The sequence below is a fragment of the Natrix helvetica genome (genome assembly GCF_964273705.1).
Source record: "Natrix helvetica genome assembly, chromosome: 10".
NCBI classification, from domain to species: Eukaryota; Metazoa; Chordata; class Lepidosauria; order Squamata; family Natricidae; genus Natrix; species Natrix helvetica.
In genome coordinates, this window is record NC_138561.1 from 13,850,440 (window position 1) to 13,911,387 (window position 60,948).

General features: G+C 43.8%; 3 protein-coding genes across 4 annotated transcripts; all 3 read left to right on the forward strand.

Annotated features, from left to right (window-relative positions):
- The first annotated feature begins 6,827 nt into the window (after window positions 1–6,827).
- LOC309397246 (uncharacterized protein) lies at window positions 6,828–28,567 on the forward strand. The gene is made up of 12 exons (XM_081963103.1): window positions 6,828–7,122; window positions 8,877–8,928; window positions 9,464–9,654; window positions 10,907–11,065; window positions 11,975–12,085; window positions 12,724–12,796; window positions 18,692–18,879; window positions 23,233–23,284; window positions 23,560–23,747; window positions 25,305–25,463; window positions 26,213–26,323; window positions 27,786–28,567. Exons 1-12 carry the CDS (start codon window positions 6,976–6,978, stop codon window positions 27,903–27,905), a joined length of 1,551 nt encoding a protein of 516 aa, XP_081819229.1. The 5' UTR covers window positions 6,828–6,975; the 3' UTR covers window positions 27,906–28,567.
- A 2,299-nt stretch (window positions 28,568–30,866) lies between these two features.
- Window positions 30,867–43,993, forward strand: LOC309397172 (C-signal-like). Of its 2 annotated transcripts, XM_081962954.1 has the most exons (6): window positions 30,895–31,328; window positions 33,782–33,833; window positions 35,451–35,638; window positions 37,588–37,746; window positions 41,168–41,278; window positions 43,249–43,993. In XM_081962954.1, the coding sequence occupies exons 1-6, from the start codon at window positions 31,182–31,184 to the stop codon at window positions 43,366–43,368; spliced, it is 777 nt and encodes a 258-aa protein (XP_081819080.1). In that variant the 5' UTR covers window positions 30,895–31,181; the 3' UTR covers window positions 43,369–43,993. The 2 variants fall into 2 exon arrangements, with proteins under 2 accessions (XP_081819081.1, XP_081819080.1); XM_081962955.1 differs by lacking the exon at window positions 41,168–41,278 and having other exon boundaries at window positions 30,867–31,328.
- A 7,111-nt stretch (window positions 43,994–51,104) lies between these two features.
- Window positions 51,105–60,109, forward strand: LOC309397170 (C-signal-like). The gene is made up of 6 exons (XM_081962952.1): window positions 51,105–51,327; window positions 53,531–53,582; window positions 55,214–55,401; window positions 57,344–57,502; window positions 58,662–58,772; window positions 59,331–60,109. The coding sequence occupies exons 1-6, from the start codon at window positions 51,181–51,183 to the stop codon at window positions 59,448–59,450; spliced, it is 777 nt and encodes a 258-aa protein (XP_081819078.1). The 5' UTR covers window positions 51,105–51,180; the 3' UTR covers window positions 59,451–60,109.
- Window positions 60,110–60,948: the final 839 nt, after the last annotated feature.

Here is a 60,948-nt window from a genome sequence, read left to right on the forward strand (position 1 = left end):
GAAGTCTTTAAGAAGATGTTGGATAGCTATTTGTCTGAAACGGTATAGGGTTTCCTGCCTAGGCAGGGGGTTGGACTAGAAGACCTCCAAGGTCCCTTCCAACTCTACTATTGTATTGTATTGTATTGTAAATGAACTGTTGTAAGTTGAGGACTACCTGTACTTCTCTGATGCAGCCAACAAATTCTCTCTTCTACTGTTCTCTCCAACAGTGGTCCTCGACTTACAATAGTTCATTTAATAATAATAATAATAATTTATTAAATTTCTAGACCGCCCCCTCTCCCCGGGGGACTGTTCAAGCTTACAACGGCACCCAAAAAAGTGACTTATGACCGTTTTTCACAGTTATGACCTTTGAAGCATTCCCATGATGTTCACATGATCCAAATTCAGATGCTTGGCAACCGGTTCCTACTTATGACGGTTGCAGCGTCCTGGGGCCATGTGATCCCTTTTTGCGACCTTTTAGACATGCCAAATCGATGGGGAAACAAAGATTCACTTAACAACTGGGTGTCTGACCTATCAACCATGGTGATTCACTTAACAGCTATGGCAAGGAAGGTCGTAAAATGGGACCAAACTCACTTAACAAATGTCTCGCGGCAACAGAAATTCTGGGCTGGATTGTTGCCGTAAATCAAGAACGATCTGTGTAAGGAAAGTAACCCAGTAGATACCTAAAGAGACCACAAGAGGGCGGATTTTCGTACCAGAAAAATGACTTCACCGCTCGATAAGCCAAGATGGAACTACGTCAAGAGGAGAAATAAATTGCCCCCCCTTTTTTCGCTCTACATTTGCTCCTTTGATAGAAGCACCAACAATTTATTTATTTAGTTAGTTTGTCACTCATGTACAAGATAACAGGAATAAGAACAAACATGGATAAGAACACAGGAAACGGGAACAAAGAAATGGGGACAGTAGCATAGGGACGGTAGGCACGCTGGTGCGCTTATGCACGGGCCCCTTTACGGACCTCCTAGGAATGGGGTGGGGTCTACGCTAGACTGTTTAAAGTTAAGTTATGGTGGTTTGAGGATGTAACAACGGATTCGGGTAGAGCATTCCAGGCGTTGACCACTCTGTTGCTGAAGTCGTATTTTCTGCAATCAAGTTTGGAGCAATTTACCTTGAGTTTGTATCTATTGTTTGCTTGTATATTATTGTTGTTGAAGCTGTAGAAGTCGTTGACAACCTGACCCACTTTGGAAGAAAGAGCCACTAATTTAAGTAGCTTTCGTGTTAAGTTTTCAAGGGACGTGGTGGCTCAGTGGCTAAGATGCTGAGCTTGTTAATCAGAAAGGTCGGGAGTTCGGCGGTTCGAATCCCTAGCGTCACATAACCGAGTGAGCTCCCATTACTTGTCCCAGATTCTGCCAGCCTAGCAGTTCAAAAGCACGTAAAAAATGCAAGTAGAAAAATAAGAACCACCTTTGGTGGGAAGGTAACAGCGTTGGGTGCCTCTTCGGTGTTGAGTCCTAGCAATAGTATTAGCACTTAGACTTATATACCGCTTCACAGTGCTTTTACAGCCCTCTCTCAGTGGTTTACAGAGTCAGCCTATCGCCCCCAACAATCTGGGTTCTCATTTTACCCACCTCGGAAGGATGGAAGGATGAGTCAAACTTGAGCCTGGTGAGATTTGAGCTGTTGAACAGCTGCTAGCAGTCAGCTGAAGTAGCCTGCAGTACTGCACTCTAACCATTGCACCACCTCATGTGCAGGCCACATGACCATGGAGATATCTTTGGACAGTGCTGGCTCTTTGGCTTTGAAACAGAGATGAGCAACACCCCCTAGAGTCGAGAACAACTAGCGCACATGTGCAAGAGGAACCTTTGCCTGTTTTTGCTAATTGAACAGACTGAATGTAGCAACTTTGTCAAAATGGCATTTGGAGTTGTCAATCTTATTTTACGTAGTTTTCTCTCTGGTTACACTATGCTGCTAACTAGGGCATACAAAAGCTTTGCCAGACCTATCTTTGAATACCGCTCGCCTGCCTGGAACCCACACTGCATTTCGGACATTAAAACATTAGAGAGGGTCCAGAGGTATTTTACAAGAAGAGTACTCAGCTCTTCTGCTTGTAATAAAATTCCGTATACCACCAAGGCTTGAAATTTTAGGTCTTGATAACCTTAAACTATGCCGTCTACGTTTCGACCTGAGCTAAGTGCACAAGATAATCTGCCATAATGTCCTACCTGTGAATGACTACTTTTACTTCAACTGCAATGACACAAGGGCTATCGATAGATACAAACTAAATGTAATCCGTTCTAATCTGTTGAATAGCCATTGGTCTGAAATGGTATAGGGTTTCCTGCCTAGGCAGGGGGTTGGACTAGAAGACCTCCACGGCCCCTTCGAACTCTGCTATTGTATTGTATTGTAATCTTGATTGCAGGAAAAACAATTTCAGCAATAGAGTAATAAATGTGTGGAGCACCCTACCTGATCCTGTTGTTAGTTCCTCTAACCCCAATACCTTTTACCTTAAGCTGTCTACCATGGACCTTACGTGTTTCTTAAGAAGTCCCTAAGGGGGCCTGCATAAGTGCACCAGCCTGCCTACCGTCCCTGTCCTACTGTCCCCATTTATATGTAATCTTTTTATGTGTTTATGGCTATGTTTTCCTTATTTATATCCATTTATTTGTGCCATTTTTTTCATGTGTTTTCATACTTGTTTCCTTGTACTTGTTGACAAGTAAAAAAAATAATAAAGAACCAACCCCATTGCTTGCCCAGATGCTGTAAAAACTTGATAAGCTCATGGAGAAAATCCAAAGCCCAGTTCTCATTAGGGCATGTTTATTAGCTTTAGATTAGCCATTCAAGGAACCTGGAGCAATAGATATAACTTTCAAAAATTAAATAGGAGCACTGGAGCAAAGTCCAATGAGGAATCAATACTAACCAAGAGGTAATTCTCTAGCTTTCCAAAATGTTTGTTTTAGGAACACGCTTTGAAAATATGTTCCTGGCAAGGAGCCCATGTGGTTCCTTGCTTCCTCCAGAGCCAAATTTAGATAGAGGCTGTAGCCTAAGGCCTCACACTTTGAAAGGACCTTGCAAAAATTCAGAGTTTAAAATTTTGTTACCATCTTGTCATAAAATCACATGTAAACCTTTCCATAAACGATGTCCTTTGTATGGCTTATGTGATCCTTATTAACTAAGAACAATTTTGTTTTAGCGTGAATGAACGCCAGGTAGAGAGATGGTCCTTCCCCCCCCCCATTCCATCATGTGTCGGTTATACATTTTGACATGTTCAGATGTTCCCCATTCTTCTTCTTCTCTGCTAACACTTTCATAACCTGCATCTTTAAGCCCCATCTCATAAAAGCACAGTGGTTAGAATGCAGGCTAATTCTGCCAACTGTCAGCAGTTCGATCCTGACCGACTGAAGGTTGACTCAGCCTTCTATCCTTCTGAGGTCGATAAAATGAGGATCTACATTGTTTGGGGCAATATACTGACTCTGTAAACCGCTTAGAAAGGTCTGTAAAGCACCCTGACACCTCCCCCCCCCACATGTCTACATCCAAGCCTGGATCTATCCAAGTCTTTCTACACACTTGCAATTTTAGAAACGTTGAGGTTTTACGTTACTACCTTATTCTACTGCACCAAAAGGAGGGTTATCTGCTGCTAACTCCGCTTGGTGTTAGGAAGGGTATCCGGCCAGCAAACGTTCAATTCCATCCAGTCACCCTGACTCTACCCCAAATTATTACAGAATTACAAGCTCATAAAAAGGGAGGTTTCTTTTTTTAAAAAAACTTGGATTATCCTCCCTGGCTTGCTCCCTTTGCAATGCCAACTCTAAGATGCCACAAGGAGGCATAGGGAGATGTGGGTTTTCCATTCACAACACACTCAGAAAGTTGTATAAATCTAAAACTACCAAACTCACTTTCTCTTGCCCTCTTCTAAATGTCAATTTTCTTCCCCTTCACAGCTTCCTTTCACAACAGAACAACGTATTCTTTGGTGCAAATTCAGGATAGACCTGTTTCTCTGTTTTGTATTTCCAAACAGAGAATGATTGCCAAGGGAGGAATGTAAGTTGACCCAAAGGCTGAATGCACAAGCTTAGAAATCAGATGGGGTTGGGCTGGTGTAAATTGGGAGTAAATTAACATGTAATGTTTCCACTGTACCCCATAACCTTTGCCTTAGTTGTTGGACTGGACCTTGATCATGCTACCACTTTGTCTTCCTTGTTGACTCCTGATTGATATTTCGTTTTGGGTGAGACCTAGGACAGGTCTTCACAGTGGGCACAATAGGCTGAATCTCCAGAGCAGCCTGCTCCCCAACCAAAAAGGAGAGCTAAAATAATACACTGTTTAAAATCCTACAGATTTTGTTCTGCAAAGATGGAGGTGCAAGCTCACAGACAAGTTTGCCATTATCTTGAAGTAGAATACTACAGTCTCGGGCGGTGGAGGGGGGGAGATTCTGGAGTCTGTAAAGATCTTGAAGTGTGAATACGTTAAGTACCTTGCTCAACAGTAGTAACTGTGAAAGGGATTTTGGAGTCCTAGTGGACAACCATTTAAATATGAGCCAGCAGTTTGCAGCAGCTTCCAAAAAAAGCCAACGTAGTTCTAGGCTACATAAACAGAGGGATAGAATCAAGATCACGTGAAGTGTTAATACCACTTTATAAGGCCACACTTGGAATACTGCATTCAGTTTTGGTCGCCACAATGTAGAAAAGATGTGGAGACTCTAGAAAGAGTGCAGAGAAGAGCAACAAAGAGGATTAGGGGACTGGAGGTTAAAACATATGAAGAAGGGTTGCAGGAACTGGGTATGTCTAGTTTAATGAAAAGAAGAACTAGGGGAGACATAATAGCAGTCTTCCAATATCTCAGGGGTTGCCACAAAGAAGAGGGAGTCAAACTATTCTCCAAGGCACCTGAGGGCAGAACAAGAAGCAATGGGTGGAAACTAATCAAGGAGAGAAGCAACTTAGAACTGAGGAGAAATTTCCTGACAGTTAGAACAATTAATCAGTGGAACAGCTTGCCTCCAGAAGTTGTGAATGCTCCAACACTGGAAGTCTTTAAGAAGATGTTGGATAGCTATTTGTCTGAAATGGTATAGGGTTTCCTGCCTAGGCAGGGGGTTGGACTAGAAGACCTCGAAGGTCCCTTCCAACTCTGCTATTGTATTGTATAAGTGACTCTGATTTCCCCACCAACATTGTTTATTCGAAAAGTCACAAAAAGTGATCACATGAACCCCAGGACAATGCAACCGTCACAAATACATGCCAGTTGTCAAGCATCCAAAATTTGATCAAATGACTGTGGCGATGTGGCAACGATCATAAGAGTGAAAAACGATCATAAGTCACTTTTTCAATGCTGCTGTAATTTCAACTGGTCACTAAACAAATGAGTGTAATTTGCGGAATACCTGTAAAAAGTATTTAAGCATTGCAAAAGAGTCACACATATACAAACAAATGGAATATGTTTATGTAATAGTTCCTTTTAAAGAATACATTGCATAATGAGTTAGCCGTGAGAATGCCATGTTTCTCTTAGGAACAATCAAAATATTTTGACAAATGCCACAACTTTGTGCTACGCAGAGGCAGCCCATTCCCTCAGTGAACTAAAAATAAGAATTTACAAAAGTTGTCAACTAATTCTTTTGTTAAAGGTGGAGATCATCTTTAGTTAGAATGGAATAGGAAATAGGAATAACAGGAATATGAATAACAGGAATAAGAATAACAGGAATAGAAAAAACAGGAATAGAAAAAATAGGAATAGGAATAACAGAAATAGGAATAATAGGAATAGGAATAATAGGAATAGAAATAATTGAATAGGAATAATAGAAATAAGAATAACAGGAATAGGAATAGAATAGCAGAGTTGGAAGGGACCTTGGAGGTCTTCTAGTCCAACCCCCTGCCTAGGCAGGAAACCCTATTCTGTTTCAGACAAATGGCTATCCAACATCTTCTTAAAGACTTCCAGTGTTGGGGCATTCACAACTTCTGGAGGCAACTTCTGTTCCACTGATTAATTGTTCTCACTGTCAGGAAGTTTCTCCTTAGTTCTAAGTTGCTTCTCTTCTTGATTAGTTTCCACCCATTGCTTCTTGTTCTAAGCTCCCAAGCTCCGTTTTTGCTAGCAGATGCACCTCAGGCTGGTCCGTTGCTTTTTCCAGGGTGGCCCCATGGGCCAGGTCTAAACACCCTGTGGGACAGATCCGCCCTCCCAGGCCTTGAGTTAGACACCCCTGTTGTAGACTGCCATTCAATGCCTGTGCCATTCTGTGACTGTTTCTCTAGCTTTAATCGGGGATGGTAACACCTGAATCTAAGAGCTTTGCACACCGGGCAAATATTGCGCCACTGAGTAACGTAAGTGCCTCTTTTGTTTCAGTCCTTTCCACCCTGCGTTTAGGGAGGCCCCTCCCTTGTTATATACATGCAGTGCCTTACACCATAATGCAGTTGGTTTACTTTTCATTTCTTTTTCTTTTTTTAATGATCCAAGGCTTGTCCTTCAGCTAATAAAGCTCACACCGAATAACTGTGGCTTGCATTTGTCTTTGCATCGCTTTCTCTTTGTCCCCAATTCCTTGTTTGCCTCTTGCGACAACTTCGAAAAGGGTGTATGGAAAATTAGGGAGGTCACAGATTCTATTGCTCAGTTAGGAAATCTGCAAGCCTGTAGGAGGAAGCCTGAAATGTCCAAAGGTTACCTAGATACCTATTAAATCCAGGCGTTGCACCAGCCTATCAGTTACCTCTTCCTCTTCGTTGCATCCGTGAGCATTATATAAGATTAGGTGTTTGCAAACATTTGGAGCTGCAAGAGAGAGAGAGAGAGAGGCGAGTCAAAGTGTAGATAGAGAAGGCAGCCACCAGAGTTATTTTTTCTGGAGTTGTTCTAGAATCTAGATTATCTGGCTGGCAAGGAAATATGGAAGGGCTGAACGCACGCAGTGTCCTGGTGACAGGATCTAATCGAGGCATTGGTCTGGAGATGATCAAACAACTGGCTGAGAAAAACAACCCACCACAATGGATCTTTGCAACCTGCCGGGATCCAGAGGGATCACGTAGTCAGGTATACCATAGAGTGAGGTCTGTTACTAGAGGGAAGTTGACTCACGATCTTTAAAGCTGGTTTAACATTGAAATCAGAGCCAACGACAGATAAGAAGCCAAATACTGGCATAACTCTTGGGAGTCATGTTTTCACACGTGTGTTTTATTGCCTTGAATCTGAAGTATTGATCTAGCCAATTAGTTTCAAGATTAAACTTTCCTTTGGATGCCCCGAGGGCGGCTAGACAATTGGAAACGAGCACCAGATATTAGATATTTTATCTTTTGAATGGACAGTGTAAGAAATGTGCAGGCTTGTTGAGTCATAGGATTTGATCCCCTTCTCATAAAGAACTTGGGGAGGGGTGTTAACTTTAATAATATTAATTAATTATTATTTTTTTATTTTTTACTTATTTTGGTTTGTCAAACATGTATGAGAAAACAATCATAAGTATGAATGCAACATATACACATGTAAGCATAAGCAGGTATACGTATATATGCACAAGGAATGAGTACAAATCAATGGGGACAGTAGGAAAGGGAGGGTAGGCATGCTGGAGCACTTATGCACGCCCCCTTTACGGACCTCTTAGGAATGGGGTGAGGTCCACGGTGGACAGTTTGAGGTTAACGTTTTAGAGGTTTGAGGATGTAGCAACAGAGTCAGGTAGAGCATTCCAGGCATTGACCCCCCCCCCCCCCGTTGCTGAAGTCGTATTTTCTGCAATCGAGTTTGGAGCAGTTTACTTTGAGTTTGTATCTATTGTTTGCCCATGTATTATTGCAGTTGAAGCTGAAGTAGTCGTTGACAGGTAGGACGTTGTAGCAGACAATTTTGTGTACTAAGCTTAGGTCAGACCGTAGGTAGCGTAGTTCTAGGTTGTTCAGGTCCAAAATTTCGAGCCTGGCGGCATAAGGGATTCTGTTGTGAGCAGAGGAGTGGAGGACTCTTCTTGTGAAGTACCTCTGGGCTCGCTCATTTGTATGAATGTCCGTTATACGCAAACATATTTCTTAACTGGTTTTTTAAGGGGATTGTTTTTTAAATTTAATTTTATGGGATATTTGTTGGGGTTTTAAATTATTTACTTAGCTGTACAGTTCTTTAAACCTTTTTATCCTCCTCTTATCTATTTATCTATTTAATAATTTTAATTGTTTAATTTTATAGCTATTTATGATGTATTTCTGATATGGACTGTACACCGCCCCGAGTCCCTTTCGGGAGAGGGGGCGGTCTATAAGCGCTCAATAAATAAAAAATAAAAAATACAGTTTGGAGTCCAGGTTTAATAGTTTAATAGATAATATAACTTGGGAGGGGGAATACAGTTGTTCAATATTGACCGTACCCCACTGGACTATGACCATGATAAAGGTTTGGTGATAGTTACTGAAGATATAAATGTGATGATAAACTACAGTAAAAAAATAAATAAGGGGGAGGGATTTGTCATTTGATGACAAATGGCTCCCTTGTAGACCCTGGATAAGTCCTTGCTCAGGGCTGTGTCATCTTCATCATCATTGTTAAGGTGCTGTTGCAGATTGTTAATACGGCAAAACCTTTGTTGTGGAAAAGAGAAAACACCCTTTCAGAACTAGGACAGCTCAAATTGAGACTGTCTCTGCAGCGATCCAAGGATGAGCGAAGCACAGCCTTTGAAAATAGTTAGTGAGATAGCTGAATGCCGAAATTAGTGGGGTGTGAGAATCGGCCCATCGGCTGTGAGTCTTTCCTAAATCTTTGGTTTCCGTATTTTTCAGGATTTGAGGAATTTGGCTGCTCAGCACCAGGAAATTGTGATCATCCCACTGAGTAAGTGACTGGTCCTGATGATATCCTGGGAAAGACGCTAGTACCCTATCACTATCCATGCAAACTTCATTTCTAGTGTTGTGGCCTCTCAGTGGCCAGTGGAGCTGGCAGCAAATTTGGACAGTGAGGAAGTTGGGGAGGAACATGGGCCAGTCCCGGAGTCTGGGGAAGGCTCTGATGAGGGCTCTGTGTTGGAGGCAGAGAGTTACAACAGCACTGGAAAAAAGGGACTTGTGACCATTTTCACACTTATAACCATTGTCATGCCCCCATGTTCGCACGATCAAACATTCAGACACTTTGCAAGGGAGTCATATTTATGATCAGCCCTCTGTGTCCTTCTGAAAACCAGAGTCTATGGGGAAGTCAGATTCACTTAACAACCGTGTTACTAACGTAACACCTGCGGCGATTCGATTAACAACTATCGCAAGACAGGTCCCAAAACGGGGCAAAACCCACTTAAGAAATGTCAGCGGCAGAAAGTTTCGGCTGTAAATCGAGGCCTACCTGGACCTTCTCCCTGTTCCCATAGACATTACTGATCCATCCAGTATCGAGACAGCTGTAAAGATAGTCACGGAGAAGCTGAATGGGACCGGGTTGAACCTGCTGATCAACAACGCAGCAATTGCATGCCTTGATTCCAAACTTGAGTCTCAAAAACCTGAAGACATGGCTGAGGTCTACCAAACCAACGTCATTGGGCCCATGATGATGAGCCAGGTAATGGAAGAACCTCTTTATCCTCATCCTCAGTGGTGGGATTCAAATTGTTTTGCTACTGATTCTGTGGGTGTGGCTTGGTGGGCATGGCGTGGCCTAGTGGATGTGGCTTAGTGGGTGTGGCAGGGAAAGGATACTGCAAAATCTCCATTCCCTCCCCACTCCAGGGGAAGGATACTGCAAAATCTCCATTCCCTCCCCACTCCAGGGGAAGGATACTGCAAAATCTCCATCCCCTCCCCACTCCAGGGGAAAGATACTGCAAAATCTCCATTCCCTCCCTACTCCAGGGGAAGGATACTGTAAAATCTCCATTCTCACCCTACTCCAGGGGAAGGATACTGCAAAATCTCCATTCCCTCCCCACTCCAGGGGAAGGATACTGTAAAATCTCCATTCTCACCCTACTCCAGGGGAATGATACTGCAAAATCTCCATTCCTTCCCCACTCCAGGGGAAGGATACTGCAAAATCTCCATTCCCTCCCCACTCCAGGGGAAGGATACTGTAAAATCTCCATTCTCACCCTACTCCAGGGGAAGGATACTGCAAAATCTCCATTCCCTCCCTACTCCAGACGAAGGATACTGCAAAATCTCCATTCCCTCCCCACTCCAGGGGAAGGATACTGTAAAATCTCCATTCTCACCCTACCCCAGGGGAAGGATACTGCAAAATCTCCATTCCTTCCCCACTCCAGGGGAAGGATACTGCAAAATCTCCATTCCCTCCCCACTCCATGTGTTACCCACATGCATGGGTGCGGTGCACGCATGCGTTCTAGCATCAAATGACGCTTCCGCAAGCCTCCGCGATGCTCCAGCTGCTCTGCGGAGTGTCGCACAGGCGCCGTACATGCCATGCGCGTGCACCGAAGCGCCCAAAGCATAAAGCACAGGTAAGGAGCATGGGGAGGGGTGTGGGGCCTCCTCCGGAGCATCGTACCAGAACGGTACCTGGTGCACTGGGCAGGATCCGGTATGCCCGTACAGGGGCGTACCGCCTGTAACCTACCACTGGCCCTATCAATTGTGGAGCCGACCAGTGACAAGGAGCTGCAGCAGAGGGATGAAAGAACCACATGCGGCTCCAGAGCCACAGATTGCTGACCCCTGGATTAGCACATATGTGCGAGGGGAACCTTTACCTTTACCTTAATGCTGATAGATGCCGGGAATGGATATTTAGCAACAATTCGGCTCTCAAGCCTATGAATAAGGTGGCTGCCCTAAGTTCCGCCTGTCTTTTCTAGGCATTCCTGCCTTTGCTGAGGAAGGCATCTCAGGACAGTCCCAAGAGAGGGATGAGCTGCAGCAAAGCCTCCATTGTCAACATGTCCAGTCATGCAGGTTCCATCACGGACGTTTACCTGTGGAAGTACGGAGAAGTTGTTCCTTACCGTTGTAGCAAGGTAGTAAACATACATTGGGGCAAAGCGTGGAGGGTAATTAAAATAACTCTGCACAGGTAGTCCTCATTTACTGCCCGTAATTGAGACCAGCAACTGGGTTGTTAAGTGAAGCGGTTGCTGAGTAAAACCATGACCATGTCTGCGATTTTACTTGGGTTCTCTTTAGTTTTACAGACCGCAAAGGTCCTCAATGCAAGGGCTGGTTGTGAAGTGACTTTTCATTCACTGGCATAACTGAATGGTCCCTGCACGAGGATGACCTGTACTTTAGGATACCAATCCTGTTTTTAGAAAATGCTTACGGAGTAAATGATGCATTAGCATACATTGGCAAACATAAAAAGAATTCAGAGGTATGTTACTGAATCCTGAAGAAGCCAACATTCCTTTCCAAAGAAGCATCAAAAAGAGAATCCAGGGATTATTAGGCCAACGTAATACCTGTCCCTTTCCTATCTCATGTTCCCTTTATTTGTGAAATCTTTCCTCTCCTCTTCCTGCTTCTTTTCTCCTTTCCTTTCCTTTTCTCTTTCTGCTTCTTTTTTCTTTTCCTTTCCTTTCCTTTTCTTTCTTCCTCCTGTTCTTCTCTTTTCTCTCCCCTCCGCTCCCTGCTTCTTTTTTCCCCTTTCCTTTCCTCTCCTCTTCCTGTTTCTTTTTTCCCTTTCCTTTCCTCTCCTCTTCCTGTTTCTTTTTTCCTTTCCCTTCCTTTCCTTTTCCTTTCCTTTCCTTTCCCTTTCCTGCCCTGCCCTGCCCTTCCCTGCCCTGCCATGCCCTCTATCCAAAATCAAACCCCAATCTGGCATGGAATAAAATGCAAAGATTTTTCTGGCACTCAGATGATTTTAAAAATGGCATTTTGTCTTGCTCACGGAGCCTGTTTGACATGCTCCTGGCATGTCTCTCTTCTAGGCTGCTCTGAATATGCTGACGCGATGCCAATCGTTGGCATTTAGCGCCGATGAGATCCTGTGCATCACATTGCATCCAGGATGGGTGCTCACCGACATGGGAGGCAATATGGTAGGGTTTTTTTGTTCTGGAAACACATTCATACCTTTGGAGCGGGATAGTTGGGGCTTATGACCAACCAAGGCTCAGAGCATATAACATAAATGGGCCCAAATCCAAAACAGAATGACCTTAAACCTGTTTAATTCACTGATAAGTTTTCACTTGGGTGGAAAGGTAGCTTGATCTCCTGAAAATTTTGAAAGAAGTGAAGAAACGTTATAATTTGCCTCTATCGATGAACAATTGGGTGATTACTATGCTTTGGGCATGGATCCTGTGTAAAAGAGATGCGGTGGCTCAGCGGTTAAGACGCTGAGCTTGTCGATCAGAAAGATCAGCAGTTCAGCGGCTCGAATCCCTAGCGCTATGTAACAGAGTGAGCTCCCATTACTTGTCCCAACTTCTGCCAACTTAGCAGTTCAAAAGCACGTAAAATAGGAACCACCTTTGGTGGGAAGGTAAGAGAGTTCCATGTGCCTACGGCATTTGGTCATGCCGGCCACATGACCACAGAGACGTCTTCGGACAGCTCTGGCGCTTCGGCTTTGAAACGGAGATGAGCACCGCCCCCTAGAGTTGGGAACGACTAGCACATATGTGCGAGGGGAGCCTTTACCTTTACCTAAATATTATTCTCGTTTCTCTAGGCTCAGATGACAGTGGATTCAAGTGTAGCGGCCACCCTAAACCTTCTGGCCCATCTTTCTGAGAAGGACACTGGCACTTTTCTGAATTGGGAAGGGAAAGTCCTTCCATGGTGAACAATTTGTTTGAGGAACTGGATGAACCTCTTACTTGGGCCAATGTGAATATTTGTCTTGTGTTACTTGTTGATTAAATTGACTTTTGTCCCCAAATTGTTCTGGCTGGTCACTCTTCTTTTTTGCTGCCCTGGAGGCTAAAGTCACGAGACCGAAAGCATCTCATTGGTTTTCATAATTTCATCCATGATTTTATGTATTAAAAGCAATTGCGTCCTTTTTGCCGATGATGTCAAATTATATCGCAGCCATTTCTGTTGTTTTGCAAAATGATTCCCCACTACGTGTCTGAATGGTCATCTATTTGGCAACTTCAAATTTAGATCAATAAATGGTCTGTCTTACATATTGGCAAACTGTTGGAAGGAATGTCTTTCTGGGCTCAGTTCCAAGTGGGGAAAAAGATACTGGAAGCATGGAGGCTGCTTGGAAAGATGGTTTTAATGGTGGACAGGACCACATGGCTTGAGCTACTGAACATAAAAGGGGGATCACATAATTCCAGATGTTGGGTGAAGAAGAAAAGAGAAGCAAAATAGGGGCTTGCTGGGTTTTTTATACTCTGTTCGGCTCCCACCTCTCGATTTCCTGTTCCTGTGTAAGAAATGTATTCTGATTGGTTGTCAGACTCCCACAGGGCCATGCAGGGGCAACTCTCCAGGCTGTTGCTTGAGTCCATGTTTGTTTGAGTTTTCAGATGCCATGTGGTGAGTTTCTGTAGAAGGATAATCCTACCTTTATTATGTAAAGTAGATTAGGTTAGCCTTTAATGGCTCATTGGCAAAAAGGGTGGGAAGGAAGCTGCAGGGAGCTACTCTGTCTTTAAAAACACGTTTCTCTCTTTTCACATCCAGGGAAATATAATATTCTGCCTTCATAATATTTCCCACGATATTTCAGTTTTCTAGCAGACGGGTGGGTTTTAACTTCCTACAATACGTAATCAGAATGTCAAGTATAAACTAGGTGTCATTGAACTAGCTCATGACCCTCACTTTGTCAAGGACCTAGGCGTACTTATCTCTGACAATCTATGCTCCAAAGTTCACAGTTGCTAAAAAAGCATTAAGAACTGTAAATTTAATTCTGCAGGGTTTTTTTTCCTGGAAACATTGTATTGCTAATTAGGGCTTATAAAACTTATGCTAGACCAATCTTAGAGTATTGTTCAACTGTTTGGAATCCCCACCATATATCTGACATCAGTACAATCGAGCGGGTTCAGAAATATTACACAAGAAAAGTCTTGCACTCTTCCGTATACAGTAGAATTCCCTACGCTACTAGGCTCGAAATTCTCGGTTTGCATAACTTAGAATTGCATCGCTTGTGGTCAGACCTGTGGGTATTGCATGCAAAATTATATGTAGTAATGTTTTACCTGTAAACGACTTTTTCTGTTTTAATTGCAATAATATGTGCGCTAAACAAGCGCTCTAAACTCAATGCTCGTTCTAAACGTGACTGTAAAAAATATGATTTCTATTACAGAGTTGTCTGGAATGCCCTACCTGATTCAATTGTCTCAGCTACACATTTTCACAGTTTCAGTCACAAATTGACTTCCGTGAACCTAACATCAGTGGTGGGTTTAAAAATCTTTTAGAACCTCTTCTGTAGGTGTGGCCTGCTTTGTGGGAGTGGCTTGCTGGCCATGTGACCGGGTGGGAGTGGTTTGCCAGCTACGTGACCGAGTGGGAGTGGCTTGGCAGTCATGTTAAAGTAGGAGGTGAACATATAGGTAAGGTTAAGCCGGGCAAGAATGCCCCAATGCTTTATTCATGCAACAGGGGATTGAATACCTTATTTACCTGACTAGGTCGAGCCGGGAAATTGGTAAGATTATATCCTTATAAGGCAATCAAGATATCCTGTCACTAGGGGTTAATGTGTACGAGGCATACGTGACATGAGAAGAATGTGTATTTAGGAGAATGATCAATATCTTGGCTGATAAAGTATAAACACCTGTAACCAACTGCCCTTCGGGGTTCAGATTCTGCTTGAGTTATCGCTGCTGAACCTTGCCCAATAAACTTTTCCCTTCGACAAAGAGCTGGTTTGGTCTCATTTCTGCAACAATGTGACTGGGTGGGCATGGCCAACTTGTAAAATGTGATGGAACTCACTTAATAACGCTCTTGCTTAGCAACCAAAATGTTGGCTCAGGAACTCTGGCATTTGAAGCACGCAAGTCTTAAAGCTGTCGAGTTACAAGACCCTTGCACCCCTAACCCTTTAGAAAAAAACAAACCCCAGGGGTGATCAAAGTTGACAGCTTTAAGACTTGTGGACTTCAACTCCCAGAATTCCTCCTCCAGTCATGTCGGCTCAGGAACTCTGGCACTGAAGTGTGCAAGTCTTAAAGCTGTCGAGTTACAAGACCCTTGCACCCCTAACCCTTTAGAAAAAAACAAACCCCAGGGGTGTTCAAACTTGACAGCTTTAAGACTTGTGGACTTCAACTCCCAGAATTCCTCCTCCAGTCATGTTGGCTCAGGAACTCTGGCATTGAAGTGTGCAAGTCTTAAAGCTGTCAAGTTACAAGACCCTTGCACCCCTAACCCTTTAGGAAAAAAACCCCAGAGGTGTGAAACTTGACAGCTTTAAGACTTTAAGGTTTTGATAGGACTCGTAGAGGCGGGCGGGGCGATTGGTGAGCCAGCCAATCAGTGAGCAGTGGGTGGGGCAAGCATGGTGTGGACAGGGGTAGAGGGGGCTGAAACCGGTTGTAAACGGCAACGTAGATTCGTGGAACCTCTTCTATAGAAGACGTTAGAACTGGCAGGAAACCTCCCCTGCCTTACATCATACTTAAGTGGTCAGTAGAATGGGCGTGCATAAGTGCACTAATGTGCCTATTGTCCCTGACACTGTATTTTTATTCTTTTATTCTCGTTTTGGTTTGACAAATACTAATAAATAAAGAAAATACATTTCAACTGGAATGGCACTAGGCCTTGTGGCACAAGGAGGGGTGAAATGCTCTGAAGTTTGCTACCGGTTTGCTTTGCGCATGCATGCGCACCGCAGGCACTAAGAAGCCTTTTCTGAGCCTGCAAAGGTAAGTAGAACAGCGAGGGGGGGGCGAAACAGCTGTGCCACGCGATTTAGATTCAATAGAATCTAATTCACTAGCACCGCCCCCTAGAGTCGGGAACGACTAGCACATCTGTGCGAGGGGAATCTTTACCACTAAAGACTTTAGAAGCCTCAGGTGCAGTGGGCTGAGTGTTCTTTGAAGGGGGGGGGGAAGGTTTTAAATACAGTTGTGTAACGTGTTCTTTCACCCAGATATTCCCTTTACAAATTCCAGCTTGGGCAAGAAAAGTTTTATGTTTCAGAAAGCTCTTTCAGTCAGAGAAGAAAATAAACCATCACTTATACGTCCTGAACATGCAAAATTGGCAGCTGTCCTAACAAAGGGAAGATAACATAATGTCAATGTGACGGAAGGATATTAATCGAAAGTGCGTGGAGATTGGTTTAATCAAAAGGACACCAGCTTGGCATAAGAAAAAAATAAAATGTTTAGAAAAACAGCATCTGGAAAATATACCAGAGAGATGATTGTCTGTCTTTTGTTTAAACCAGATGTCAGAGAGCTGGGATAATTCAGTTTGGGCAATAGCCTTAGGATATGTTTCCTGTCTTTAGTGTTTGTTATGAGTCAATTATGGGTTTTTTTGTTCATTGTTTGCCAGAAGTTGAGCTTACATAATAACAAAAGTAAAATGTAAATGATCACATTTTTGGTATTACTGCCAAAAAAAAACCTCTTGAGATGGGCATACTGTACTCATTGTGTTTAGGCCACTGGGCACATTTGGAAATTTATGAGCCTGTTATAAATTAGGCAGATTGTATCTGGGCTGCAAAATTCTAGGCAACCACCAGTTGGCAGCAAAGAGATTCTGAACAATTCCCTCTGCTACCATCTAGTGATCATATAGCTCATTACAGACCAGATATGATCAACTTACAAAAGTGCTTTTGCAAAGTAAACGATATAGAATAAATGGTTTTCCTCCTCACAAAATGTTTCGCCTTTTAGGCAAGACTAGTTCGAAACTGCTACTCAAGTGTAGCTAGGAGCTTGGAGGAGGAGTCCGTAAGCACCTTCATGTCCAAAGCTGCCAAAGTCTAAACTTACACACCAAGTTCTTGACATCTAAGCACACTTACAGAAACTTCTCTAATCAGATTTATTAACGGAGGAACAAAAGATAAGGTTACATAAACCTTTTAATTCTGTGCACTTAGAGTTGACAATGTATAAATATTGTAAAGAAAGAAAGAACTGAATAGATTTAATAATGAGAAGTCAAAGTCAATTGTGGGCAATCCCAAGTCCCCCCCCCCCCACCCATGTTCTGTCCTTAAGAAGTTGGAGATTCAAGAGTTTGTGTTTGTTTAGCAACTGGTTGGAAGCGGCAATTCCCAGAATGAGTCTTTGCCAAATAAATTGTATAACATATTGTGAAAGCATCTCATAATACATCTTCTCTATTTCCCCCGGCCCCCCCTCTCGTTTTACTTTTTTGTAGTACTTTTGTGCCTTGATTATCTTTGCCCGAGAGAAAGACAAAGTAAAAAAAAAATCAAACAACGAATAATACATTTAACATTTTACACTTTGTGAAACATTGTAAAAACGGCCCAATCTACTTGGTTGCTTGATACCAAAGCTCAGTGATGCCATGTCACCAATTTCAGAATGAAATCACGCTGCCAAATGTTAAGTGTAGATGGTCCCTGGATGTCCTAATCAATCCACACCTGACTTTAGCTATTCCACAAGGAGAGATAGAAAAGACCAGCAATTAGGAGCAAGAATAATTAATCAGTGAAAAGTCTTCCCCTAGAACCTGTGGGTGCTCCTCCACTGGAGGTTTTAAGAAGAGATTGCACAGCCATTTTTTTCTGAAATGTTAGTTATCTTAGTTAAATGTTAGTGTCTTTTGCTTGCGTAAGGGGTTGGAGTAGAAGACTTCCAATGTCCATTCTGTTATTCCTTTCTTCCTTCCTTCCTTCCTTCCTTCCTTCCTTCCTTCCTTCCTTCCTTCCTTCCTTCCTTCCTTCCTTCTCCTTCCCTCTCTCCCTCCCTCCCTTGCCTCCAGAAGTTGTGGGTGCTTCGTCACTGGAGGTTTTAAGAAGAGATTGGACAGCCATTTATCTGGAATGGTATAGGATCTTTTGCTTGAGCAGGGGGTTGGACTAGAAGACCTCTAAATTCCCTTCCAACTCTGTTATTCTATTATCCTGTTATCCTGATACTCCACAGAGTTAGCCGAGCGGTGAACAACCCATGGTTTGAACCCCTAAATCCTTTTCTACACAAACAGCAGTCGCATTGATTTTTCAGGTAGGGAGGGAGGCCGACAGGCCAATAGAGGTGCAGCATTAAGAAACCGTACACCCTATTTATCGTCAATCAAGGCGCATCTTATTTCACTAAGCCTGAACCCAAGAATGCAGCCTCTTATGGAGAAAGCAAGGTAAACATTACTTCAGTCAGTGGTTTCATTGCTTGAGGTTTTCAAACAAGATTTGATTTCTTTTTTTAAAAAAAATAGATTTACCAATTTGTTCATAAGCGGTTTTTTTCAAGACGGGAAGCAAAGCAAACATCCTTTAGACGTGTAAACATTCACATTGGAAAATGCCAGAAATGTATCCCCTCACACAATTAGGGCAATAAAGCATGACCTGAGCCCTTGGATGACCGCCAATCATCTCCCCCCCCCGCCCACTGTTCTCCAAAGAACTGGACACTGGAGCCAAGTCAGTTACATAACCCAGGGTGGAGGGATTGGGGGCCAGTGAGGACTGGATGAGATTTAATTGGGTTGAGCACATTACGGTTTGCTAGTTGGATCTAAGCCGGCAAGAGAGATGGATCAACTGAAACCATCCAGCGTTCTGATAACTGGGGCCAATCGAGGACTTGGCTTGGAGCTGGTCAAGCAGCTGGTGGAGAAGAACAACCCCCCAAAATGGATCTTTGCCACTTGCCGGGACCCAGTGGGACCCCGTGCTCAGGTGAGACCTGGGGTGCTTTCCGTTATAGCGGGAAGAATGAGGTTTTATATTGTTAAGAGCAATTCACTTGTCTTTTAGATGGTCACGTTGGGAACATGATGGGGCTAGGCATGGTGGAGATGAAGAAATTATATCAATCATAATAGAGCTGGAAAGAACTTGGAGATCTTCTAGTCCAACCCTCTGCTCAAGCAGGAAATCCTTTACCATTTCAGATAGGTGTTTATTCAGTCTTTTCTTAAAAACGTCCAGTGATGAAGGGAAGCTGTTCCACTGGTTAATTATCCTCACTGTTAGGAAGTTTCTTCTTAATTCCAGGTTGCTTTTCTTCTTGATTAGTTTCCATCCATTGTTTCTTGTCTCGTCTTTCTGCTGCTTTGAAAAATAAGTTGACCATCTCTTCTTTGTGGCAGCCCCATAGATACTGGAGCACTGTTTTTATATCCTTCCATGTCTTTCTTTTCCCTAGACTAGCCAAGCCAATTTCTGCAACTGTTCTTTATATATTTTAGTCTCCAAGCCCTTAATAATCTTAGTTGCTCTTCTTTGCACTTCGCCCTCCCCCCAAGTCTCTGCATCTATGTGGAAAGGTGGGGACCAAAACTGGAAGCAATATTCCGGATGTGGTCTTACTAAGGCTTTAAAAAGTGGTACAAATACTTCACATGATTTTGATTCTATGCCTCTGTTTATACAACCAAGGATTGTATTGGCTTTTTTGGCTACTGCCATGCATCATATAAGATTATTAAATAAAAATCTGTTACAGTCCAACTGTTTTTGTGATGGCTATGGATATTCTCAATCATCCTGGTCATAATTGTCCCACAGGTGATATTCAAAAAAGCAATTGGTCTTGAATAGAATAGAATAGAATAGAATAGAATAGAATAGAATAGCAGAGTTGGAAGGGACCTTGGAGGCTTTTTAGTCCAACCCCCTGCCTAGGCAGGAAACCCTATACCGTTTCAGACAAATGGCTATCCAACATCTTCTTAAAGACTTCCAGTGTTGGGGCATTCACAACTTCTGGAGGCAAGTTGTTCCACTGATTAATTGTTCTGTCAGGAAGTTCTAAGTTGCTTCTCTCCTTGATTAGTTTCCACCCATTGCTTCTTGTTCTACCCTCAGGTGCTTTGGCGAATCGCTTGACTCCCTCTTCTTTGTGGCAACCCCTGAGAGATTGGAACACTGCTATCATGTCTCCCCTAGTCCTTCTTTTCATTCAACTAGACATACCCAGTTCCTGCAGCCATTCTTCATATGTTTTAGTCTCCAGTCCCCTAATCATCTTTGTTGCTCTTCTCTGCACTCTTTCTAGAGTCTCCACATCTTTTCTACATCGTGTTGACCAAAACTGAATGCCGTATTCCAAGTGTGGCCTTACCAAGGCAATATAAAGTGGTATTAACACTTCACGTGATCTTGATTCTATCCCTCTGTTGATGCAGCCTAGAACTGTGTTGGCTTTTTTTGGCAGCTGCAGCACCCGGCTGGCTCACTAGCACAATGGATATATTAAGTTGCTTATACATTTGGTGTAATTGCAGTAGTGTGGATGTTTCATAAATCTGCTGGTAACGAATTGTGCTTTGAAAGTGGCCCGTGGGATTTTTACTTCAGTTTCTGCACTCTTTCTAGAGTTTTGTTGTTGATGTTTTCCCCTTGAAAACGTTTTGCATCTCATTCAAGAAGTTTTTTTTTGCAGAATTAGAAACAGATGAAGTGCAGCAAGGCTAATTTCCCCAATTAACTGATTAGGAAAGCAGAAAACTGGTTGGAGCTAGCCAAATCTGGCCCTTAGATTCTGCCTCTGCTTACCTTTCCAGAGATGGTATTCAGCAGGTCCTGAGCAGTTCTGGAGAACCGGTAGCGGAAATTTTGACTGGTTCACAGAACTGGCAAATACCACCCTCTGACTGGCCCCGCCCTCATCTATTCTTTGTCTCCCGAGTCCCAGCTGATCGGGAGGAAATGGGGATTTTGTAGTAACCTTCCCCTGGAGTGGGGAGTGAATGGAGATTTTACCGTATCCTTCCCCTGCCACGCCTACCAAGCCACGCCCACAGAACCGGCAGTAAAACAATTTGAATCCCACCACTGTACCTTTCCAATAAACAATGGAATTGGAAGATCATTTAAAAGCAATTTATTAGAGTACCCGATAATGTGGAATCTCCCTATGAAAAAGGAGAGCCTCAAAGCCCATTCCTTTTTACAGTTAGCACAATAAATAAAATGCAAGAGGAAAGTTGATTGGACGGCATGAGAGTAACCTCTCCTTTACACAGTAAATCAACTATAAAGATTGATCAAAGTTCACGAAGAGATGTATACCAGACGCCAGTTTGCACTAACAAACTTTTTCTTATCAGGGGACAGTCTCCAACTAGGAATGTTAAAAGCTATTAACCCTTACAGCAATAGGAACCCTCTCCCCCCATACACACACATTTCTGTCTATAGTGGTTTGCTAACTCCTCATAAAAGAGAGGAATACGTTATATTAAAATACAAAGGAGCTATGTTAGTTAACAAGTTACAAAATCCATGACACGTGCCCTTTGGTAACAACCTCAAGATGGGTTCAAATTTGACCCATCCAAAAGCCATCTTTGCTGTTATGCTGGTCTGCTCTTTGAACAAAGAAGTGAAGGTAAAGTGTGTTTAATCCTATTGGTCGAAGGGCCTGACAGCTCCCTATAAGAGGGAGCTTTAGGCAACAAAAATGAAATGCACAGGTACAGTATAGGTGGTACCTTGCTCAACAGTAGTAATTGTGAAAGGGATCTTGGAGTCCTAGTGGACAACCATTTAAATATGAGCCAGCAGTGTGCAGCAGCTGCCAAAAAAGCCAACACAGTTCTAGGCTGCATCAACAGAGAGTTAGAATCAAGATCACGTGAAGTGTTAATACGGTTTTAAAATGCCTTGGTAAGGCCACACTTGGAATACGGCATTCAGTTTTGGTCACCACGATGTAGAAAAGATGTGGAGACTCTAGAAAGAGTGCAGAGAAGAGCAACAAAGACGATTAGGGGACTGGAGACTAAAACAGATGAAGAACGGTTGCAGGAACTGGGTATGTCTAGTTTAATAGAAAGAAGGACTAGGGGAGAAATGATAGCAGTATTCCAATATCTCAGGGGCTGCCACAAAGAAGAAGGAGTCAAGTTATTTTCCAAGGCACCTGAGGGTAGAACAAGAAGCAATGGGTGGAAACTAATCAAGGAGAGAAGCAACTTAGAACTTCCTGACAGTTAGAACAATTAATCAGTGGAACAGAAGTTGCCTCCAGAAGTTGTGAATGCCCCAACACTGGAAGTCTTTAATAAAATGTTGGATAGCCATTTGTCTGAAACGGTATAGGGTTTCCTGCCTAGGCAGGGGGTTGGACTAGAAGACCTCCAAGGTCCCTTCCAACTCTGCTATTGTATTATTGTATTATAAGGGTTGCTGTCAAACTCAACCTTCGCTGGATTGTTCTCACTTGTTGTACTTAATAAAGAGCTGTTGTTACCATTAAGCCTGTGTGTGCCTATCCATTACCCAATCTAACAGGAGCCAAAGAGGGAAAAAAATGCTAATAAGAATTGGGGGGGGGAAAAGAAAAAAAGGAATGTGCTGTGTTGCAAGATTGGACAAAACCAGGGGCGGAGGCAGTGTTTGCGAAAACCCTCTCTCTTGATTATCATCAGAAAAATTGTTTGCAAGTGATGTAACTTGGGTGGAATGGCTAGGAATGAACGGAGAGTTCAGGCAATATTTAAGGGAGCGCATAAAAGTCATTTCTTGGTTAGTCTGGGCGGTCGAGAGAAATGGATCAACTGAATCCTAACAGCGTTCTAGTGACCGGTTCCAATCGTGGACTTGGCTTGGAGCTGGTCAGGCAGCTGGCAGAGAAGACCAACCCTCCGAAATGGATCTTTGCCACTTGCCGGGACCCGGCTGGATCCAGATGTCAGGTGAGGCCCGAGGCGCCTTCAGCTGTTGGTGGGATGAACAAAGATTTTGTCTTTAACAGAAATTTGCTTGTCTCCTAGGTGGTGACAGTGCAGGCGAAGTTGGAGATAAAGATGACCAGAGTTTTTTTAAATGAAGACCGGTTTTCTTTAAAATGTTTTTAAAGGATGCTTATCTTTGGGAGAGGGGGACAATGGTGAGACTAATTTCTCCAATCAGTTGATTGGAAGATACTTACAATGGCCGCGTCTTTGCAAAATTTAAGAACCCGTATCAGATGTCATCAGATGTTTTGTTTTAAATTCTTATCCCATTTCAAATACGCCATTTGCAAAATGCATTGCTGCTGTTCCAGGCTAAGTGTGTGGATTATTTTTTCCCCCCATTCAGGATCTGAAGAATTTGGCTGCTGAACACCCACAAATTGTCATCATCGTATTGGGTAGGTGTCTCTGAAAATCCCCTTGCATGCAGTGGTGAAATTCAATTTTTTTTACTACCGGTTCTGTGGGCGTGGCAGGGGAAGGATGCTGCAAAATCTCCATTCCCTCCCCACTATGGGGTCACCCAAAGGTGGTATTTGCTGGTTCTGCGAACTACTCAAAATTTCCCCTGCTGGTTCTGCAGAACCTGTCAGAACCTGCTGAATTTCACCCCCGTTTGTATGATGTACAAAGCCAGGTATAGGATAATGACCATTAATTTTCCCCCCTGTAGACACAAATGATCCATGCAGCGTTAAGGATGCTGCAGCTAAAGTCACAGAACATCTCAAGGGGGCTGGACTGAACCTGCTGGTTAACAATGCAGGGATTTTAAAACTGAGCACCGTAGAGACGGAAACGCCAGAAAACATGTCGGAGGTATACAAAACCAACGTCATCGGGCCCATGATTGTCAGTCAGGTAAGGTTAATATATTGCCTATTTATGGGGCGGAATTGGCTGTTTGGATGGAAAGATTACACAGAACAGATATTAGGATGTTTGGATTTTGTCCTCAACTAAAAAAAAAACTCTGTGTTGATGATAGATTTTTGTCCACTGATTTTGGGCCACTCCTTCCCTCTCAAACTCCAAAACTTACCGCACAAAATTGTGAGATTAAAAAGCTAAACTTGTTGCGATTAGTTGTGTCCGACCCATTGCAACCCCGTGGACAATGTTCCTCCAGGCCTTCCTGTCCTCTACCATCCTCTGGAGTCCATTTAAACTCATGCCCACTGCTTCAGTGACTCCATCTAGCCATCTCATTCTCTGCCATCCCCTTCTTCTTTTGCCCTCCATCTTTCCCAGCATGAGGCTCTTCTCCAGGGAGTCCTTCCTTCTCATTAGGTGGCCAAAGTATTTGAGTTCCCTCTTCAGGATCTGGCCTTCAAAAGAGCAGTCAGGGTTGATCTCCTCTAGGATTGACCGGTTTGATCGTCTTTCAGTCCAAAGGACTTGCAGGAGTCTTCTCCAGCACCAGAATTCAAAGGCCTCCATTCTTTGGCGCTCAGCCTTCCTTATGGCTAAACTAGGAGCTAAACTAGGAGCCCCTAAAAAGAGCGTAAACAGATAAAATTGAAAACAAAATTGCCTCATAGTTGCACAATTAAAAGATATTTGATAGGCTATGGATATCATAATCTTTTAATGACCCCATAATCGCCTGCGGGGTGGAGTCCGGGCAACTGAGTGTTTACTGGCCAGATGCCCTTCCTGTTGCCAATGCAGAGTTTTGTTCCGCAGATATATTCTCAATGTGCCCAGAGAGAGAAATATCTATAGGATCAAACTCACAACCTCCTGATTGTGAGGTGAGAGCTCCACCTCTAGGCCGCCACACCCGTCTTGGTAGGCTATGGATATAGTGAGGATGAAATGATCGGGTTGGTTGGAACAGAGATGAAGGTGGGGCAGATCTATTTAATCTCTTCTGACGTTTCTTGGGGAGCAGCTGAAGGATTCTTTTGCAGCTTTGCATCATGGAATTTCACTGGTTAGGACCGTGATGGTGGACCTATGGCACATGTGCCAGAAGTGGCACGCAGAGCTATCTCTCCAGGCAAGTGAGCCATCACCCGTTGCTGTTCCGGGCTCCAGTGTGCTGGCCAGCTGGTCTTCACGCATGTGGGAGCTCTGGAAACTGGAAGAGCATCCTCCCGGTGCACATGCTCATGCTGGGAAGATGATCTTCCGGTTTTTGGTACATGCATGCACACTGGCTACCTGGTCTTTGCCTGCGCATGCATGCTGGAAACCGAAAGACCAGGTGGCCAGTGTGCATGTGCTCACTGGAAACTGAAAGATCGCCTTCCTGGGGTGCGCATGCACAGTGAGTGGCTGCTCGTCCAGTTTCCAGCAGGCACCCGCAACCGCGCTCCCATTTCGGCCCTCGGTGTTGAAAAGGTTTGCTAGCAGTGGGTGAGGAGAAACGTTGGTGCCCTTCATTTGTCTGTTTCTTCCCTTTCCCTCCTCCAGGCATTCCTTCCCTTGCTAAGGAAAGCATCCCAAAAAAGTCCGCACAAAGGCATGAGCTGCAGCAAAGCAGCCATCCTCAACGTAACTAGCGAGTGTGGCTCCATCACAAACCTCTTTGCCTGGACTATAAATGAGCTGATCTCTTATCGTTGCAGCAAGGTAAGGGAAGGAAGGCCTTTTGTTACAATGAGGGTGAAGGGTAGGATGTTGTAGAAGTCATTGACGGGTAGGTCGTCGTAGCAGACAATTTTGGGTACTGCGCTTAGGTGTGACTGCAGGTGGCGCAGTTCCAGATTGTCCAAGCCCAAAATTTCAACTCCGGTGGCATAGGGCATTCTATGGTGAGTAGAGGAGTGGAGGACTCTTCTTGTAAAGTATCTCTGGACTCACTCGATCGTATTAATGTCCAATGTACGGTGTGGACCCCACGCTGTAGCAGCAATTACTCGGCAAGTCATCAGGAACAGATCTTCACCCTAATGAACTAATTGTCTCCTGCAAACTCCCCTCCCCTTTCGCTCCCCTTTATTCCCTATGGGAGGGGCCGTTCACCGTCCACCTGTGCCTTTACACCTGAGTCGGCCCTTGTTCCTTAGCTGTTCCCTTCTCCTGGCAGCTCTGCACATGTGCACATTAGGAACAGGCTCCAGCTGTTCTTCTGCCCCACTGATCTCTGACTCCCAAGGCAGCTGATAACTGTCAGATGGCCCTGGCCCCATCTCTGCCTCCGATGCAGAACCTTCATCAGAGCCTTCCCCAGACCCCAGGACTGGCCCATGTTCATCTCCAAGCTCCACGCTGTCTGAGTCTGCTGCCAGCTCTGCTGGCTGCTGGCAGGCCACAACCGGTGATCCTGAGTGCTCAGATGAACCACTCATTTATTTTCTCTCTCTTTACCTCCTTCCCAGTCTGCTCTGAACATGCTCACTCGATGCCAGTCCATGCACTTTGCCAAAGAGGAGATTCTGTGCATTACATTGCACCCTGGGTGGGTGCAGACTGACATGGGAAACGAATTGGTAAGTGAACTGGGGAAAAACAAACAAACTTCATACCTCAATCAGAAAACAAGTGCGGGCAAGATTAATTGGACTAGGAGTGAAAACTTCTGAAGGATTTCTGAAACGTTTTGTTCCTGCTGAATCATGTCACGCCTGCCGTTTCTCCTGGGAATTGTTTGATAGATTTTGGGAAACAATCTCTGAACTTGGAAGCATTCCCAAGGTTTCCAGAGGTACTTCAGACTACAGAGAAGGCTGTTTTATTTATTTTATTTATTTGGTTTGTCAAACTTGTACGAGAGAACAAGTATAAGCATGAACATGGACATGAACAAAGGAAATGAATACAAATAAATGGGGACAGTAGGACAGGGACGGTAGGCACGTTGGTGCGCTTATGCACGCCCCCTTTATGGACCTCTTAGGAATGGGGTCCACAGTGGACAGTTTGAGGTTGAAGTTATGGGGGTTTGAAGATGTAACAACAGAGTCAGGTAGAGCATTCCAGGCGTTGACCACTCTGTTGCTGAAGTCGTATTTTCTGCAATCGAGTTTGGAGCGGTTTACCTTGAGTTTGGATCTATTGTTTGCCCGTGTATTATTGAGGTTGAAGCTGAAGTAGTTGTTGACAGGTAGGACATTGTAGCAGACAATTTTGTGTACTAGGCTTAGGTTAGACCTTAATCGGCATAGTTCCAGGTTGTCCAAGCCCAAAATTTCGAGCCTGGTGACATAAGGGATTCTGTTGTGAGCAGAGGAGTGGAGGACTCTTCTCATGAAGTATCTCTGGACTCACTCAATTGTATTAATGTCCTATATACAGTGTAGATTCCAGGCAGACGAGCTGTATTCGAGAATTGGTCTGGCAAAGGTTTTGTATGCCCTAGTTTGCAGTACAATGTTGCCGGAGAAGAAGCTTCACAAAATTAGGTTAACAACTCTTAATGTTAACAGTGTCCGTGAAACACCTTGAACTATTTGAAGTTTGGAAAATGTATTTACGGAAACCACCAAACCATCCCAGTAATGTCAGGGCCGCAAAGGAAATATTTCAGAATTCTTCAGGATACTCCATTCCCAGATCAACAATTCCGCCCAGCCCTAAAAATCCTACCATTTCAGCCAACACTGGAGTAATGCAAAGAGGTTTGCCCCACCCTGAAAATGAAATCTGTTTCTAGACAAAGATTTTATTGCACAGTTGCCATAAAGAATGGCAACAAACGCAGATGGCTTTGTTTTCCAGTTGCCATTTTCCTTAGGCTTTTTTTCCCTACTGGTTTTAAAAATTGGTTAAATTTTTTAAAACAGCTGGAGAATGGAATCCAGGTAGAATCTCATTCGGCACGGAGTTTCTGTTTTGACTTCATTGGCTGTTAAGGAATTCACTGTCATTTGGTGTTGCCTAGGCTGTTAGATGTTCTCCCCCCACCCCCACTATGAACTTCTTTTTACCCTTTGTCTGTTTTTCTTTTTCCAGGGATCACCCCCACTGACAATGGAGCAGAGTTTGAGAGCTATTGTGAACACCCTTGGCCGTCTCTCTGAGAAAGATCATGGCACGTTTGTTAACTGGGAAGGGAAACTTATTCCCTGGTGAGAGGATCTGCTCCACTGCACTGCAGAATAATGTTCTCATCAAGGGCAATGCAGCTTTACGTCTTCAGCGCATAGTGTATCCTGTTCTGCTGTATGTGCTCCAGTTCTCCCTTTCTTTAGTTACTCTGTGTGGTGCCCTTGCTCGCTCAGGGTCCTTTAGGCCCTGTTTGATCTGATCTGATCTTCCAAGTATCACTGCAGAAGACTGCTAAAGTGTCCACTTCTGTCTTGCAAGCTGAAGATAATTCTTTTTTCTCCAGACCTCTGGAATCTTAAACCACACAGATGGGAAATCCCTGACGTCATTGCAATTGGGAGTAATATCCTGGAAAGAGAACATGTGTCAGAGTGAAGTCTTAGGGCAGAGAATTGGTTGGAGTGAGCTACAGCCTGAAGCGCATAGTTCAAATAGAATAGAACAGAATAGAATTCTTTATTGGCCGTGTGATTGGACACACAAGGGATTTGTCTTTGGTGCAGAATGCTCTCAGTGTACACAAAAAGACAAAGAGACAAAAAGACAAAAATTTGATCCATCCAAAAGCCATCTTTGCTGCTATGCCAGGCCTGTCCGCTCTATTGGACGAAGAAGCAAAAGCTATGTTCAAAAAAGCATATAAAATGTTTTAATCAATTTTCAATGCAATACAATAAACTTTTAAAGTAACCTAAGTGATTAGTTTCTTATTATTTTTTTTTGTAGAGAGATGACATCTAATACTCTTATTGACAAATGCATTTTCTTTCTGCCAAAAGCCACTTTAGCTTAGAGCAAAAGTGATCCAACATATATTTGGGGTATATATTAAATTAATGCCTACTTTATATGCACTGAAGGACAACATCTAGATAACAAATGCACTTTTAATTAACATGATGCTAACTGCACACACAGAGGTATTCATTATTTATTTACATTAATTCAGATTCTATGAAATTGCACAGAGCAACCTTTTGCTCATTCCTAAAGAAGAGTATCGGCTAGAGATCGCTGGCCGCTGAGCTTTCAACTTCATAAACTCTTGATGTAAGCTTGCATGATACTCACAATTCCAGGCATGCCATTCAAAGATAAACACGCAATCCGTTTGAGTTCTTTGTTTCTATACCTGCTCTTAACGCATAGAAATGGCTGGATTGATCTTTCTACCTTTTGAGCTTCTAGAAGAGCAAGAATCACTCCGGGTGGGCCTGCGGGAATTTGTCCAGGCAATTTGGATGCAGAGAATCTTTTTCAAATATTGTTTTACTTTTCACCTAGCCTTAATCAACCTTGGTTTACATTCCTTTGGGGGCTTCTCTAAGGCACTATGAAAAGGCAGAAGAAGAATGCTCCATTAGGGTGACTGCCTGGCTACCAACTGATAGGAACTTTGAGAACATCAAGCATGGGGGTGGGCTTCAAAAATTTCAGCAATGCTCGGTTGCTGGGTGGGTGTGGCTATAGCGGGTATGGCCTAATCGGCACCACAGCCGGGGGAGGGGCTTTCAAACTTTATAAAACTTGGCAAAAGAGCTTACGCTCGTACTTGGTTCTTTCCTGAGATTTGTATGATGCTTAAATCACAAGCAAGCCAGAAATTCTTGGTTGTCTACTGCCAAACATCAATACCAATTCTTCTCCTAAGAGTCAAAGCAAATGTTAGTGTTAATGGTTGATCTCATCCTTCATTAATTGTCTTCTGGTTGCAACTTTTCCATCAGAATCCTGCAGAAAAAGGAGATGGGAAATTGGGACACTCGATGGAATTAGCATGGAATTATTTGTTTGCTCTCGACTCCTGAACTACTTTCTATTCCAACTGATAAAAACAAGGCAGGGTAATATTAAGAAACAACTCTTTTGCCTTTTTTCTCACTTGATCTGTTCTGACCCAGCCGTAGCAGAAACAAGAAACAGACTCCTTGTCCCGGAAAACCCCTCTTTATTTCTCACCTGTGAATTAATGGCATTCACACACCAAGAGGTCCAGGCAATAGTCCTTCGAAGAATTAACGGCAGTAATAGACCTTATCAGTTCCTTGCAATAATTGCCAGGTCGTGAACTCCCAGCCAAAAGGTTGCACATTAAGTTCTGGCAAGCAGTCTTCTATTTATTCCACAGCCAGGGAGGGGCCATTCAGCGTCCACATGTGCTTTGCTTCCCGGGTCCACTCCTTGTCCTCCGTTGTTCACCTCTCCTAACTGCTGTGTGCATACCCAGCTGTTCTTCCTCCTCACTCATCTCAGCCTCCAAAAGGCAGTTGCCTCTCTGGTGGCTGGAAATGCCAGATGTCCCTGGCTCTATCTCTGCGTCCAATGCAGAGCATCCATCAGAGCTTTCCCCAGACTCCAGAACTGGCCCAAGTTCCTCCCCAACTTCTTCATCATCTGAGCCAGCTCTCCTGACAGCTGGCGGGCTACAACATGACCAGCCAGCCACTTTTTTTGAATAGGAGTGCAAGATATATCTTTCTTCACTGAATAGAAGTCGTATTTCATATGTTTTCATAGATTTTCACGGGTGTAGGTATGCTGATATTGTTGTATTCGGGTCTTTTCTCTTGTAAGATTGTCTTGCCAATGTTTTGGCGAGGTCTCACTCACCATCTTCAGACTGGGTTTTGGGCTTAAAGCGTGGTCGGAGCTGCCGTCTTTCTATAAATCTTGGTGTGTGTGTGTGGAGTGCTGGCTTTGTTTCAGTAAGTGGAATGATTGGTTGTGTGGTTGTATCATGATTGGTAGATTGGTGCTGATTGGTGCTGGCTATGTGCCTGTTGTTGTTTCATGTTGTAACGGACTAGGTGGTGGGTGGGGCTCGTTTTTTGACTAGGGCTGGCGTGCATTTATTCTCCTGTTCGTTTGTCCTATATACATATGTATATATCTTCCAAATTACCTATGTGTATTTGAGAATAGATGCTATTTTAATCCACAAAGCATTCAGATTTTCAGCCTAAAGCCATCTTGCGTTTGATGGGTTTAATTGCTTTAAGCCCTTTTTTTCAGGGCAGAAAACACAGAAGATATTCTTTAAATAAAAACATGCCCACCTGAACATAGTGAAAGAGAAACAGCTGCGTGGAATGGAGGGGGGAAAAGGAAAGAAAACCTACTGCTGCATAATTGAGAAAAACCCTGGAGGTGTTTGCCAAATCCCTCCTTCCAGATTTCCTTCAGATATATTGCTTACAAGTTAAATAACGTGGGTGAAAGTACTGGCAATGAACTCAGTTGTGGCAATATTTAAGGAGGTGCACAAGGCAATTTCTTAGTTCGCCTGGGCTGGCAAGAGAGATGGATCAATTGAATCCGCATAGCGTTCTGGTAACCGGCTCCAACCGCGGACTTGGCTTGGAGATGGTCAAGCAGCTGGCAAAGAAAAGCAACCCTCCAAAATGGATCTTTGCCACTTGCCGGGACCCGTCTGGACCTCGTGCTCAGGTGAGGCCTGGGGAAGAACAAAGGTTTTTTCTTTTTCTTTGCTTGTCTCTTAGGTAGTGATGGTGTAGGCATGATTGTGTTCGACATGATGGAGAGTGTGTGTGTGTGTGTGTGTGTGTTGTATTTGTGCTGATAAATAAGTAAAGGGAGACTAGTATAGATCTATTTCAAGCTATTTAGCTCTCATCAGTTAGCCATACCCTTACTGGGATTTGATGAGAGCTAAATAGCTTGAAATAGATCTATACTAGTCTCCCTTTATTTATTTATCAGCACAAATACAACACAAATATAACAAAGGCAACATTAAAAATATGGTTTTCTGCCTGGATATATATATACACACACACGTTTGTTAAATGAAGACTGGTTATATTTAAAATGTTTTTAGGATGCTTCTCTTTGCAGAATTCAGGAGGACAGGAGGATAATGGTGAGCCTAATCTCTCCAGTCAATTGACTGGAAGATACTTACAATGGCTGCATATTGATAAATCTTAAGAGCCCATGCGGAATTTCATCATGATTTGTTTTTGTTATCCTAGTTCAAATAAGCCCCTTGCAAAATGTGCTGCTCGGGACTAAGGAATTTTTGTTCAGGGCCAACTTCGACAGCTCTTGCTATCCCTGAACTCGCTGTAAAAGCCTTGTAGTTCTTTTCAGTTCTTCACTGGCTCCTGAGACTTTGTGTCATATTTACCAGAATTGCCTCTCACGCAGTGCCTCCCTGAGGTCTTGTAATCTCATGCTATACCATCAGTGGGATTAGTTGCTCCCTGCTTTCTGTTCATCTTTTCCTCAATTGCCTTCAAATCTCCTCAGAGTCAGAACATCTTTGTTCGTGGCTTCCAGCAAGCCACATGCTATCGTTACCATGACCTGACTGTTGTTTCTCCTCACGTTTTCTATTTCTTGTAGCCTCATCTAGCAGTTCTTATATTTTCTTCAGGTAAATTGTTTGCTAAGTCTCTGTATTCTTTAGTGCAGGCTTCGTTTTGGAGTCCGTGGTACCGTTGGGTTGCACAAACCTATCACAATGAAAAGGAAAACTGTTATTTTATTTATTTTGACAAGATTAGAGAACAGATATAAGTATAAACATGATTATGAATACATGAAATGAATATGAACACAAGGGAGTATTACGAATATTATGCACGCCCCTTAAAGACCTCTTAGGAATGGGGTGAAGTCGACAGTAGACAGCCTAAGGTTAAAGTTTTCGGGGTTTGGGGAAGAAACCACATCGTCAGGTAGTGTATTCCAAGCATTGACCACTCTGTTGCTGAAGTTATGTTTTCTGCAATTAGGTTTGGAGCGGTTTACTATAAGTTTGTGTTTATTGTGAGGTCGTGTATTGTTGTGGTTGAAGCTGAAATATTCATTGACGGGTAGAACATTGTAGCCGGGAGAGGGGGCGGTCTATAAGTGTGAATAATAAATAAATAATAAATAAATTATGTACCACGCTTAGGTCGGATCATAGATGGCAAAGTTCTAAATTGTCTAAGCCCAAAATTTCGAGCCTGGTGGCATAAGGGATTCTGTTGTGAGCAGAGGAGTGGAGGACTCTTCTCGTGAAATACCTCTGGATTCGTTCGATTGTATTAATGTCTGATATGCAGTGCAGTTTCCAGATAGATGAGCTGTATTCAAGAATTGGTCTAGCAAAAGTTTTGTATGTCCTAATTTGCCATTCAATATTACCGGAGAAGAAGCTACACAAGATTAAATTAACAACTCTTAATGCTTTTTTGGTAATGCTGTTACCGCGAGCTCTGGCACAGATTAAATTCCTGAAAGAGATAGAAAACTATTCTGATATGGAAGTTGCTACCTAATTGCTCACTTCTAATACTTGTTTCCAGTCATTTCTGTTAAGTACTTAAGCTCCCCGTTAGAAGAGCGAGTATGCAGAGAAGCGTAATGAGAGTTATATGGAATAACACACACAAACCAGCATACAGAGACACTGAATAGTATAAAAATATAGTAATTTACTATGTAGAAATATAGAAGTATTCAGAGTCCGGTCAACAGTCCAAGTCATACACTTTTCAGTAATTCAGTTATCAAATATTCTCAGTTTAACAGACAAAATATAGCTAAACAGTAGCAAACCTCAAAATACACCTGACCAGCTTCTAGCAAAACAGAGAGAGAACTAACAGCCATTCTGGCTCCCTATTATAGCTGCTTAAGGTAACAAGCCAATTACATCTGTGAATCATTTAAAGCAACAGTAAAGTAATCATAGCTTATATACATTGCCAAGCCAAGCCCAGGGTTACATCCCTAACACTTTCCTCCTTTCTCGATGACTTCCCTGCAGATTGTGCCCATGGAAAAAGATCTACTTAGATATGAAGAAGAAAAAACGTGGTGGAAACGTATTTGCCATGGTTAGCTGTAAAGTAAAAGGCACTAAGTTTGTGATTTTTTTTCCCCTTCAGGACCTGAAGAATTTGGCTGCTGAACACCCGCAAATTGTCCTCATGGCATTGGGTATGTGTTCTGATCATCCCTTTGGTCCTTCTTTAGCCGAGAGGGAAAATAACTGAAATTCAGCAACTTGCATGCCAAGTAAGCAATATTTCCATACACCTCACCTGAGGGCAGATAAACATTGCCTTACGTTACAATTGGCAGTTTATGCGGTATAGGCATAATTAAAAAAATGGATTCCAGAAACAGCTCGATCTGCTACCAAACAAAGAAAGAAGCATTCTGCTCAGCAGATGCATTGGAAGATCAGTATCGAAGCAGTAACTGATGACTTTTTGTACCGTGTTTCCCCGAACATAAGACAGGGTCTTGCTTTCTTTTGACCTCGAAATAAGCGCTTGGCCTTATTTTCAGGAAGGTCTTATTAGTTTTGAAGTGCAGGAGGGGGGGAGAGCATGGTCACCTCGTGGCTGCTGCTGTGTTGCAATATTTTCAGGGAGGGCTTATTTTCAGGGGAGGGCTCATTTTAGCGCATGCGCTCAAAAACCAGATTGCGCTTATTATCCGGAGAGGTCTTATTTTGAGGGAAACGGGGTACTTTCTCTTCCATTTCTGTCAAATGTATATATGGCATTGGCAGCAATTTTGGGGGTATTATTGGGAGGAACTCTCACCCAAAGCTCAGCGGTGAGTTTAGTAGTTTGCATATCTAATAAGGGTGATGATCCACCTAGCTGCACCATATAAATCCAAATAAATATCAAAATATCAAATATCATTCAGCCTTCGATTCAGTTTTTCAGTCGTTCAGTCCCCTCTGAGCCACATAACTGGCCAAACAACAGTTCTGTATCATCTATTTAGGTGAATTGCAATTTAGTAAGCTTTATGGTATAAAGGGAAGAGTTCCCTTTGCACATATGTGCTAGTCTTTCCCGGCTCTAGAGGGCGGTGCTCATCTCCATTTCAAAACCGAAGAGCCAGCGCTGCCCGAAGACATCTCTGTCTTCATGTGGCCGGCATGACTCAACGCCAAAGGAGCACAGAACAAGGTGGTCCCTACCTATTTTTCTACTTGTATTTTTACATGCTTTCGAACTGTTAGGTTGGCAGAAGCTGGGACCAGTAACGGGGAGCTCACTCCGTTACATGGTGCTAGGAATTCGAACCGCCGAACTGCCGACCTTTCTGATCGACAAGCTCAGCATCTTAAGCCACTGAGCTACCGCGTCCCATTTATGATATGCTAAGCTGCAAAACAGAGTTACAAACATTAATTAAATGCAGTAACACAACCCAGAAACCTATCAATCATGCTGCTTTCATACATGCTTTCTATTTCAGAGTGGAGTGGTGGGGGCGTGATTTCGGTAAATTATGGCTTCAGGTCAAAGCTTTAGGCCATCCATAGTTTAATAAAAGGGATGAACTCAGATACTGCCTTATCTTTATTGGCTTCCCGAAGAACACCGGGCATGTTTCAAAAGTGTTAAGTAGGTGACAAGTCTCTACAATCTTGAGATTGCTCTCACGTGTTTCTACAGGAAAGTTGTTTTATTATAAAACAGATGAGAAAACAGAAAGAGCCGGCTCAACAAAATGCAAGTACATTTATTGGATCCCTGTGTGGTTTGCAAAGTTGGAGATGGAGCAACCTACATTTCTTTTTCGCCGTAGACGCTGATGATCCATCCAGCATCAAGGCTGCCGCAGCCAAAGTCACAGAATGCTTAAAAGGGGCTGGATTGAACCTCCTGATCAATAATGCCGGGATTGTAAATGTGAAGAGCCTGGAGACTGAAACACCAGAAAACATGGCTGAGACCTACCGAACCAATGTGATTGGGCCCATGATAGTTGTCCAGGTAAAAGAAACTTTCTGGCCCTTTGGAGTAAAAAGAATATGTCGATGCAGTCATTCCATACAAGAAGTTTTGGCTTGTTTGGGCTTGTTTTTCCTGGATTAAGAAATTCTAGGGTGAGGCTGAACTGTTTCCAGGGAATTGTTCTGACTGAGGCTTCCAGAGAGCCTGAAGCAAACTCCTTGTCCCAACAAAAAAACCTTTTATTAATTGAGTGTGAATTCTGCTCATTCACATCCAGCAAAGTCTTTCAAGGGAGGATTTACAGTCACAGACTTTATCTGGCTTGGAGAGCTGCCAGGACGATCTCTGCAAAACTTGGCAAGGAGTCTCGGAGAGTCACGAACCAATGAAGTGAACTCATTGTCTCCTGCAAACTCCACTCCCCTTTCGCTCCTCTTTTATTTCCTCTGGGAGGGGCCATTCATCATCTGTCCTTACTCCCAAGTTCACCCCTGTTCTTTAGTTGTTCCTTTCGTCTGGCAACTCTGCGCATGCACACACTGGGAACAGGCTCCAGCTGTTAATTCTGCCTCACTGTTGTCTGACTCCAAAGGCAGCTGATAGCTGGCCTATGGCTCTGGCCCCATGTCTGCCTCCGACACAGAGCCCTCTTCAGAAGCCTTCCCCAGACTCCACAACTGGCCCATGTTCCTCCCCAACCTCCTCACTGTCTGAATCTGCTGCCAGCTCCACTGGCCGCTGACGGGCCACAACAGGAAGTCTCTGAAGAACTTTAGTCCACTCTCTCCCACTCTGCTCAACCATCCCTCCTTCCATGATTCATGGTTTTAAGAATGAATCCTGAGCTCCCTGAACTCCTTGAAGAATAGGATATCAGGAACTGAATAGAAATGTTGCCCAGTAGCTGCTCAGACTATGATAGACTATGAATATAAGATGGAAAAAATGTATTGATTGAAAGAGGGAAGCTGTGGGTTCAATGTGGTTAGATTAAAGGACAATTCTGACATTTTCCAGTAAATTATTGGCAAATCTTTGGAGTCTTTTGGTGGAATTTTTATTGATTGGGAGACGTCCCAACCCTCCTGCCACAAAGAAGATGGGTTTCCACAAAGAGGAGGGGATCAATTTATTTTCCAAAGCACTTGAGGGCAGGATAAGAAACAATGGTTGGAAACTGAACAGAGAGAGAAGCAAACTGAAACTAAAGAGAAACTTTCTAATGGTGAGGACAATTAACCAGTGGAACAGCTGGCCTTCAGAAATCATGGGCCCTCCATCACTGGAGGTCTTTATGAAGAGACTGGACAGTCATTTGTTTAAGATTGTATAGGTTCTCCTGCTTGAGCAGGGGGACAGACTAGAAGACCTCCAAGGTTCTATTCTATTCCATTCCATTCCATTTTCTATTCTATTCTATTCTATTCTATTCTATTCTATTCTATTCTATTCTTCTATTCTATACTATTCCATTCCAGTTCTGTTCCATTCCGTTCTAGTCTATACCATACCATACCATACCGTACTGTACCCTACCGTACCATACCATTCCATTCCATTCCATTCCAATTCTGTTTGGTTCTGTTCTATTCCATTCCAGTTCTGTTCTATTTCTATTTCTATTATTTCTATTTCTATTATTTCTATTTCTGTTCCAGTTCCAGTTCCAGTTCCTATTCTATTCTATTCCATTCCATTCCTGTTCTGTTCTATTTCATTCCATTCCATTCCATTCCATTCTCTATTCTATTCTATTCTATTCTATTCTATTCTATTCTATTCTATTCTATTCTATTCTATTCTATTCTATTCTATTCTATTCCATTTCATTCCAGTTCTATTCCATTCCATTCCATTCTAGTTCTATTTCTGTTCCTGTTCCTGTTCCTGTTCCTGTTCCTTTTCCTGTTCCTGTTCCTGTTCCTATTCCTATTCCTATTGTGATCTATAGATTTGACTGCCCTTCATTCGTTCTTTTCATCCTCCAGGTGTTTATTCCTTTGCTGAGGAAAGCAGCTAAAGAAAGTTCCCTGACAGGCATGAGCTGCAGCAAAGCTGCCATCGTCAACATGTCCAGTGAAGGAGGGTCCATCACAAACGTCCTTGAATGGCAGCGGATCCACGCCATTGCTTATCGCTGTAGTAAGGTACAGACAAACTCATGATCTCATGAGGGAACAAGAGATTCCAATAGAGGGTTGTTTGATTACAACGGTCGCGGGGAGGGGGGGATGCGAGGACAAGAGAAGATCACAAGGTCGGTTGGGAGACCGTGGTTGTTGGCTATGCCCGGTCGTCTGCACCAACCCCCGCAACCTAGGTGGCCAGGAACTACAGAGCCCGGGCCTACGGCTGATGCTTTGCAATGCAAGGTCCGTAACCAACAAGGCCCCCCTCATTAATGAGTTGATCTCTGAGGGGGAGCTAGACCTTGCAGGGATAACGGAAACCTGGTTGGGCCACGAGGGTGGTTTACCCCTCGTGGAAATGTGCCCACCAGGTTTCCGTGCATTCCATCAGCCTCGGGCCCTGGGTAAGGGTGGTGGGGTGGCGGTAGTTATACGGGAAGGTCTAGAGCCGAGGGAGTTCACTGTTCCTCAGATATCCGGGTGTGAGTCCCTTGGTGTGAAATGGGGCCCACGGAGGCAGTTGGGTTTGCTGATTGTATACTTGGCTCCTCGCTATACATCAGCAGCCCTGCCCGAGCTCCTCGAGCTGATCTCGGAGACGGCGGTTGAAATCCCCAGGCTCATGGTCATGGGAGATTTCAACCTGCCGTCGACGGGAACAGCATCTGAGGTAGCTCGGGAGTTCATGGCTTCCATGACAGCCATGGGCCTGACCCAGTTAATTCAGGGCCCCACACACGAAGGAGGCCACACATTGGACCTTGTCTTTGTATCTGAGCAGTGGACGAGTGATCTGGGTAGAGGGGATTTTACTGTTACACCCCTGTCATGGTCAGATCACTCATGTCTCCGGCTTAACTTCCCTGGCGCTACCCCCCACCGCGAGGAGGCGGGACCAGACGGTCCACACTGGTACCGCCCCAAGCGCCTGATGGAGCCGGATAGGTTCCAGACGGAGCTTGGGCCATTACCTGTAGCCCTGACCCGCGCTCGGTCGGAGGACCTAGCGGCCGCCTGGAATAGGGCGGCGGCTGGGGCCTTGGACCGGATTGCGCCTTTGCGACCTCTCCTGCGGCAGCGACCCACCCGGGCTCCTTGGTATACCGAGGAGCTGAGGGTGATGAAGCGTCACAGGAGACGTCTAGAGAGCAGGTGGAGGTCCTCACGCTCCGAATCTGATCGAACACAGGTAAGATCCTACTTGCGGACCTACCTGGTGGCATTAAGGGCGGCCAAACGTAGATATTGTGCCACCCTTATTGCGTCCGCGGATAACCGCCCTGCTGCCCTGTTTAGGGTGACCCGCTCCCTCTTGTCACAGGGGACGCAGGGGGCACCTTTACAGGGCAGAGCAGAGGAATTTGGGGAATATCTGCAGGACAAAGTCGCTCAGATCCGGAGCGGATGGGCCCCACTCAGTGGACCAGACGAGCCGCCAACAGCGAGTCTTGTGAGACCATCCTGGGAGGAGTTTGATTCTGTTGCCCCCGAGGATTTAGATAGGTTGCGTGGACGGCTGCGACCCACCACATGTTTAATGGACCCGTGTCCCTCCTGGTTGGTACTGGCATCTTGGGAGGTGACACGAGGCTGGCTTCTGGGCCTGGTGAATGCCTCATTGGGTGAGGGATCCTTACCAACCGCCTTGAAAGAGGCGGTGGTGAGGCCCTTACTTAAGAGGCCCTCACTCGACCCAATGGAGCTAGCTAACTATCGTCCAGTCTCCAACCTTCCGTTTCTAGCGAAGGTTGTTGAGAATGTGGTGGCCCAGCAGTTTCCACGACACCTTGACGAATCCGAGTATCTAGACTCACGCCAGTCCGGCTTCCGACCTGGGCACAGCACAGAGACAGCCTTGGTCGCGTTGGTTGATGATCTCTGGAGGGCCAGAGATAGAGGTTGTTCCTCTATCCTGGTCCTATTAGACCTCTCGGCGGCTTTTGATACCATCGACCATGGTATCCTATTGCGCCGGTTGGAGGGGATGGGAGTCGGAGGTACCGTTTTGCGGTGGTTCGGCTCCTACCTCTCCGACCGGAGGCAATGTGTGTTGACAGGGGGACAGAGGTCGACCCCGAGGCCACTCACTTGTGGGGTGCCACAGGGGTCGGTCCTCTCGCCTCTCCTGTTCAACACATATGTAAAGCCGCTGGGTGAGATCATCTGTGGTTTTGGGGTTGAGTATCACCTCTACGCTGATGATACTCAGCTGTATATTTCAACTCCAAACCACCCCAACGAGGCTGTCGAAGTAATGTCCCGGTGTTTGGAGGCCGTCGGGGTCTGGATGGAGGACAACAGACTTAAACTCAACCCCTCCAAGACTGAGTGGCTGTGGCTACCGGCACCTCGATTCAGCCAGCTGATTCCATCGCTGGCCATAGGGGGCGAGCAGTTGCCCCCTGTGGAACGGGCGTGCAATTTGGGCGTCCTCCTTGATGCCCGGCTGTCAATGGATGACCATGTGGCGGCCGTGGCAAGGGGGGCGTTCCACCAGGTTCGCCTGGTGCGCCAATTGCGCCCCCTACTGGACCGGGATGCCCTACGCACGGTCACTCATGCGCTGGTGACGTCCCGCCTGGATTACTGCAACGCTCTCTACATGGGGCTGCCCTTGGGACGCGCCCGGAGACTGCAGTTAGTTCAGAATGCAGCCGCGCGGGCTGTGATGGGGAGTACGAGGTACTCCCACGTAACACCTCTCCTGCGCGAGCTGCATTGGCTACCTGTGGTTTTCCGGGTGCGTTTCAAGGTGCTGATTACCATCTTTAAAGCGCTCCATGGCACGGGACCTAGTTACTTGCGGGATCGCATCCTCCCACATACATCCCTGCGGCCAATACGCTCACATAGGGAGGGACTTCTCCTGGTGCCATCCACTGGACAATGCCGGCGGGCGACACCGAGGAGTAGGGCCTTCTCTGTGATGGGCCCAACCCTCTGGAATGACCTCCCCCCCGACATTAGAACTACTTCTGACCTCCGCTCCTTCCGGCAAAAACTGAAGACCCACCTGTTCCGATTAGCAGGCCTGGCATAATTCAACTGTCCCTCCTGGCAAACGCACTATATCTGGTTATTTTAGGGGTTTTTTAATTCACTGTATTTGTTTTTAGGGGTTTGAACTTATTTTAATCTGCTTTGTACAGTTCTTTTAATGTCATGCTAACCTCCTCCATGTCAACTGTCAACTGTACATACTTAATTTTATTGTATCTGATATATTTTGTATGAACTGTACACCGCCCCGAGTCCCTTTCGGGAGAGGGGGCGGTCTAGAAGCATTAAATTAAATTAAATTAAATTAAATGATCTGAGAATGTAAGGGTCAATTCTGTTGTTATCCCAAGTAGGAGAAGAACACATTTGAATGGTCTGGCATCCTTGAGAACTGAGATGAAGCATTCATGTATCATCTTCTTCTCTCTCTTCCTCATAGTGTGCTCTGAATATGCTCTCCAAATGCCAGTCCTTGCATCTGGCCAAAGATGAGATCTTGTGTGTTGCCTTGCACCCTGGATGGGTCGAGACTGACATGGGGAAGACAGTGGTAAGCAAATGGGAGGGGGGTGGGTGGGAAACCTAAATTTTATACAGTGGAAATAAACATGGACCAAATTATCAGTACCAGAATCTTTTTCTGAATCTTTTCCTGGATCTTGCCATTCCAGGGATGGTCCAGCAGTTTCTGGAAGCTATTTTTCTAAACCATTTCAGGAAGTAGCTCTTGGGTTTTTCTTGAGATACTGTAGTATTACCTTAAATCAGGCTTCGTCTGAAATAACATGTACCATATACCATGAAATTCCATGGGATCCTGTGGTCCCCCAAGAGGTTTCAGTATGGTCCTGAAGGAATCTGAACACTTCTATGATCACCAGAATATTACATCAACTTTTCTACATCACTATCAGCCAATGTGGTAGCTGCTATTGGTTAGGTTTTTTAAAAAAAATTACAGTGGTACCTCGGTACTCCTCCTAAATTGGTTCCAGGAGGCACAATGAATACCAAAAATGATGAGTACCAAACCAATTCTTCCCATAAGGAATAATGTAGTGAGTCAGAAGGCAGCCAACATCAACAAGTTCAAGTTTGTGCATTGAGTACCAAACACAATGAGTACTGGAAATCCCCGCCTAGGATTTCCTGGGTCCCCATCCTAACTGGGGCAACATTTTTGCGTAGAAATGCATTGAGTATCAAATTCGATCAATACAATACACTACAATACAATAGTAGAGTTGGAAGGGACCTTGGAGGTCTTCTAGTCCAACCCCCTGCCTAGGCAGGAAACCCTATACCGTTTCAGACAAATGGCTATCCAACATCTTCTTAAAGACTTCCAGTGTTGGGGCATTCACAACTTCTGGAGGCAACTTCTGTTCCACTGATTAATTGTTCTAACTGTCAGGAAATTTCTCCTCAGTTCTAAGTTGCTTCTCTCCTTGATTAGCTTCCACCCATTTCTTCTTGTTCTGCCCTCAGGTGCCTTGGAGAATAGTTTGACTCCCTCTTCTTTGTGGCAACCCCTGAGATATCAATTTCAAAGCAGTTGAGTACCAAGGTACCACTGTATTCAATATAGTAAGAATATATCAATCCAGTCATGAAATGGGTAGAAACCTAAGGTTTCTGCTTTATGGAACACACTAGACCAAAAACCAGTCATGTGAAGTTGAGTCTCTTCAATTCTGTAAACTTCCAGTGGTTCTTTATGATGCAGGGGCCAATGTTATTTGTTTATTAAATTTATATGCTGCTCCTCTCACCGTGGGCGGCATATAATTCGGGTCATGAATAGTTCTGTTAATTTTGAGGGTGACGTAAAAGCATATCTGTTCAATAATTTTGTGATAATTTTTAATTGCCTTGAATTCTCTCAGTCGATGTTACTGGACCTCTAAGTATTTTCACTAACGACTTCTGGTTGGTTTGGTTTATTGAATTTATAGACCGCCCCCTCTCCCTGTAGGGACTCGGGGCGGTGTACAGACCGTTCATGTTCAAGACAACAAAATATAACATAAGACATCAAACAAAACAACGCACACATACCGTCTGTGTATAAAACCCAAAACCAATTTAAATAATTAAAACAATTTTAAAACCCGTTTAAAACCCCAATTTAAAATTTAAAAAGCCATCCAGGAAGGTTAGTAATAGATGTTCCCTGTAAAATACAATTACAATTACAATTAGGCCAGGCCGGCTAATCGAAACAGGTGGGTCTTGAGTTTCTTGCGGAAGGAGCGGAGATCCGAGGTGGTTCTAATATCGGGGGGGGGGGTCATTCCAGAGGGTTGGGCCCATCACAGAGAAGGCCCTATTCCTAGGCACCGCCTGCCCGCACTGTTTAGCGGAAGGTACCCGGAGGAGACCCTCTCTGTGAGAGCGGATTGGTCGCAGGGATGTATGGGGTAGAATGCGATCCCGCAGGTAACTAGGTCCCGAGCCATGGAGCGCTTTGAAGATGACAATCAACACCTTTCATCTCTTGCCTGTTTTTTCTCTCTCCAGGGAACACCCCCGATGAAAATCGAGCAGAGTTTGCGAGCTATTCTGAACACCCTTGGCCGTCTGTCTGAGAAAAACACGGGCACCTTTATTAACTGGGAAGGGAATCTTGTGTCCTTGTGAGACAACCAAGATTTTGCTTCCCTGCAATTGAAAGAAAACATTCTCATCAAAGGCAATGCAGATTTCTCTCTTCAAGGCTCATTATAGCCTGCTCTGCTTCATGTGCTCCAATTCTCCCTTGCCCATAAAATGTTGCTCAACCAGGCTCTTTCAAACTGCAGGTCCCAATGCTATGTCTGAATCAGTGGTGGGATTCGCTTACCTTCGCTGCTCATTCGCAAATGTGAGCGTGCTCGCATGTGCAGAAGGTCGTGCATTACGTCAGGGCAGGTAGGCAGAGCCTCCAGCCGCTGCTACTGGTTCGCCCGAACCGGTAAGGATGGGCAGAATACCACCAGATGCATACTGAATACTTCCAGGTGTCACTGGCAGTGGTTGCAAAGCAGCCGTTTCGTAGTAGAGAATTTTCTTTCCAGAGGTTTAAAATCTAAAGTATACATTTATGGAGATGCATACATTCAGGAGGATGACCTTTCCCCCCAATTCCACATCTGGGGATGTGAGTCCAGTCGTGGGCTGTATTTCTCTTGCCAGAAGGCCATATGGAACATTTTATACTTCCAATACATTGATCTATTTTTTTTAAAGACTGCTAGGCATAAAATAAAACTGATTAAAAACCTTGGCAAGATTTTTTTCATTTTGTTAATTTTGGGTTTTGTGAATGACAAATTGTCAATTCATTTGGAGTATTGGCCAAGGAAGGAAGCAACCAAATAACCCACCAGTCATGGTCTTGGAATTTGAGATACTCGCAAGGGATTTGTTGAGCAGGCCCCCATAAAAGACTTATAGATGTATTACCGATGACCTATTTATGAAGTCTGATGAATCTGATTCTTTTCTCAATTTCCTCAATTCATTGCATCGCTGGAAGGGGGAAAAAAAACCTCTTCGCCTCTTGAATAATAAGGTAAAGGTTCCCCTTCAGAGGTGATATTCAGCAGGTTCTACCTGGAGAACCGGTAGCAGAAATTTTGAGTAGTTCGTAGAACCAGTAAATACCACCTCTGACTGCCGCCCCACTATCTATTCTCTGCCTCCCGAGTCCCAGCTGATCAGGAGGAAATGGGGATTTTGCAGTAACCTTCTCCTGCCACGCCCACCACGCCACACACCCCAAGCCACACCCACAGAACCCATAATAAAAAAATTTCAATCTTACCACTGTTCCCCTTGCACATATGTGCTAGTTGTTCCCAACTCTAGAGTTTCAAAGCCGAAGAGCCAGTGCTGTCCGAAGATGTCTCTGTGGTTATGTGGCCGGCATGACTAAACACCGAAGGTGCACGGAATGCTGTTACTTTCCCACCAAATGTGGTTCCTATTTTTCTACTTGCATTTTTATGTGTTTTTGAACTGTAGGTTGGCAGAAGCTGGGACAAGTAACGGGAGTTCACTCCATTACGCGGCACTAGGGATTTGAACGCATTCCACGCATACCTTTGGCTAGAGTTGGATCTCAGTGTCAGGGAAAATTTCACCCTGAGCTAATGAGGTCTTAAACCAACAGCTTTTCCAAACAGCATATCTTCAAGAAAAACAAAAATAAAAACCCGAGAACATGTTCTAATTAAAAACAAGCTTTAATACAAAAATAAGAAAATAGAAATAAAACAAATCTATCTAATTGTTACATTTTGGCAAGAACAAATGTTGTCCACCTTCATGGAAGACGAATAGAAGATCAAAAGAAAAAGAAGTCTCTGGAATGTGTGTGAGCAGGCGTAGTACATCACTTGCTGATAAAGGCTTATGACTTGCCTATGACCAGCCTATGCGCAGTAACTCATCAGCTCGACTAGCAAACAATTAACGCAGTCACACTCAGATTACTACAGCAAGCTTGTGAGGAGTACACCTCATTGGAGAATGTGATTTATGACACAGATTGAGGGGAGGGAAGGAACAGGGGTAAAGTTCAGCCATAATTCAAATGAGGTTTAGATCTGATTGCAATAGGGTGTTGCCGAAATGGTGCTCCTAATAAATGACTGGTTTTCTTTTGAAACTTGGCTCAAGACTCATGAATTAATTAGGGCATCTTTCTGAAACCTGACAACCCCCAAGTGTGGGGTGGGAATGGAGAGTTTACAGTATCCTTCCCTTGCCACGCCCACCAAGCCACGCCTACAGAACCGGTAGTAAAAATGTTTGAATTTCACCACTGCTGCATACCAGTATAATCTGAAGGGTTTAGATAAGAGGTTAAAAAGAGGCATACCAGACAAATAGAGAATGTTCAAAAGAAAATCTTGATAAGTCTTTTTTTTACATACTTGGTAAATGTCCACAATGTTAATTACACAAACATGCATTTATTTACCCTCTTGCAGATTCTACAAAGTTTCACAGAGCAAAACTGTTGGTGTAAGCTTACACGGTACTCACAATATCAGATATGCCCTCCCAAATCTGAATGCATAATTGGTTTTAGCTCTATATGTCTATACCTGCTCTGAATGCATAGACATGTTTGAGTTGATCTTCTAGAAATAAGAGGTGAAAAGAAGTGAATCAAGAATCACTTTGGGGTAGGCCAAGGGAACTTAAGGTACTTTACAAAAACATGCTCAGGCACTTTGGATGCAGAGGCTCTTATCAATTCTACCTAGTTTTAACTTTCCCCTAGCCGCAATCATCCTGGGCATAAGCACATGAAGTTGTGAACACATTTTCTGAGCTTTCCTAAGGCAGAAGAACGCTGCTTTAGGTTGATTAACTGGTTACTGACTGACAGTAACTTTTGAGAACATTGTGTGGTGTCTACCAGGACCATAGTCAAGGCTATGGTTTTCCCAGTTGCAATGTATGGCTGTGAAGGTTGGACCATAAGAAAGGCTGAGCGCCAAAGAATGGAGGACTTTGAACTCTGGTGCTGGAGAAGACTCCTGTGAGTCCCTTGGACTGCAAGGCCATCCAACCGGTCAGTCCTAGAGGAGATCAACCCTGACTGCTCTTTAGAAGGCCAAATCCTGAAGATGAAACTCAGATACTTTGTCCACCTAATGAGAAGGAAGGACTCACTGGAGAAGAGCCTAATGAGGGCAAAAGAAGAAGGGGACGACAGAGAAGGAGGTGGCTGGATGGAGTCACTGAAGCAGTCGGTGTGAGCTTAAATTGACTCCAGAGGATGGTAGAGGACAGGAAGGCCACGGGTCAGACACAACTTTGTAACTAACAACAACTACCGGGACCATCTCTAAGAAGAGGACCAAAGACATGACGTTATGTTGATTCTGGCAACTTCTTGGGCTTGCTTTAAACAGTATTGTGGTCGTAAGTTGAGGACTCTCTGTACTAGGGGGAAAAAAGCCAAACTCTGGTTATCTTTACTGACCGATATATAGATCTGCATGATTTCATAATCCTTAATGCTAATCACCTGTGCAAGATTTCATCTTGTATTTGATTTTCAATTTTGATCATAATTATCTCTTTATTATTATTTTTTCCTGAGCCTGTTGGCCAGGGCTTCCAGTGGAATTTCAAAGAGCAATGGAAAGTGTAGACACCCTTACTTGAGGCTTTGCGAATTGAAAAACCCGCAGAAAGGGTTTGGCTTTGATTGCCGGTATCTGAGCAGGAACTCAGCGTGTTCCAACATTTGTTAAACACAATGAGCCAAAGGGTGCTGTAGATTTCTAATCTTTCAAATGACTTTTTAAAATTGTTTCTGTTGTGGCCTGTTGGCAGCCAGCCCCTCCAGCAGCCGAATCAGAGGAGGAGGGGGTGGTGTAGGAGTCAGGGTCAGCATCAAGGCAACCTGAGAGCTCCGAAGGGGAAGTGGGAGTGGAGCTGGCAGAGAGACGGACAGAGGTGGGGTCTGGACCATCCGTCAACCCTCAGACGGAGAGTCAACAGCCCCCAGGTCTGGAGGTGGTTGATGAGGAAGAGGAGGAACAGCTGGGTCCAGTGCCTGATGCGTGGATGAGCAGAAGACAGAGGAGAGGAGAACAGTGGAAATCTATGGGCTGGTCCTTGGTAAGGAAGAGCCACTGCTGCTAGCAATGCCCCGCCTGAGCTCTGGGGATGAAAGGCAGGGGGTGGAGATGGATAGATGTGGCAGTCAACCACATCCGGCCAGCTGGACTTGTTATCCTGCATCGAGAGAAAAACTTTTTCCCGGGGCTGCTGGCACTTCTAATTAAAGGGATCTTTGAGTTAACTTCAGAGGGCTTGTCGTGTTTGGAGAGCTGGGTCGGAATAGTTTCATGACATCAGATTAACAGAAACCTTAGTACAGGTACTCCTTGAACCCAACATTTCTGTTGCTTAGTGAAACATTTGTGTGAATTTTGCCGCCCTTTTTTTTTCTTGCCCCATTTGTTCAGTCAATCATGGCAGTTGCTCAGTTAAGAGCACATTAGTTAAGTGAATTTGGCTTCCCCATTGACTTCGCTTGTCATAAAGGTGAAAAAGATGATCACACGACTCCGAGACACTGTCAGCGTCGTAAATATGATTCAGTTGCCGAATTTTGTCTGAATTTTGTCTGAATTTGCAATATAAGTGTGAAAAAATGGCCGCAAGTCACTTTTTTCAGTGCATACAAAGTTTTTGTAACGTTGAATGTCACAAAATGAACCGTTGTAAGCCGAGGACTAGGTGTAGGTGGTTTAACCACGTAAACTGTGCGATGTAACATTGAAAGAAAAGAAAAAAGAAAGAAAAGAAAAATACGATGTTGGAGGAAATAGCAAATGAAAACGTGGATAAGATAAGCAGCCTTTTTCATGACCTGAGGGAGATGAAGAGAAAACGGTTTGGGGGAAGGCAAAAACAGAACTTTATATAATTTAGTTGGATTTTAAAATATCACTGTTGTGTTTGTCTCAAAATTACATCTTGTTAGCATATTTTGGTGTGCTACATCTCGGCAAAGAAATCTGATTTTAAGCCGTTTTGCAAAGTTTTATAAAGTTTATTAAATTTCCATTGTGGTTCCGTTTGAGAAGTTTAAGATACAAAGTCATACTAAAAAGAAAGCGCTGAAAAATATTTTTATTATCCATTATTAACTATATTATTTAGTCATCGGTTTAAATGCAATATCTATTGTCATTTTTAAGCATGATTAACATTTATTGGATTGCAATAGAATGCAACGTAATAAAACAGACCATACAACAAAAATCAAAATGAATTTGGCTGTTCTGTCTTAGGCTCTTAAATTCAACCTTTTTTTAATAGGTGAATTTAGCAAGTCTCCAAATTATTTCCAAGGAGCCACACTCTATTGCCAAAAGTACTCGCTCACCCATCCACATAATCAGAAGCCGTTGTGAGCGAATACTTTTGGCAATATAGTGTATAATGGTTATGGAGATTTGCAATCATCCAAGTTATGATTGTTGTAAAGGCACTTTTCCCAAAGGGCAACTGGACTTTCTTGGTCTATTTCTCGGAGAATGTTTTGCTTCTCATTCAAGAAGCTCCTCATCTAAGGACTGAAGAAGGTTCTTGGATGAGAAGTGTAACATGTTCAAAGAAAAAAAAAACCTCAAGTAAACCCAGTAGCCTTTTGGGAAAAGCGCTTTGGGAACACGGAGCTATAATGTTGCAAGTTCTATCAAAACCACAACTTGCTTTTGGATTACAGGGTCTTGGAGAGGAGAGGAAGTCGCACTTATCCCAGTCGCGCAGCACCAACAAGTCCTGGAAGAAACCCCGATGAGATCCAGCAAGAGATCCCGGTCTGGAATATGGCCAGCTAGGAGTGGGGGGGGGGACGGGGACCAGCCAGTGATGGCTTCAGCCAACAGGAAGCCATAGCAGGGGAATGAAAGAGCCGTAGATTGCTGACAACCCCCCCCCCCCTTGCTGCAACAGCGCCATTACCTCATTACGGTCTGCAAGGGCTGCACTACTTCTACCACGTTACACCTCCTGCAAAGTTGCAAGTTTCATATACCTCCCTCTATGGAGGAGATTTCCAGCCCCACCACAAGCTGCCTGGCGGGTCCCATATTTCAGAGCACTGTCACAGGACTGGGCTATTGGTCATCCTGGAGCAACTCCTCCACCCTGGACCACCAAAATTTTCTCATGGACCACCAGTGGTCCATGGACCATCAGTGGTCCATGGACCATCAGTTGGTGACCTCTGCCTTAGATAAACTCAGAAAAGGTGTGTACAACTGCGTGTCCCTAAATCCAGGTTGATTGAGGCCATGTGAAAAGTAATTCTTTAAAAAAAATCTTTTGTATCCAAATTGCCTGGACATGTTTTGTTCCCTTCGCTTCGGTTCCCAAAGGCACACCCAGAATGGTTTTCCTTTCATCTCTTCTTCTATAAGCTGAAAAGATGAAGATCAACTCAGACATTGCTAAGCCTAACCTGCAATATGGGCACATGGAACTCAAGCCAATTGTGGGTTCACACATTTGACAGGGCATGCTTGGTGTTGTGAGTATTGTGTTGCCTCAGCAAGGAAAGCAGTTTCCTTTCTAAGGAAGGATGCAACAATATACAATGTCTCATGATTGGCAAGGTGCATTGGCTGGCATTAAGGGGGCATATTCAGAGCAGACTGGGAGGGAGAGATGGAGGGAGAAGATAAGCGAACGGTTGATCTGAGTGCTTTGAGATTCCAGCCTGTTCAAAGGTATCTTTTGTAGCTGAGAAATAAGCTGAACACTAAGGCCAATAGAGCAGAACATCCATGTTTTATATTGGTAGGAATGCGCTCCTATCATCTCCCAATCTCCTCCAAGTTATTTCACTTCCTCCTCTCCCCAACTCCTGTTGGCTGCTATTCCATGTTGATTACCAGAAAGTGGAAAATATCTATTCAGAACTTTGCTAGATCTATTCAATCAATATTCTCATCCTTATCTAGAGAAAGCTGTTCTGTTGGGAAATCTCATCACTCCCCCAAACCTTGTGTTTGATCGCACACCTGGAGGGACCACAAGACTCCCAAAGACTTGCCTCTAAATGATCTGGGATCTGAAAAGGCATCAACCGACTGCCTCTTGCAGTTGGAAGGGAGGATGGAAAGGAACCAGCTAATCCATTAAATGTTCCTATCTTAAGATATAGGAAGCAGATATTGACTTATTTGTAAAAATAATAATAGCGGGATACAAATAAATATCAATAGACATTTTATTACGCTAAATAAATAAATACTGCTAAGCACCAGTAGAGACTCATGGTTGTCTACTGTAATCTAAAGAAACAGATCTTTTCACTTTTTCTCACTTGACCAGGCAATCTTTCTTTTGAGTAAGAGTGTGGTCTATGTCTTCCTTCACTGAAGAAGAAGTCCATTTCACAAGCATGTCAAAAAAAATGAGGTGTTTCTGACGTACCTCCCAACCTACCTGTCTGTACCTGAGAGTAGATATTATTTTAATCCATTAAAGCATTGAACATTCAGATTTTCAGAAACCTAGAACCATCCTAAGGTGGGTGGATTTGCTAATTGGCTTGAAATCTTTTCTTCAGTGCCAATAAAGAAAGAAAAGGAAATTGTCCCTGAAAATAGCAAGAGAAACAACTACTTAGAAAACGAAATCCCCGCTACAAGACCTGAAAGAGCTGTGTAAGTGTGGGCCAAATCCCTCTTTTCTTATTTCTTTCAGAAGTTGTATTATCTTTCTGACTAAGGAGTCAACCAACTTACATAACATGGGAGGAGGGCCTGAGAAATAGTCAACCAACTTACATAACATGGGAGGAGGGCCTGAGAAATAGTCAACCAACTTACATAACATGGGAGGAGGGGTTGAGAAGGAAGGGAGTTGCGACAAAACTTAAGGAAGGGCACAAAGTCATCTCTTGGTTAGCCTGGGCTGGCAAGAGAGATGGATCAACTGAATCCTCACAGCGTTCTGGTGACCGGTTCCAACCGGGGACTTGGCTTGGAGATGGTCAAGCACCTGGTACAGAAGAGCAATCCACCAAAATGGATCTTTGCCACTTGCCGGGACCCAGATGGACCCCTTGCTCAGGTGAGTCATTGGGTGGAATCTGTTACGAGATAGAAGTTCACTCACAATCTCAAATCATTGTTTAATATTGAAATCAGTAGCCATCGGCTTGTGTACCTTAAGCTCTGTGTGGAAAGAACAAAAATATTTCTTTGCTTTAAGGGCAATTCAATAACCCCCCCAGCTTGGGAGTGGAAAACAATGACCCTTTTATGACTTGTGGACTTCAACACCCAAGATTCCTGAGCCCGCCATACTGGTTCAGGAATTTTAGGAGTTGCAAGTCCACAAGTCCTAAAGGGGCCATCATGGCTCCCTGCCTCTGTCTTAGCTGGCAATTGTGCAGGTGTGATTAGAATAGAATTAGAATTCGAATAGAATTAGAATTAGAATTAGAATTAGAATCACCATCCCTTTTCCTGATTATTTTTTGTAAAACCAATAAAAATTTTGTATAAAAAAAAGAATTAGAATTAGAATAGAATTAGAATTAGAATAGAATTAGAATTAGAATAGAATTAGAATTAGAATTAGAATAGGAAAGAATAGAATAGAATAGAATAGAATAGAATAGAATAGAATAGAATAGAACAGAACAGAACAGAACAGAACAGAACAGAACAGAACAGAACCAGAACAGAACAGAATTCTTTATTGGCCAAGTGTGATTGGATACACAAAGAATTTGTCTTTGCTGCATAAGCTCTTAGTCTACATAAAAAGACAAAATACATTTGTCATGAATCATATGGTATAACATTTAATGATAGTCATAGGGTACAAATAAACAATCAAATTATACTATATAATATAAATTATAAGGATACAAGGAATAAAGTTACAGTCCTGAAGTCATAAGTGGGAGGAGATGGGTGATAGGAACAATGAGAAGACTAATAGTAATAGGAATGCAGCCTTAGTGAATAGTTTGACAGTGTTGAGGGAATTATTTGTTTAGCAGAGTGATGGCATTTGGGGAAAAACTGTTCTGGTGTCTTCTTGTTCTGGTGTGCAGTGCTCCATAGTGTCGTCTTGAAGGTAGGATTGGGTGATTGGGTCAAACACGATGGAGATAAAAGAAACATAAGACTTTGTTAAATGAAGGCTGCTTATAAAAATTAATGATGCTTTTCTTTGCAGAATAGAGTCAGCGTGAGACTTTTTGTTGTTGTTTAGGTAGGGCACTTTTCTAAAGTTGCATTGATGCTGTGCTTTCAGTCCTAAGTGAGAATGGCACCCATATTCGCCCTTATTTTTAATTCTTATCCTTTTCCCAATAAGCCATTTGCAGAAAATGCTTCTACAGCCTAAGGAGAGTTTTTCAGGACCATCTTAAGCAGGGGTGGGTTGCTGCCGGCATGACTGCTGATTCGGCGTACAAAAAAAATTCTGGTTCCAGGGACCCAGGCTGCCAAATTACTACTGGTTCAGCCAAACTGGTCTGAACCAGTAGGAACCTATCTCTGATCTTAAGACTACTCCGCTATTCTTGAACTCGCTTTTAAAGAGTCTTGTTATTTTTAAGTTCTTCACCCATTTCTGAGTCTTTGGGAAACAGTGGACAATATTACCAGAGTTGCCTCTCAAAAGGGGCTTCCCTGAGAGCAGCGGGGTTGGACTAGATGACCTATAAGGTCCCTTCCAATTCTGTTAATCTGTTAAGTCTTAAGCTCATGTTTGTATCACAAGTGGTTTTTCCTACTCTATTTCTTTCTCTCCAGCTTTTCTTCCTTTGCCTTCAAATTTTCTAAGATCAGACCAATTTTATTCTTTAAATCTTCCTCATTTCAGCAAGCAAAGTGTTATCACCAGCATGAAAATATTGGTGTTTCTTGACGCCTCATCCAGCATTTCTCCCGTCCTGTTATTTTCGTCAGATAAATGGTTTGCTGGTCACTGTATTCTTTAGCCCAGGTCCTGTTTTGACACCTATGGTATCCTTGAGTTATACAAATCTCTTCACAATTTCATGAAAAAATAAATCCTTGAAGGGGTTAGAAAACTATTCTAATCTATTCATGAAATCTACTGACTAATTGCTCACCCTCCAGTCTCCCATGCCTCTGTTTCTATTAAATTCCTCTTCCCCAGTGACTTCCCTCCAGAGTTTGCACATATAAAGATGTGGTAAGATATTAAAAAAAAAGTTGCAGAAACACATTTGCAGCAGTTAGCTATCAAGGGCTAGACACTAAGTTTGTGGGTTTTTTTTTTTTCCTTTCAGGACCTGAAGAATTTGGCCGCTGAACATTCGCAAATTGTCATCATCGCATTGGGTATGTGTCCCGAAAATCTCTTTGGTTCTTCATTATGTGTGTCTAATCACACTTGGCCCATAAAGAATATTCTCTATTATTGCCCTGTCTCCCTGAAAATAAGACCTCCCCAGATAATAAGCCCAGTCGGGCTTTTGAGTGCGTGCGCTAAAATAAGCCCTCCCCAAAAATAAGCCCTCCCCAAAAATAAGCCCTCCCCGAAAATATTGCGACACAGCAGCAGCCGTGAGGTGACCACGCTTGCTGCCTCCTGCACCTCAAAAGTAATAAGAAAATAGGATCAAGCACTTATTTCGGGGGTCAAAATAATCTTACACTTACCCCCCAAAAATTAAAGAACTTATAATTGACTTCAGGAGGAAGAGAGATGTATATTTACCATTGTTCAAAAATGGCGAGGAGATGGAGAAAGTTGCTAGTTTTAAATTTCTGGGCATTTATATCTCAGAGGACCTCTCATGGACCATGAATGCTAACATGCTTGTGAAGAAGGCACAGAAGAGACTGTATTTCCTGTGAATGCGAAGGAAGATAAATTTATCTCCGCATATACTTCTGTCCTACTATCGCAGCACCATTGAGAGTGTCCTGACATACGGCAATCTTGCATGGTATGGGAGCAGCTCTTCAGCGGACAAAAAAGCTCTACAGAGAATCATTCAAACTGCCCAGAATATCACTGGGCTCCAGGTACCAGCCCTGGATGACATCTTCGCATCTCGCTGTTTGAGGAAGTTGCATAACATTCTCAGAGACTCTTCCCATCCCGCTTACAATCTTTTTAGACTGTTGCCTTCTGAGGGAAGATACAGAACAATTCAAACTAGGACCACACGTCTTCTGAATAGCTTTTATCCCGGAGCTAAAATTGCACTCAACAATGGCCACCATCAGTGAGCTATTGGATAGCATTACTTGGTCTGTTGTGTGGATGCTTGGGTGGTTTAGGGGCGGGGAATTTTTGGGTGTGGTGTGTGTGTTTGGGGATTGTTATGTGTGCTGGGCCTGGTCTCTGGGTGTTATGTGAATTTCGTTGTATGTGTATACTGTGTACATAGGTACAATGACAATAAAGTAAAGTTAAAAGTCAAAAGAGAATAAGACCCTGTCTTATTTTCAGGGAAACACGGTAGCTGGAAGAGTAAAGAATTGTAAGTCATTGATTCCATGCACGCATCTCATAGCTGTTGAACAGTGTCCTGTATTATAATTGGATATCTAGCCTGAATTCCAAAGCCAGACAAAGAAACATTCTGCTTAGCAGATGCATTGGAAGTATTAATATCCTATACTGTTGAATTCTATGTCAGAAGAACACCATCAGAGAGTGCGCTCTTACCAAAACGAACAAATATGGCTTAAATACATCATGGATTCACGCAATGCTTTATCCCATCCGTACTTCAATTAAACAATTGATATTGTTTTGGTTTCATGAAGGCACCCTGCCTGTTTCAAAACCCTCAGTTGGGCTACATGCCTCTACAAACTTAAAGACTAATGTCATTTTGTTAAAAAGGGAGAGAAAGAAAAGAAAAATGTAACATGCACAAAATGCAAAATAAATTTGACTAGAGTTTGGTAGGCCAAGCTGGATAACCAATAACGCACATGTTTATTTCCCACTGTAGACACAACTGATCCATCCAGCATCAAGGCTGCCGCAGCCAAAGTCACAAAATGCCTCAAAGGGGCTGGATTGAACCTCCTGATTAATAATGCCGGGATTGGCTATGCGACCAGCTTCGAGACTGAAACACCAGAGAGCATGGCTGAAACCTACAAAACCAATGTGACTGGGCCCATGGTAGTTGTCCAGGTAAGAGAACTTCGTCCTTCCCTCCAATTTGGGCGAACCGGTAGCTGTGGCTGCAGGAGGCCCCGCCCACCCAACCCAATGTAATGTGCAAACCAGTGGTGGGTTTCAATTTTGTTTACTACCGGTTCACTTGCGCACGCATGCAATGCTTCTGCACATCTGGGCAGGTGGAAGGAGCCTTTCGCCGGTGCCACTACCGATTCACCTGATCCGGGCCGAACTGGGAGTAACCCACCACTGATGCAAGCCCTGCGCATGCGCAGAAAACGGTGTGCATGTGCAAACAAGGCACATCCACTCAGATTTGCGAAGTGCTAGGGTTAGCCCGAATTATTTCCAATGAGCAATAATGTTTCGGGTTGCATCAACATCACAACAGTGTCTTTTTTCTTCTATATTTCTACACCCGCCCTGACATAATGTGTGAGCTGCGACGGGTTTCAATTTTGTTTACTACTGGTTCGCTTGTGCGCACGTGCAATGCTTCTGCGCATTCAAAGTATCCGGGCAGGTGGGCGGAGCCTCCTGCCACCGCCACTACCGGTTGGCCTGACTGGACCGAACCGGGAGTAACCCACTACTGGCGCAGCGTATGCGCTCACATTTGCAAACCGCTAGGGAAGATAAGTGAATCCCACCGCTGTGCTGACGGTGGAGTTTAAGGCCATCCAAATTATTTCCAATGAGCAATAATGTTTCGGGTTGCATCAATATCACAACAGCTTATTTTTTGGGCTGCAAGGTGAACTTGGAAAGTTCCATAATGTGCTGGAACACATTACTTACTTGGTAAATGTTACAATGCCCTTTGGAAGAGAAAATTATCCATGAATATAATTATTGTTCTGTTTCATCATGTCCCAGAAGACAAGCTTTTTCACCTCCCTTAAGGCAACAATTCCAAAAATGCCAGCACAAAAATACTGCTGGAACCAATTCCAAAAATTGCCAGAATCTCTACAACGTCATCCCTTCAGCCCCATTCTAGAAGATGGCCTTGGTAGACATCATGCTCAATGTTCTTTAAGTTACTGCCGGTCAACCGAAAGGAACATTCCACATTAATGTCTCTTTGAGTTGAAAGAATCTTTAGAGACAGCATTCCATACAACAATTATTGGAGGCTTTTCAGAAGAGACTGGACAGTCACTTGTCTGAAATCGTGTAGGTTCTCCTGCTTGAGCATGGGGTTTGACTAGAAGACCTCCAAGGCCCCTTCCAGCGCTATTCTGATTAATCTGGTCAAAAACTCTCTAGGCTGATGCTGGACTTCCTCCAGAGAACTCCCTGAGGGACTTTCGTCTATGCCCTCCCTCTATGCTCAAATAATCCCCTCACAGATTTGTGGTTTTAAGAATGGATCCTGAGCTCCTTGAACTCTTTCAGAATGGGATATCAAGACCTGAATAAAAAGCCAACAGACTATGATAAGACTATGGAGAGGCTATCAATATATTATGGATGAACATTGTGCTCATTTGAACAAGGATGTGTTCAGTGGTGGGATTGTACCGGTTTTACTACCGCTTTGCTCGTGTGCGCTCTCTGTCTCATGCACAACACTTCTGCACATGTGCAGAAGCGTCTGGGTGGGTGGGCGGAGCCTCCCACTGCCATCACTACCGGTTCATCCGAACTGGGCCGAATCGGGAGCAATTCACCTCTGGATGTGTTAAGTGGATTCCCTGATTAGACTACAGCACAATTCTGATATTTCCTGATGAACAATTGGTAACTCTTTAGGGCAGGGGTGTCCAAACTTGAGAACTTTAAGACTTGTGGACTTCAACTCCCAGAATTCCCCAGCCAGCTTAAGTCCACAAGTCTTAAAGTTCTCAAGTTTGGACACCCCTGCTTTAGGGCCTTTTGATTGGGAATGGAAAGTCCCAACCCAACTTACAGAAGGTTTGACTGGCTTTCATTTGTCCCTTTCCTCCTCTAGGTGTTCCTTCCTTTGCTGAGGAAAGCAGCTAAAGAAAGCAATCTGGAAGGCATGAGCTGCAGCAAAGCTGCCATTGTCAACATGTCCAGTGAAGTAGGGTCCATCACCAATGTCTTTGAATGGAAGCTGGGCCACGTCATTGCTTATCGCTGTAGTAAGGTACAGACAAACTCATGATCTGAGAATGTCAATTCTGTTGTTATCATAAGTAGGAGAAGAATATGCTTGAATTTTATATCCATCTTCCCACCGTAACTGGTCAGTGTCGTTTCATCAGGAACGTCTATCGAGAATTAATCAGTTGACGTCTCGATGATGAATATGGTTAGCACCACTTTACGATGCCTTGGTAAGGCCACACTTGGAATACTGCATTCAGTTTTGGTCGCCACAATGTAAAAAAGATGCGGAGACTCTAGAAAGAGTGCAGAGAAGAGCAACAAAGAGGATTAGGGGGGACGGTAATCATTACGGTAAAACCATTATGATGATGGTTTTCCTCATGGAGAACGGTAAAAAATAATATAACAGATCCATCGACAGGGATAAGGAGATTGCGTGAATATTTCCTTAGATGTCAAGATAAAAGGGAAACGTTGGATCATTTCTATCAATAGCCACGGCCTATCGTCAAAGATAAGGACATCTAATATCTTCCCTACCTGCTTCCCTGCCTCCTTCCTGCCAAAGGGATAACTCTTCAAATTCCATTCGAGACAGACAGGCTTTGGCGGAAGAATGCCTTCAGATGTGCTATCAGATATGACCTTTGGCCAAGCCATGAGCATTTAAGGGCAGAGAACATTCCCTGAGCAGGAGGGTCCGTTGAAGTTTCGAACATGTTTTTTTCTCCTGCCAATCAACATTGAATCACAGCCAATAGGGTTGGAGATGGGAAGAAGTGAGACAGACCTGGAAAACAGATCAGGGGGAGATGAAAGGACACCCTTATCCCTTAACAATTAGTTATCATGGAATTACTTGACTAGCCTATCTGCCTTCACAAGTTCACATCCTAACTCTTTCCTCAGGGAGCTTCAGGCAAAGGGTAGCCTTTCCAATGAACTAAATATTGTAAACGACCTCTATACAATCTAGAGTCTACAATCTAAGTTCACACTTAGGGTGTTACTTGCAACCCTGACACCCAACACATGAATGTTTTGGTTTTCCATAGGCCTGGGGGTGATGGCTGGGTTCAATATATTGCCCAAGGCAGCTTTTCAATTAGAGAAGCTACCTTGGAATGAGGTGGAGCATCTTAGAGCATTCAGACAAACCATTTATTCTCTCTTCTCCTTCCCTCTCTCCCTCACAGTCTGCTCTGAATATGCTCTCTAAATGCCAGTCCTTGTATCTTGCCAAAGAGGAGATCTTGTGCGTTGCGTTGCATCCTGGATGGGTACAGACTGACATGGGAAATAAACTAGTAAGTGAATTGGAGGGGGGGGGACACCCAGGGTTAGGGTTAGGTTTTTCTTGCTAATACAGCATAGAAAGGAGGGATGCGGTGGCTCAGTCGCTAAGATGCTGAGCTTGTCGATCAGAAAGGTTGGCAGTTCGACGGTTTGAATCCCTAGCGCCACGTAACGGAGTGAGCTCCTGTTACTTGTCCCAGTTTCTGCCAACCTAGCAGTTCGAAAGCACGTTAAAAATGTAGGTAGAAAAAATAGGGACCACCTTTGGTGGGAAGGTAACAGCGTTCCATGCACCTTTGCCGTTTAGTCATGCCGACCACATGACCATGGAGACGTCTTTGGACAGGGCTGGCTCTTCGGCTTTGAAACAGAGATGAGCACCGCCCCCTAGAGTCGGGAACGACTAGCACATATGTGCAAGGGGAACCTTTACCTTTACCTTTACCTTACAGCTTAGAATCATATCATATTACACTATTGGCTTCAATTCTCCCAGTGCTGTTATTACTGTAGCCTTTTAGACTTTTTCCACTATCAACTGCCTTCATCCTTTGCGTATTTCTTCCCAGGGATCACCTCCACTGACAAAGGAGCAGAGTTTGGGAGCTATTCTGAACACCCTTGGCCATCTCTCTGAAGAAAACACTGGCACGTTTGTTAACTGGGAAGGGAATCTTGTTCCCTGGTGAAACAACAAAGAATTTGCTCCACTGTGTTCCAGAACAACATTCTCATCGAAGGCAACACAACTTTCTCAATCAATTATATTTGATTGTATGTGAAATAAAAGAAACTTAATTAAAACTGTCTCTTTTGTTAATGATATGTCAAGTCATTCGGAGCCAAATGAAGGAAATGATAATTAAGTTACTCTGTTATAAAATGTTAAAAGCTGCTTTGGTATTCTTTTGCAACACCATGCAATAAATGTATAAGCCATCATATTCTTGCCTAAAATGTGTAATGTTACTGGGCTTTTGCTAACCACAAAATGTGTTCAGCAAACAAGATAAGATAACCTATCTTATTTATTCCAAGTTGTTTACAGGCGCCTATGTGCAAGTGAGATAGGAAGCCATCTGCTCAGGCAAAAGGCACCAGAAAAACCAAACAAGAGATAGGGACCTTTCTAGAAAATGCCAAGTTGAACCCTTTAGAATGACGAAAGAAACGATGTAAATGAATGAGCAGGAAGCAGGGGAGTTTCTGAGGAGTAGAGTCTATAAAATGTATTGTTCGAATGCTATGCTTTGCTCTCCTTGTGCTCGATCCACTTGGGAGGAGACTTGGAGGCCGCCTTTGCAAACGCTTTTTATTTTTGTGTAAATAAACCTTTTTGAATTGTGAACCAGACTTGTCTCTGTGTTGTGAAGATTTGAGAATTGGGTTTTTATCTCACACAAAAAAGAAAGCAGCAAGTGGGGGCCTTAACGTTTGGGATACTCAGGGGTCCCCAACAGGGGTCGTATACACTTACCTTCCCTACTGGTTTGCAAATGTGAGCGTGTGCGCTTTTGGCAAAAAAAGAGCGGCCTAAATGGGATACCATAGAGTCGGGCGCGGGTGGGCGGAGTCACCCGCGATTTTCGCTACCGGTTCAGGTGATTCTGTCCGAACCAATTGAATACCTCCTCTGGTCTCCAAGCCCCAGTGTGCGGACTGGCAGCGGGCCGCAGAATGCCAAAAACCGGGCCACACAAATGAGCGAAGTCCCTTCTGTGGGATGCAGGCAGCCTGTGAAACCAGCCCCCTCCAGTTGGTGGAAAAATCTCTCCATGGAACTGGTCGCTGGTACCCAAAAGGTTGGGGAGCGGCTGCTCTACAAGCATTTCGTTAGGGTGCCCATGAAAATACAGATTTATAACCTATGAGTAACTGACAAGTTCTGAACTGGATTCTTTCCTTCGTTTTCTCAATCCATCACATAAATCAAAGGAAGCAATAAAAAGTTGTCTCCTTGAACAAAGAAGCAAGTGTTAAAGCAGCCATACGTGCACCGAGGGATTCTTGCTTCACCTCTTCTTGAAGCTCAAAGCATGGTAGATCAACAAAATGTGCACATTATTTAGTTCTTTCTTTACCTATTTAGTTAGAAGTGTAGTTTTAGATGTTGAAACAGAGGTGGTATTCAGCCATTCTCTCCGTTTTGGGCGAACTGGTAGTGGTGACTGCAGGAGGCTCCACACA

Bases quoted from the DNA above. Each gene is read 5' to 3' on its own strand.
- LOC309397172 (XM_081962954.1), top strand. From the start codon at position 31,182: ATGGATCAATTGAATCCGCATAGCGTTCTGGTAACCGGCTCCAACCGC. The intron at 35,639-37,587 runs GTAAAAGAAACT...TTCATCCTCCAG, and splicing joins GGCCCATGATAGTTGTCCAG to GTGTTTATTCCTTTGCTGAG. The intron at 41,279-43,248 runs GTAAGCAAATGG...TTCTCTCTCCAG, and splicing joins CTGACATGGGGAAGACAGTG to GGAACACCCCCGATGAAAAT.
- LOC309397246 (XM_081963103.1), top strand. From the start codon at position 6,976: ATGGAAGGGCTGAACGCACGCAGTGTCCTGGTGACAGGATCTAATCGA. The intron at 18,880-23,232 runs GTGAGACCTGGG...CCCCCCATTCAG, and splicing joins CAGTGGGACCCCGTGCTCAG to GATCTGAAGAATTTGGCTGC. The intron at 23,285-23,559 runs GTAGGTGTCTCT...TCCCCCCTGTAG, and splicing joins AATTGTCATCATCGTATTGG to ACACAAATGATCCATGCAGC.
- LOC309397170 (XM_081962952.1), top strand. From the start codon at position 51,181: ATGGATCAACTGAATCCTCACAGCGTTCTGGTGACCGGTTCCAACCGG. The intron at 53,583-55,213 runs GTATGTGTCCCG...TTCCCACTGTAG, and splicing joins AATTGTCATCATCGCATTGG to ACACAACTGATCCATCCAGC. The intron at 57,503-58,661 runs GTACAGACAAAC...TCTCCCTCACAG, and splicing joins TTGCTTATCGCTGTAGTAAG to TCTGCTCTGAATATGCTCTC.